This window comes from Rosa rugosa, chromosome 3 (assembly GCF_958449725.1).
Source record: "Rosa rugosa chromosome 3, drRosRugo1.1, whole genome shotgun sequence".
Taxonomy (NCBI): Eukaryota; Viridiplantae; Streptophyta; class Magnoliopsida; order Rosales; family Rosaceae; genus Rosa; species Rosa rugosa.
This window is the reverse complement of record NC_084822.1, coordinates 58,542,461-58,603,408: the sequence shown is the minus strand read 5'-3', so window position 1 is coordinate 58,603,408 and position 60,948 is coordinate 58,542,461. Positions and strand designations below refer to the sequence as shown.

Below are 60,948 nucleotides of genomic sequence, written 5' to 3'. Positions count from 1 at the left end.
TGGTGTACAACTAGAGAAACTAAAAATTAAGCCGACAAAGACCCAAATCCAATTGCAGGCAAAAAGAACTAAACTAGATTGGGATAAAACCCACTCGAACACCAGAAAAGGCCTAGAGAAACTAGAAAATAAAGATTGCTGGACTAGTAGCTCAATCATGGTCCAAAGGAGAACCTAGCCCAAGGTCGAAGCCCAACAAGGCCAACCAAGCCCAAACCCGTCTCCACCTCTTGCGGCATGTATGCTCGAGCAGCAGCCACGACCCCCGTCGCCGCCCTTCCAGGAAAGCCACCTATTGCCTCCGCCGCCACCCAAGTAAACGAATCTGGATGCCCACCAGGCCCGAGCCGATCGGATATGGGACACCCAATACACCCCGCTGTCTACTGGATACCAACAACACCTCCACAACCTCCAACCACCGTCCCTGGAACTCTGCCACGACCTGCAACGCCGCGAAAGAGGATCGAAAAGGGATGAAATGCCTGTGAGCCAAAGTTAGTTTCATCCCCATCTAGAAACCCAAGAACCACCACTGACGCTGTAGACCACTACCCGTCCGGCAACACCGCAACATCACCACGATCAAAGGCCGGCAGTGACGCTGGGCCACCGACGGACGAGTGCTCTTGAAAAGCTAGAGAAGCCGCTAGGGTAGAAACGGCGGCTAGAGAGGCTAAAGAGAAGTAGGGTTTTGTGAAAATAATTTCTGTAATTGAAAATTAGAGCTTTGGGATGACACCAATGAGGTAAAATGATATCATAGAACACAGAGTATTAATACATTAAGCACACTACAAAATTTTATGTGGCAAGTTTACTTGCACTGAAAAAAGAAAAAGAAAAAAAAAGAACAATAGTGAAATAATATGTTGTCATAAGAAACAAAGAAAAGAAAAAGAACGATAGTCAAAGAATACGTTGTCAATGTTTCTTATGTTGAAGCTTTCTTTCATTTGAGCAAATCGTGAAACTGAAAACAATAACCCTTGTGCTCAGGATCTCTGACTATTTGTCATTGAAAATGTACTCAATGAACCACCTAGTGTGTCAAAAATTGGTCCCTTGATATATATACCTTAACGATCACCGATTTGGCTGAAAATTTGCATAAATAATCTATACATTAGGACCTAAAAGCTGAACGATTAAGATGCCGAAATGTGATCGAAAAGTTGGTCTAATGCCCTATCCCTAGAAAAACAAAAAAAAAATGATCCCTTAGTGAAAGGGCCCTCTATATATATTTTTTATAAAAAAACAAATTTAACAAATATGAGGATCCTTGTGCTCGGGATTTATCCTTCAAACATTCTTTTAAGCATGCCAAACAGAAGAAAAATTCACCACCAAGGAAAAAGTTTTTCTTTTTCATTAAACTATATACAAGTCATTCTAATGTTATTCTCATCTATCTACAGCAGCAGATCGACTCGATCTAATTCCATTCAACTAAGCCTTCAATCCTAGTTTTCAGTTACAAAATCCTACCTATCTACTTCCACTACAAATGACGGCAATGTACCATACTTTTCCAAGCAGTGTCACTCTCTTTACTTCGTTAGCATGCGAGCAACTTATGGTGTGCTTGCATGAATCAATTTCACTTTCCAGTCAGCCTTATGATGTATAATTTCTTCTCTTTGCTTGTTTCCAAACTTGAGGCTAAACTTTGGAGCTTTTTCATGAAATGGAGTTAACTCCATTCTTCAAGCGCAGCTTTAGCATATCGCAGCAGGCTAGTGCTGACAATATGAAACAAAATGTGTGGCAGGACCTAGCACCCAATGAAGTTGAAAAAGCCTCGTGATCTAAGTCAAAGTTCATGCATCACCAGTTATCAGCACGACTTCAGTAACAGCACCAACTGAATCCGGTAGCGTGATCGGGGTCCATGGCTTTCAAACTTTCTCAGTACAGCAGTCTGCATAAATGTGAGCAAGCCAACACTAATTTGGATCAGCTTGATTTCCTCGAGCAACAAATCACATATACTGAGCCAACCATTGTTTACACATATCGAGTACAGGAAGCGCATTCGCATGCAATGCCTGCAAAAAGGATAGTATACAGCATATAAGCAATGATCTAACATTACCAGAATCACAAACATAAAAGTTAAGTTGACCAAATGAAATCATTAGATGAGTGTGAATAATCTCTTTCAATGGGATAGGAAATTGTTAAATCAAAGGTGAGGAAAGGAAGGCAACCTGATGAGCTACATATTGGACATCAGCTACACTTCCGCTACGAGAAGCAATTTGGAATGCACTTTTTAGACGTCCACAAACCACACAAGCCAGAACCTTCCTGCATATATGTAAAAAAGGTGCATGTGTTAATAATAGTAAAGACATAAAAGTGAAGTAAATATTCCAGCAGTCTGAAACTAAAGCAGCTAATTTTAGAAAACCATAATGAATTGTTTGCAAAACTGACGCAACATCGAATAGTATTCTGCTCCTCTCTCCCACTGTTGTACTGCCCAGTAATTATTTGAGTGTGGTAAAAGCAGACAAGTATTAAGTATGCAGAGCAATAGAAGCCAACAAAGGAGGCGTAGGCATATATGATCATCCACCAAGCAACATGGTAATAAGTGTTGGGGTGTGAATCCAATGACAAATCAATAATCATACAGGGTCTTGTTTCCATGAGACATCATCATAAACATGAAGAACTGCATGTGGCCTGAGATAAAAAGAGTTCTGCTCTTCCTCATTTCCAGGGGAAAAAATAGAGATGTTTCCTATATTACCAATAATATGTGGAAGTATGAAAGTAATTTCAAGAGTATTCGGTGTGAATGCTACATGAAGGACATAAGCCACAAGAAAGAGTGGGAAGACGCAGGAGATCCCACCCTCAAAATTCCATTTTGTGTCACACAGAAAAGGAGTGTATCTCCCTATGTTGATGTGTTTAGCATGTCCATGTGCACTTTCCAACATGCAACTTTCAGATATTAATGGGTAACTAAAGCAGGTTTTGAGCATAAATGGTTCAAGGACAGGTCACGCCTCAAAAATATGAGATTCCATACATGAGTGATAAGACATCAAAGTAAAAAATATCTGAACAATCAATGAAACATAAATGTAGTAATAGTATGCCCTCGGAAGCAATTAAAAAAGACAGAATTAGTTTTATTTATGAATTATGATGACAAACGTTAATGGGACCAGTGACAGAAATTATCACCTGTGGCTACTGGTCAACATGTCTATAAGACGGTCAGGGCGTTCTTTGTGTTTGTTGGCATATACATTAATTGCAGCTCCCAAGACCTACATTATTCCAAATATATACATAATCAATTAGGAACCAAACATAAGAAATATGACAAATTATGCACTCCAGACAGAGTGAAGTAGTTGGGATACAAAGATGGCCAGCTGTGCAATTATGTTGCAGTTACAAAGTTCGAAAAATAAAGAACCATAGGCTTAAAATGTTATCCGTTCAGAAAATCAGTGGAGCCAGCAGTATTATCATTTATTGGCCAGCTGAATAAAATTGGAGGTATTTCAGTTACTTAAATGTTCCTCTCTTGTTTGTAAAAATACTACCTATTATGATCAAATTCTCACTATTTGTTTGTCTAATTCATTGTGGTGTTTAGTATTACATGATTCACACATTTTACCTTTGAATTGAGATGGCTTACAAGGGAGTCCATGGACAGTTGCATCAAATCAACCAGATAAAGGCACAAACATAACCATTGCTTTCTTTGAGTAACATATCAAATAGAGAAGTGAAAGGAAAAAGTATATACCAACAATGACAGCTAATTTCTTTTCTACCTCAAACTAAGTAATCTGGAAAGCCTCGATATAATTTCGTCTCTTTCAATGTCAAGGCAATCATTTCGAGATTTGCATTTACCTTTCTGTGTTTAGAGCAAGGATTAAGCTGGTCCCAATATGTTTTATACTCATTTCAATTCATATGTCAACAAGAACCATAAATGTTCTTGCCAAATGACAGACAGCAGATACAATACTAGAACAACAAGTTACCTGGTCCCAATCATCGTCATCAATGGTCCCTTTAATGTTTCTAAAAAATTCTGTCAGCTGACTACCTTTTTTTCTCTCAGCAAGTGATGCAGCTACACCAGCATATATATCCACAGCTGAAAGTTACGAAAGGATGTAATGTTCATAAAAAAGTTCCTTAATTCCAGATGCTAATTGCTACATCACAGGAATAGATGACTGAAAATAGAAGTTATCCTATAATGGCTACCTGGAAGGGTGAATTCATAAATCACTTGGAATGCCAAATCGAAGTTCTTTTCCACAAGAGATTCAGCAATTTTACACCTTCTCCTGCAAAAAAAAGGGGAGAAAGAAATGAACTCCTTTGCCATCATATCAAAAATATTTACAATTAGTATATGCCATTGCAGACAACCTCACAGGAGCAACAAGCACAAAATAGCTATTAACAGCAATAATCACTGCCGGTGACCTCACCGCCCTCCAACCAGTACAGATCAGGAAGGAAGAATTAGCAAGAGAGGGAGAAAAAGAAAATGAAGAGGGGGATGGTGGGTGCGGCAGACGAGGAGAAAACCCAAAGCTTTTGCAAATCAGGGTACTAATAGACTCTTTCATGCTGGAAAAGAAAAAGTATTCTTTCATGCTAAAATAGAAATATAAGAAAGTACCAGGCGAAATAAATTGCTTTGGATACCGAAGTAATAAGCTGTTGCCAATATTTTGAGGAAAAAAAAAAAAGAAGAAGAAGAAGAACTAAAGATGCCCCATATATCACCGAGCAGTGATCAGGATTCAGAAGGACGTAAACCTGAATGTTTCGGAGTCATTTGGGTTTCCGAAAAGTGAATGTTTCCAATGGGGTCCATCTGAATCATTATAGGATCTAACAACTTCAACCTGTCATACAACAAATCCACATGAATTATTTCAGACTATAACCAATGAAGCTGTTCACTGGACTAAGCTTGGATTTTGGATTTTGGATTTCAGTTTCAAAACTATAACATATTTATAGAACTCTGCTATTCTTTTGGTCCGTCCACCGTACAGAATTCCAAGTCGTAGATATCACTAGTCAGAAACTCCATGATGCAATTACCTGAATTGATACCCGAGCAGAAAACTTGACAAGTCCTTCTTCAGTGAGCTTTTCAGAGGCACTTTTTCCTCTAACACCCTTCGTCACAAGCTTAGTAGAATCCCCACCTTTGTACCGTGCTGATAGCGCTTCATCAAAGTGCATCTACAACCAAGATGACGGCATATGAAAACCATGAAGGACATATAAGCAACTACTACATATTCAGTAAATTTTGAAACAGTACATAACTAGGTAACTGAAGAAATCTAGGGCGGCCCAAAACCAATAGGCGATGATGGAGCGCAATGCCCAAAACCTTATGAGCTCTAGTGCAGGGTCCTACTTTTCCACGGAGGAACTATAACAGGCCCCCTCACATGTTGCGAAACCTGAGCCAAACATGTGTAAAAACCAAACTGGGTGACGTAAAGCTGTTGGTTTTCACCTTCACATGTGGTTAACCCCGCTGTGATACTAGGAAATCTAGGCATCCAACCAATGAAAATTGGCAATGGGGGAGAAACCATAGCTTTATAAGCTCTTTTGTAACGTCTTATATTTCACACCTCAGACAATAACCAATGTGCGCACATGCAAAGGCATTGTGTTCACTAGGCCATTCAGAAATAAGACAAGCTAGACATACTAGAGGTATAATTATCAGCAATCCTTCAGTTGTAAATCAAAGGTAAGTTTTCAGGTTAAAGGTTCGAATCAAAAGTTCCATAAAAAGCAAGTACATGTCAACTTCTGTATGCAACAGCAACAGCACTAAACATGGAAATCAAGATGCCTTAAAATTAAAATACTAGGAGTAAAAGCCAATTCAATTGTATCCTAGTTTTATTACACTTATTTTTGGATCATGAACCAAACCGACTTTTATTTTCCTTCTTTATATTCTCAAATTTATTTACATATCCAAACAGCAGGGCTAATTACTGAACTACCTGGCTGAAAATCATTAAGGAAAACATTAAGAGCCATATCACAAGTAGTTCAAGACAGATTAAGCCAGTCCAAAAGCAAAACTTAAAAGCATACCTTGGAATTTTCCAAATGTTTTATAGCTTCCTCTTGCAAAGAAGAGTTCATAAAAAGTTGGATGCAGCACAGTCCAGCAGCGACATGGTCCTTTTTAATAACCTGAAAGATGGAGTAAATATATAAACTCAACTACAAGAAAATAAAATAGTACAGTTGGATAAACCTTTCAACAATAAAATGATGCAGCATTTTAACAGGGGTACTTGTAAGATTTAAACTGCCCTACGTCGAATGCATTTATGAGTTTGGAAAAAAATAAAAGAGTTAACTATATACTAGATTTTTGTGAGGAATCACTTCATGCTAGCTGAGGACTATTCATAGTAATGTCTTGGTCAAGTTTCTCAAACTCCAATAAAATTGTCTCAAACAGAAGAGAGGCTATCAAGAAATCATTGCGATTAAAAAAATGTATTTTGTTCTTGTCAAAATAGAAATTAAATAAAGAATAAGAAACTAAAAATCTGTGTTATTACTTTTGACTCATTTAAGTTGGATAATAGTCTGCTATGAATCTATGACAGCTTTCAGAATTATACTATAACGAGTGCTATGTCATTTCTTACTTTCCTAGAATTTCCTTTGGAAACAAAGGCTCGGACTGTGTTTTGGACTACCAACAGTCCTCCACTTGCTGTGTAAAATGGGGTGTACTATTTTCAATTTACAGTTTATGCAACCAATGTAATTAAAGAGTTGAAGACCAAAAAAAAAAAAAAACATTTTTGTTAGATTTCAAGTGTAAATGATTGAGTCAATACTAGATACCTGAAACTTGTATAAATAATTGAAATGCCTATGTGTTTCACAGTAGACACAAATACGAGCAAGGGCTGCAGCTGTATGCTGGATCACTGCCACATCTTGTGGGGTTGTAGATGACATTCTTACTGAGATCACTTCTTCTAAAACATGCATTGCGCCATAACCAACACATAAATCACACAAATCATCAATGGTCCCATAATCAGTTCCTAGAGGATCTGGTCTTTGAGGGGATGAAGATGAGGATGCCACCCCTGCTACTGATGGCTGAGGAGGAGGGGGAACAGCATTTTGAGGAAAGAACAACATGCAAGCGTCATTATAGTGGCCATGCCTGAACATGAAATTGAGCAAATGTTGCCTGGCATACTGCAAGGGATTGAAAGATAATTACACATCAAGGATCTCATAATATAACCAAAAGTATAACATTAATAGTACACAATAGCACAAGAGAGAGGATAGTGGGAATACTACTGTTAATAACATAAAGATATAACATAATTAGTACTTAGTAGTAAGATTGCTACTATCAAACAAAAACAGACAATTATTTTGGGGAAATTGTTATTCACAGAAAATTTGATCTATAAACACTCCTTATTGAATGTATTCTTTTAATTTTACTGTGTAATGTAAATTGTCCATAATATCCATCATCTTATGCGTACAATGCTCCCTTCCAAAAGGATATTTGTCAATTTACATAATAAAGTAATTTTAAAAGAATAGAACAATAAAGAGGGTGTCTAGATTGACCTTTAAGGTCTACGAATAACAACCCCATTTTTGGGTTCAAGCAGATGCTTCATCTATTCTTTTTAGAAAGGTATGCTAGGCATCAATGTATGAAACATAAAAGCCTAGCTTGAGAGTAGGAGGAATTTGCAACTTACTTCTTGTAAATAGTTGACACACTCAACATACCGAACACTGTCTAAGTTGCTGCGTGGTCCATCTTCAAAGTCTGACATATATGCGGAGCTGTTATTTGCAGATTCCTGAGAACGCCTGGATCTCTCTGAACGAGGAAATGTGGATGGCATGTATAACACATTGAGATATGAATCAGCAGAAAGAGAATCATCCAAGATTGTTGGTGCACTTTTAGCCAAATGTTCATACCTGCAGTATAAGTTTCATTTCCAGATTATACGTCATAAACCCTAAATTAACAGTTCAGTGTAGAGTACACCAAAATTCTATCAGAGTGGCCTGTCAGACAGTGTCATGTTCAGAATCTCAGCTAGCATAACTAGGACCTGGTACATCGCCAACACTACAGTGCCTCTCATTCAACCAAGGCCAGACTGATTGATATAGACACACACACACACACTCAACACACACACACACAACAATATAATGTCTTTTCCCATTCCAATAAACAGGTTCTGTACATCAGAGATGTACCATATAGGCCAACAGATTTGATAGTATTGTAGCCATTACTAAAAAAGACACACTGAACTCCTATTAAAAGATTGGTTTATCATCTAAAAATGAAAGACAGGGATACTTCATTTGAGTCTAAAAATATAGCTCAGAGAGCAACCCCAAAGGTTTTGACACATGACAAATATAAAAATTTCTGACTTCAAAGCTGGAATGGCATCTTACATGGAACGAACAGCTGAAACATCAACTGGCGGACCTCCTTCAATTGTATTGATTATCTCAAGAATAACAGGAGCAGGATCACCTTTGTACAGCTGAAGAGCTTGCCTGACCATCAGAAGGGGAAAAATAATATTACTAAGCACATGTACTATCACTCGGAAGGAAAAAAAGTAGAATAAAAAGCAGTGAGAGGGGGACGGGGAAATAGAGATTCTAGACAAAGGGAGATCATTATTTTATATTGACCACTAAAACAAGCATTTTTATGCCAAACATTTTTATAAATTTCACATACTTGAACTTCACGCGAGCTTGTGCATAGTGCTCCATCCGAATCAAAGCATGTCCCCATGCATTCCAAACAGGAACCACATCAATCTGACAGAAGCCCCAAGTACTCATAAGCTCTACATACTTTCAACAATACAGCAAAAATTGACCCCTAGTCTACTACAGAATCCAAAATACGGTACCTTGCACTTTTTACATGTATATACGGCCATGCTGTACCGTTCTTCCACAATCAGCCTATCACGAAGAGAGGCAGATGACTCTTTATCCGCAATATCATCTAGAGAAGCAGCAATTCCTGATCCCAGAAGGCTCTGAAGCAGCTCAGCACGTCCTAGCCAAGTGTCTGCCTGCAACAGAACTTCAGATAGCTCATCTGTGGACTGACTACCCACACTAGAGCTACCAGCATCAGAAGATGCATCATCAGCATCCCTACTTCTTTCAGAATTACTCGACAAATCACTGCCGCCCACAAGCTTTCTCAACAGTGATTTAGCATAAAGTAGCCCCTGCAAAAGTGTGTAACGAGAATTAGCTTTTCATTCACAAACTAAATGCACATAATGGTGATGTGGTAACTATGCCACAACCTATATTCGAAAGGGGAAAATCCATGTTATGACTTTTGTTGGTTAGGGAATTGGAACCATAACGTAATTTATCGATTTTACTCAGATCACGAGTTCTAAGTGCGTTGGTGAAGGGATACCTGTACAAACGTCTCTGTGGCATGATATGCTCGGCCAATGGTTTCCACAGAAGCATTCTCTGGCAATTGTTGGGAACTCAGTACATTCTTCATCTGAGTTACGCACAAATCCAATGCAGTTTTTGCAGACACAGAATCATCTGAGCATAGAGAAAGCAGTGCCTGCACAGAGAAGCCTGAACTCTCAGCAACAGACGCGTTATGCCTAGACAAGAACTTGGCATGCTGGATACACCAGTACATTAACTGGTTTTATATACAAAAAATTGTTACAGATCGGAAAAAAAACTTCATCCGAGGAAACTATAATTCTAAGAGTAAGCCCACGGCAAACTGATGAAATTGGCTTTCCTCGGAAGCTTGAATACCTTGGTAAGATTGGCAAATAGCAATATAAAATATATTTAGCTTTACTGTCTTTACTATGCATCCAGGGGAGCTTTGTATAATAAAATCCAAAAGTACTAGCCAAGTTCACTACCTTGAAAAGCGTTATGTCAGGAGCACTCTCGTATCGGTGAGATGCACGAACGGCTTCATCCTTCAATGGATCACCAGTTAGCATCCATTCTTCAGATATTGAAATTGAAGGAAGCCGTTCTTGCCCATCAACAGAATATGTTGAAGCACGATCCTCCTGGATTCCAGCCATGGCCTCCCAAGCTACTTTTTCAGAGGGTGTCAATCCAGAACTCTTTCTCTTACGGTAACCATCTTTCGGGGTGGACCTGTCTCCACTATTTCGTGGAGCCCAAGAGAAGGCTCTGCGAGCTTCTTTTTGCAAGTTACTGAGACTGCTAGTGAAAGAAGACTTCACAGGTGCACCTGTTCTTGTTTTCTGCTTTAATCTTGTCCCCGAAACAGATACTCGATGTTCTCTAGGGGGAGAGCTAATACTGATTGCAATAGCTTTAGTAGCATAGGCAATAAGTGCATTATTGTCTCTCAACAAAGGAAATTCTTTGAGAATCTGTCAAATAAAAGAAGTCATTAAGCAATAGCCTAGAAATACAAAAAATGCATTAGAGCATGGAAAATGCCAGACTCAATGAGGAAACAATCAAACATGATCCAACTTTTAAACCTTTCATGTTGTAAGTTGTAACAAATAGTCATATGGTGATGAGATCAGTCTCAAAACAAAATATAATAATCAATCTTACGTGTTTAAGGCATTTAAGAAGTTATATCATACCAAAGCAGCAGATTGTAGTTGTTTCCTCATCAGAAGAACCTCAAGTATCAAATGAGGGTGCTCATGCAAGGAAGAACATCTTTGCTGCCATGGCAATGGCAAGGCAGCCAGAACACGAAGCCCCAAGGCCCATGAATTAAGCCGAGAAACCTCAACATCTGAAAGATTCCCTTCTCTCCGCTTCAGGAAGAAATGAACCTTTACAAAAGGTCAAAACACAAAAGTTATACCACTAGATAAATGATATTCAAAACTCGAATAGCATACTCTGAATCAGATAAAATTTCCATGAAAATTACCCAAAAAGCTAATTACTCACAAGAAGCTGCTTTGACCGCAAATCAGGTAAAAGCTGCATCGCACCCATTGCAACAGGTAGAGCATCATCTGAGTCGCGCAATGAAGAAAGAAATCGTGAAGCTTCTGCTGGACCTCCCCCATTGAGAGGATCTGCAGTCAAAAGCTTCACAAGTTGCCGGCCCTGCAGTTCCCTACGCAAATCAATGGATAACCCCGCGCTTTCAGCCACTTCTAAGGCAGCAGAAACAGCTCCTTTTCCAGCTAATCTAAGTGCCAACCCCTCAGGATCTTCCTTACACTCTGCCTCAACCTGGCAATGAAAGGAGTTTAAAGAGGAGAAAATTAAACAATATAAAAAAGTTGGTGTGATAATTCAGGCTACCCTATAAAATCAATAGACTAGCCCAAATATGTAATATTTCTATCAATTTTACTTTTTATTTTGAGTCCACAGGCCAGAATTAAAACCTCTTGCCAGCTGCTATAATGGTCATCTGCACTTAGAATGTGGCTGTACCTCTGCAAAGCTTGTCTCCTATACATGACCTAAGCATCCAAAAGGAGGACATCATCAACAACAGCAGATTAAGTTCAGCCAGTAACATAGAGTACCATTATTGAGCTTCAGATGAAATATATAGACAGCACTTTAGCATTAAGAAATATAATGAAACAATTTATCAAACAAGCAGTACCTCCTCCCTAATGGGGTCACTTTGAGGCAGGTGGCAGCTGCACATGGTGAGTACGTCTAAAGCAGCATCCAGTTCCCATCTATGCATACACCTGGAACAAAATTTGTAAGAATTCAAAAAGTTAATGGAAAGATGCATATTGATTCCAGTAAATCACTGGTGCATGTTTAACACCTCTTTTAATGAGAAATGAATTTGTACTGACAAGGGGAGGAACTGAAACAAGAATCAAATGTGGTGGACAACAAGTTCAAAGCAGCAAGAAAGAAAATAAGGACAAAGAAGAGCATGCTTAACACCATTTACCTCACATTAAGAATATTATAGGGATGACTCACAACATGTAATGGCAGAGAACCAAGACTAAGTAGCGACAGAGAAATTAGGGGCAAACAGGAACAACACATTCTCATAAGACATCAGCATATATTAATGACCTTTCCAACAATTGAAAATTTATAAAAACGTGATAAATAGAGCATGAAATATCAATTAGGCAAATACTTAGAAAAACACAGCTCCGCAAATGGAAAAAGGTGATAGAAATATAACAAATGCCATGGAGAAATATCATGGTCTACTAGCATGCACCAGGGTAACTATACCCCAAGCACGTTACATACTTGAGAGCAAGTCTGGCAGCCACTTGTTTATCCTTCAACCGCAGGCAATACTGCCAACTAGTGCTCCAAATGCTATTGCCACCATAACCCTGAGAGTGTCCAGAGACTGACTGGTTCTCTTCCCCATGTTCAATGAGTAGCTGAAGTAGTTGATCTGAAGCTCCATTGCGTAGAAAGCGATCGGAAAGAGCAAGAGCATCCATAAGTTTTTCATCATCTATCAATCTGTAAAATGCAAGCGTCAGTGACAGGAAATAGTATGTGAAAATCACCTGAAACTATGATGACAATACTTCCCTAAAACCAATTAATATATGAACAGAATTTCCCAATAATACCTCACTCTCCAATGAAAACGGCAACTCCATATCAATATGCTCTCAAACTAGATTTTTGAAGCATACAAATTTCAAAGGAACCACAGAGGCTATTCCAACATATGTATACATGTAATTCTCATAATTTCCTTATATCTGAGAAGACTTCTTTCAGTTTACTTTTCCAGCATCAGAATCAGTCATACTATCATGGGTTTCTTTCTACTGGAATATCTGAGCAGATGTTGTAGTAGGTCATCCTTTTAAAGTCATTAGCAATGCCAGTCCTAAGAATTCAAAGTAAGCATGCCAAGGTGTAGAAAGCATAATGTTACAGAATACCAGAATAACAAGTTGTATACATGAATGCTGACAAAGAAAGATCTATAATACCTTTGTACAGCTTTCTCATAAGGTTCTTCATTTTCCCAATCAAAAGAAAGGAAAACTGAAGTGTCAAACTCAGCAACATCTGGTTTAGAAGAATCACGCCATGAATCAAGAGCAGTACCACCTTGGCTATCGAGGTCTGGTAAAGCTGTTGAAACACTATTACCAACAACGTCATCAACTTCTGACTCAGTATCACTGTCAAGCTCACGAAGCCTCTTGATAGCAGCTCTTGCTTCACCTCTAGTCTCACCACCATCGTCAGTTTGCTTAACCGTTACAGCAAACTCCGAAACTCGATGCAGGTTAGTTTGCATTTGTATCCATCGGTTTAAAGTTGGGAACCTGTACACCAAACAAGTAATATTACATATCATAAAGTAAGTCGGATAAGAGAAATCATTTCCAGGTAAGAAGGTAACCTCTCAGATTGATCAAGAGCAAACTCATAAAACAACCGGTCAACATCTGGTGCCTGTAGAAGTCCATCATCCAAGGAGCTCGATATAGAAGAATTACTGCCATTGTACAAAATGCTACTCCCAAATACACATGCCAGGACTGCCCTCACTGGGGATAGTTTGACCAAATGTTTTACTATATCTAACTGCAAAGGGTACAGAGGGATTCCAGGCAAAGATGAAGAGCGCGAGTAACAATTAGGCTTAGCTTCTTTGAAAGATGGGGACAATACTTTATTTTCCGAACCACTCTTAGGGAAGGTGGGAATGACCGGAATACAGGCCCATCCATGGCCAGATCGTGGGGGATAAACAGGAGGTACACATGCTGAAATTACTTCATGCACAAAATCTGCACACATAATCTCAGCTACCTTACCAGCTGCATCAGTGCTGCCCCGGTCAAAGACAAGACGGGTTAAAAGCTGCAAAATACAACCAAAACATATCTGTAATCAGCAACTGTAAAGTTATACCGAACCATAAGATAAAGAACCTGTCAGCTTTAATCAAGCGGATCATTAGGATATCTGTATTCAGCAACTGTAAAGTTATACCGAACCATAAGATAAAGAACCTGTCAGCTTTAATCAAGCGGATCATTAGGATATTATGAAGCAGACGTTCAACAATGGGATTCTTAATGGAAACAAACTACTTGAAATAAACAATGTTGGAATATTCTTCACCTAAAAGAGGTACTGTTGACCCTTTTATATCACTATTATAATCAAGGATCTATTAACCATGCACTCCTTGGGATCTATAATCAGATTATCAGTTTTTCATATAATAGATAGCATTCTATTATTACAGTATATTTAAGTAGGTTTAGGTCAAAAGTTCTATTTAAACTGAATTACTTTTAACTTGTAGAAATATGAGAAGCAGGGGAAACCATTCATTTAATAGTCAATCTCCACTCGATGATCAGGTATATATTAATTGCATGCCTGTGCAACATTCCTTGTAAAACACTATCATAATATGTTAAATTACATGCATAACCAAACCTCACCGAAAGAAGTGATAATGGGAACAGACGTCAATCAAAGAGCATATACTTCAGAGCAGCTGCTAAAAAAAAGTGAAAGAAAATGAATCTTACATCCTTGGGCCACTCATACACCAGGGAGAAAAAGTTGAAATCATGAGTTGTATCTGTGCCATCAACTATGTCACCAATTGCAGCAATGTGAAGAATAAATTGTGAAAGATATGTCATGGGTTTGGTACTTAATGGACCAAACAATCTCTTCCCACTGTCCTTTACATCATAAACAACAGGCTGCACACTAGTTTCTCCAATTGTGGAACTTGAAGGTATCTGTTTGGCAACTCTTAACCCCAGTCCAAGAACTCCATCCTTGTCATAATCGGATAGAACCTTTTGGTCAACAGAAGGGCCTTCTCCTTTAGAAAAATTGAGCTCTGATTCTTCATCAGCCACAGCTCTTGCAAGATTATGGAGCTTACCTATAAATTTATGGAATAAAGATATGTTACAGCCATAAGAAGCAGAGCAGACGTACAGCATATTTTCCCTTCCTTCCATGGCCAAAACAAAGAAGGAAAATAGAAAACGTACCACTGAGAAACTGCCGCTTGCCTTTGTGAGCATCTTCAATCATATGATGTAGCATATCAAGAACACGTTCCCGTTGTCCCAGTCGATGGGAGTCCTTTGGCGAGGAGATGAAAATCTCCCCAGACAGAGTGGCCTGAAGGGCTGGAGGATCATCCTGGATGAAAATGATCAATAACTAAGTAATCTCTTAATTTAGGTTTAGTACTTAAAACATAAAGCACTCGGAGCACTGAATATACTAGGGCAGGAAAGGAACCTAGAAGTAAAAGAACTAGTAAGACCAGTAACTAGTTATTTTGTTTAGATCTTGACCCAGCTGTCTTCAAAATAAGTTAGTGCCATCTTTTGATGCCAATAAGACCTCTTAATTAAACAAAGGAATACCAAGATCTCACCTGATCCAAGAACTCATGTAAACGCTTGAGGATTCTTTTTAGAACAGAAATAACTCCCACTTCAAGAATCTGATCCCAGTACGTGGAGCCCATCTTTGGAGAAACTCCTGGATATATCTCAGACAGCATAACTTGAGCCTGCATATATATAAAGAACACCAAAGGTTATTGTAAACTAAACAACTGGAGGTTGTACGTCTGGTCTAAAAAAGTTAATAAGATTGCAGCACAAGGCTAAAACAAAACAAACAATCATAATATGAAAAGAGACCATGTCATAGTCTACTTTTAGTAAGACCAAGTAACCATATAGTAAAGACAATGCTGGTTCCGCAACTATTTATAGACTACTTAGAGGGAGGAAAAAAGGACAAAACTAATCGGTAAAAGCTCCATAATTTTTATTTTTTTTAAATCAGGCTCTTTATTTTGAAATTAGAGAATTCAACAATTACAACTGGATCCTGGACACATATTTACAAAGACAAAAAAAAAAATCTGTATGGTTTTTCCATGATTAAAAACTTCAAGTTCAAGAAGTCTGAGCATGCCTGATCCAAAAGCTGCTGGGACATCTTTGCAGACCGTGCTGAAGTAGCAGCAACATCAATACAAAGAAGAATCTGACAGGAAATACATAAAAAAATCAGCCTAAACCATATAAGCAATTAAGATATTCAGCCTCGCGTTAAGACAGTGGGGAACATAGATTTAACATTCTAGGCACTTACTGCAGCCAAAGGACCTAATTGAGAGCGTAATGATGAAAAATCCAGATCATGTACTGTAGAAGTTCCATCATCAGCAGCACGAGAGACTACATCTTCTACCTGGAAAAGCAAGTAAAGTCAGAGACTACTTCCAAAGCGCCTAAGATGAAAAAAATAATAATAATCATAGAGAAAAGAAAGTAAAGCAAAACTGGAAACAAAGATGATATGGATGATTCAGCATGCATTTTGGTATAAAGCTGAAAAGCATAAAGTAGTTCCAAATTATTGGATCTGAATCATACCGACTGTCTTCTGACAGCACTATCTACCCATTCAGCTAATTCAAGTGTAGCTCTATCTTCTGCAGACAATGAGAATCGGTGCACTGCTTCTTCCCCAATGTCATACTTTGCCCTTTGCATGCAACTGCATAATAAAAGAACAATAATATTTATCTTAAAAAAAAAAAAAAGTATCAGCAATTTGCTACAAATTACTAGATCATTATTGACTTTATTGTTTTTGAGAGTAATGTCTCACAGGAAATGTAAGACACTGTATAAGATCATATAAGGTATTGGGCCCACCCATTGATAATTGTTGTCATGCTGGGTGCTCAAATTTTATCATGGCATTGGCCAAGTTGTGCGGCCCAACGGCTACACGGCACTCACATGCCACCCAATATAAGTTGTCGACATGTATGGCTCAAAATTCAGCACAGTAATTTCCCAAATCGGACGTGTAAGACCTCGGATAAGAGCTTATAACGTATTTGACTGACACATTGCCAATTAATTTTGGGTTATCAACTATCATGTTCTATATATCACCACTATTTTCTATCCTTTGGTACATGCGGTGATCATCATAGTTTATAAATGTCATAATTTTCACATGGAAACAACTGATTTCATTAATCAATACTCAGTTATCTAGCCTGTAGAACTCACAGGTTAAGTAGCTTAGATGGTGCAGCACGTAATACCGTCAATGCTTCCTTCCATTTCCACTGACGTTCAGATAATGGAAGGAGACGCTGCAAAATTGACAACCGCCATTCCCACTCTTCAATAAAGTGTTTAGCAATTGACACTCTCCACTCCACTGCTTGTCTTCCACCCCTATTTATACCATCACTAAGAGCATGATCACGGTCCGCTATCGTTGAAGGAAGACAGTGATGTAATATCTCAAGTAGTTTGCCTGTGAAAGATATAACCAATTCATTTCCCCCTTCACATGTAGTCAGATTGATCTGTTCTGAAGCACATGTGTAGTGTGCTTCAGAATAACTCCCTGGTGAGGCACAATGATTCAAATTGAGAGACTGATCATCCATATGCAAGAGCGAAATTATGACATTCACGATCATGATCTGCAACAGTGAACAGAACATTTGAATAGTGGAAATGAATAAAGTTGTACAGGCTAGTTGACCAATTTTAAAAGGAAATTAGAACTGATGACATTAAAAACAGATCAAGAGAATTGATTTCAAAGAAAAAACTGGAGTTCATGTAGATTTGGAGGGACTGCCAAATACAACAGGAAGTCGCTAATTCTATCACTACATGATTAAATAATGTTTCATACATTGCTTTATGATTCTAATATTATGCACAACTTCCAACAACAAACATGCCACACATTAGGGCAAGGAAACAAATGGCATGTGCTTGCAAATTGAACTTGTCATAAAGATAAGAACAGACTAGTTTTAACAACCACTTAAAGGAGGTAAAATTCAAAATGTTAGACTCGGAGAAACAACATTCACGAACAGATTACCTTGCGGGGGATAGTATTTACAGCCTCCAAATGGTTCTGCAGGTCTTTTAAATAGCAAAATGCAACTTGATGACTTTCAGCGGTCATACTCTTTTCCATCACTCCAAGTGCAAGAACGGCTGAATCTAGAGCATACCGCATGTGCATAAGTTCAATATCCTGCATCCTACCATATAATAAAATAGAATAGGGAAACGCCAAAACATCAACATATTAAGAAAAGTGGATCAAATCCCAACATAGAATAACAAAAATGAATACAAGAAATATAACTTATGTGCACAGATAATTTGCAGATCTTTTTAAGGGTTGCAGCACTCCAATCCATTTTTCTTTCCTAGACTCTTGTTTCTTCACAAATTTCAGTTTCTTGTATACCCCCACCCCCCGTCGTGATGGCTTCGTAAACACATGTCCTACTAATTTACAAAAAAAATTGACTAACTTGATATATCCGCATCCAAGTATATGAATAAATAAATCAAGCAGCATGTCATTGAGCAACCCCAAGAATACTTCATATTTGTAAGCATGGCAAGTGCAAGAAAAACTTCATTCTTATGTTACATATGAAAACAATCACACAATCAGCATGCTCGTCAGATTACCAACTTAGAAAATAGTAAGCACTGATAGCACGTTAAAATCACTGGATTCGCAATATGATTTTGTTTTTTCTTCTCTTTGTACATCCAGTCGTACATAAAGACAAAATAACTGTGCATAATAAACTAACATTTGTACCCACTAAGGTATGACACATGAATACACACCTCTTCCAGGCTTCTAAAGTTGAAGCAATTGGCTGCATGCTTATCAATTCAATAGCATCCTGAAATTTTATGCCTGGAACAACATCAAACAGTACCTACAGAAAATGCATCACGTCAAACTTCAACATTCAAGTATAGGTGTACAACAGAAGTGTTAAAAAAGAGTACCACCCCAATACTCCCTATACTAAGGAAGTAAGGATTAAGGAAGAGGTAATATGAGAAAAACGAAAAGCTCAATGATTGTTCAATGAAGCTCTCTAAACTACCAACCAATTGTCCAGGGATTCTTTACCACAACAAGAAACTATGATCCTGCTTTTCTTTTTCCAGCAGCAATAAGTATTTTAGATGACCAACCAAATTGTGCGACATGCAGTAATTCTGCACGCACAGACAATATGTTGCTTCATTTGTTGATATCTCTGTTGAGCATTTTAAAGATGCCCCTTTTAGTGTATTTCATCCTTTGACAGAATTTTGAGCAGAAGATCTGATTTGTATGACATGATAGGTGGTCTAAGTTTGCTGGACATCTTGTCCATTCTTCTTCTTTTTCTTTTTTTTTTTCTTTGGATTTAATATCCCTTACTTTTCATACCAAAAAATAAATAAACTAATCACTAGATGGTTATTGTTAGGACTTGAGGACTCACCCGAAGAGGACTTTGAGCGGAAAGCCTTTCCAGTACGAAGTTTTCAACAAAAGGGTCTAACTGGGCATCTTCACCATTGTATGCTATTTGGTCTTTTGCAGACAATGTCAGTGATAATTTTGAATTCCATGATTGACCAGAATTAACACAGGCCACAAATGAGGCAAGATCGAGTTGATAACATAAAGAATCACAAAGATATTCCACGCAAGATATCTGCCAATAAATAACACCTACAGTTACATATTCCATTTTGAGAGTAAGTATCACAATTTTAAAACTTGAAGGAGTGAAGGACAAGTACCTCATCTGACTGGTTACTATAAAGGGAAGATTCTTCCAGCCGTAAAACCTGCGACTTAGTTTTCCACAGCAGCTGCATTAATTTCCTTCGTGCTGCAGTTTTGCCAGACAGTAAATCCCAACCCATGGCGGCTACTAGGGGCTGAAGACGGGGGAACAATAAAAGAATCTGCGGATAGATGAAACAGGAAAGGGATCTAGTTATACTACAAATCCAACACCAAGTAATAATATACCTACAGAATAAGGAGAACATGATTTTCATACTCGCATATTTAATATAAATATAAAACTAGGCACATACATTGCTAGCTTCTTGAAGCTGCTCCCTCTTCACCACAGACAAAGCTGTCTCCATGACACATTCAAGCAGGTGTAAACCAGAAACACGAGCATAATGGTACATGTCTCTCATGCAAAATGCAACTACACTATTGAAGGGAGAAGTTTTATCATTTACATCTGTGCCAGGTTTTAATTCTTCAAGATATCTTTGAAGACGTTCAAGAGGTGGCGGAATTTGATTGTTATCAAGAGATCTATATATCTCAATCTCTTTTGAGAGTAACTCATCCTGAAGAACCTACAGAAAGCCACATATAAAATCAATATACCCCTTCAAGAACATATACATATTGCTCAAAATAACTTTTATAGAAGATGTGTGATTGGGAATGCTCAAAAACTGTATAAACATAATGGAATTTATTTGTGATAAGACAATACTAGTGGTCATCATATATAATAAAACAGACATTCACTGTATCATCTAGCTTCTTCATCAGAAAACCACCATAATAAGATTCAAAATAGACTATGGACCAAAACTGGGAGAACTGGTATACCTACTTCAAGCTTAAACAGTTCATAGATACATGCTTAAACAGTTCATAGATACATGCATACACTACCGCAAATTTCCAGATGCTATGGAACAACACTCAAAATAAGGAAAGCTTCCCAAAACCTTTCCAATTGGAAATTTTAGCTTTCCATACATCCTGGCCAAGCTAGTTTTAAGTAACAAAGTGTGCCATACATCATGTACGGACCAAACCTCAAGCATAATCATCTAATTATAAGAAATTAAATTGTAAGACTATGGGCATAAATTAAAAAATACATAAGATTGCTGACAAAGACTTGTAGCATTACTTGTATCATTTGAACAAGATGCCCAGAGTTTGAAGCAAGAGCTGCACTATAAATCTGCAGTAATATTTCTCGCATGTCTCGCCAGGAATCTCCATATCCCTCCTTTCCTGATGACACCATCTTGAGGAGATCTTGCAAAGCAATGCTATAAAAAAAAAATGCAACCATTTGAGAAGGAAATAACCAAGATATAAGGGGAAAGATAAAACCATGCAGGGAACCATAATATTAATGATACAAGCGATATTGCTTAATTTTGTCAGAAAAGAAGGATCATAAAGAACTTGACTAACTGAAGAACAATAACTTTCATAATCCGAATCCCCCATCTGAGCACCATAAACGCCCCTCCTAAGATGCCTACAATTCCTGAAGCATTTCCAGAAGTACATTTCGAGAAGTACATATATAAAGCTGAACAACCCTCCTATCTATCACCTTTCAGACAAACGCTAAAACCCAGAAACTTATGTCAAATTCTAAAATTCTTTAACCCCTCCGAAACCCTTTAATCTCAGTCTCTCAGTGTTGGTGGTTTTAGAATGTTAACTAGTAAATCAAACAAATGGGCTTCTAAGCACAGACAAGTGTAGCAGAAAACATACCGATACTCAGTCTCCTCCACTCCATAATCAAGGTGAAGAAAACGAATCCGCGAAACCAGCCCATCCACTTCACCATCCTTGATGCACTCTCTCATAGCATCCAAGTGAGCTAACTGAACACTCCTCTGTATGAAACGAAGAACCTTCACTTCCTCCTCTTTCGGCATATCATCCCTCCTCACTGTTATGGCCAAACCCGAAGCATCATCTCCCTCCCAACCACCCCTCACTTGCCTCTGTACATTCCAACACAAGGCATCGAAAACATCAGCATACTCCCACACCACACTCCTCAAGCACATGAACTCGCCTTCCTCAATTTCCACAGCCTGATCACCATTCCCTACTAGTAACAACGATTCCGGCTTCAACCGACTCACCCCCAACTCCAACACTCTATCCAAAACCCTAACACAGCTCTCCAATTCACCACCGCCGTCTCTCAACTCCTTGCTCATCGTATCATCCATCAACTCCGCCCGCTCTTCGAAACCATCACTCTTCTCCTTCTCCTTCTCTATGCTCTCCAAATCGAAACTCCTCCGCAGGCTCTCCGAAACCCTATCGATCAAGCTCTGAACCAGCAGCAGAAACTCGGCGCGCAACCGCAGCGTTTCGGGATCGAATCCCCAGGCGGAGGAGGCGTCGTCGAATTGCAAGAGCTCGACGGTGGAGAGGTAAGCGAGGATCGCCGGGGAAGGGCAGGACGGGGACCATAGAACATTGTCGAAGCGACCGGAGTGGGCGACTATGGTCTGGAGGACGGCGAGGGCGAGGGCGGGGTTTCGGGCGCGGAGAGCGATGAGGATGGCTCGGAGGGGCTCGAATTGGCCGAGGAAGAGGTGGTTTGCGGCCAGGCGGGAAAGGATTTCGGTTTCTTTGTCCTCCATTATTGTAGTTGTAGCATAATCGAGGCCTGGAAATTTCAGTTGATTGGGGATTTAGTACTGCAGACTCAGTACAAAATATATATAAGATTATAAGAAATGGTGGTGGGTTTGGATTGGACCAAGTGGACGTGAAAGAGAGGATGATTGATGTTTTGCGCTCAACCTCAAAGCCTCAGAGTGGAGTCGGCTTCCATAGTGACAGATCGGAGGTGGTGGTCATGTTATGAACTTATGACTGACGAGCTGTGAATAGAGGAGGAGGACAAACCGCCAACTTAACTAACAAACGAAAATCCGCGTCCTTGCCGTGAAAATAAAAATACGAAACGACGTCGTAGGTGTAACAATTATTTATGGTAAATTTTGAAAAGTAAGACGGTTAATTACGAAGTGACTCAATGAGAGAGCCATACAGGTTATTTTTTTTTTTTTGAGAGAAGAGAACCATACAGGTTAAGGATGAAAATCAGGAAAGTGTTACACTTTTTACTTTTTTAGAAAGGTTTGACATAAGTTTTTTTAAAAAATATTATGAATAAAACAAAAACACCAAGCAGAATGGAATGTACACATTTACATATCCATATTAATAACAATCAGTAGCTGCAGACTACTTACCAAACAACATTTTTATTAATGTTGGATAAAACAAATCCTTTTGCTGGCAAAAACAAAATACATTGGCGCTCCTGGAAGAGGCTTTGTGTACCTAAACAAGAGGGAGGTATGGATTTCAAAAATTTACATTGGTTCAATTTGGCTATGTTGGCTAAGCAGGGATCGATGGCGGCTTTTACAAAATACAGGTTCATTGATTGTCCAACTCTATAAAGCGTTATATTTCCTAGATACTGATTTCTTGCATGCTCAAATGGGTATAGCCCCATCTTTCTCTTGGCGGAGTATCATGGAGGCCAAAGATGTATTAGTACAGGGACTTCGTTGGAGGGTGGGTAGTGGTGAGCACAGTGAAATCTGGAAGGACAGATGGATCCCGGATAAGTATCCCAGATGTCCATCTTCTCCTCCAAATCGTGGGGCACCGAAATATGTTGCTGAGCTTATTGATCCTATCCTACGGTGTTGGGTAAAGATAAGTTGGATGCATGCTTTACACCTGAGGACGTGGAACTCATCCTTTCTCTACCTTTGAGTCGACGAGTGTCGCAGGACAGGTTGGTCTGGCATTTTAATAAACATGGTCTTTTCACTACTAATAGCGCTTATTTTGTTGCCAAAGATATTGCGCTTGGGATGGTTCTTGCTACCCCAGCGCCCCCTGACCCATTTCAGCCTTTATGGAAGATGCTTTGGGGTGTTAAAGTTCCTGGGAAAGTGGTTATTCATGCTTGGAAATGTTGTGCCAGGGCGTTACCTACATGAGTTGCCCTGAGTGGAAAGGGATATAATGGTGACATAGGTTGTTTGTTATTTCCATATCATCATGAAGATGTTGTTCACATTTTTGCCAACTGCCCCTGTTTGGACCCAAAATGAACATTTTGGCCTGACAAGGCATGTGTTGGAGAAATTGAGCCAATGTCAGTGGCTCAAGCTATATATTGTCGACAAGCTCGAAATATATATTTAGAGGCTAAATAAAGCCTACTATGGAAGCATGGAAGCATGAAAAGTTAACTTTAGCACATTTTCCTACTTCGGCTAGGAGAAACCGAGCTAAACAAGGAAGGAGGGGCGGCCGCCTGACCAAATGAACTTGAAATGAGCTGAAACTCTGTAGATCCATTCTAGACAGCCCAAGGATCATTTCTTATGAAGAGTGCCAGAGATATTTTTGAGTGGAAGGCCTTCAAACAATCAGTCCAATTTTCTACAGAAGCAAAACTGGAAAACTGGACCTGTAAGAGGTCCAGCAGCATTTCCAGCCCAACCGCATGGAATAAAGCTCTGAAAATTTGTCAGGATGATCTACACTCATAGTGGAACATTTTTTATGAAGAAGTCGAAGGCTCATTCTGAAGTCTTGTTGGAGAAATAATTGAAGGAATAAAGGGGCAGAAACTGACCTAAAACCAGCTCAATATTCACATGTTCATGTTTCCTACCCACATGAAGAAAGCTAGATGCTTTTCTTCTTTTCCTTGGATATATTTTTCAAGACAATCTCTTTAATAGATCATCATCACTTCCATGTTTCTACACCTTCATGCTTTGCTTTCATTTCATCATTTCTCTATCTTTTCCATATTTTACAAATCACTTTCATACTCCACTTTCATTATTTTTTTTCCACTCATCATTTCACTCTTCTTTTTCTTCCCTATATAAACACCTTCTCCTCTCATTCTAAAACACACATTCACATTCAACAACAACATCTCTAAGATGATCTAAGTTCTCTCTAGAGCAAACCTCTCTAAGAGCAACTCCTCTCCTTCTCTTTCTCTTACCGGTGATCACACTCCTAGTCCTAGTCTTCTCAGAAGCCGACTTTCAGTGCCACTAAACCCTCTGTCAACGTACTTCGGTCCTAGTCTCCTCGAGAGCCGATTGTAGTACTACGACCACAACGGTTACAGAACCAGCCAAGCAAGGGTAACACCCTAGCAACCCAGCCAAGCTATAGTCACGCTTTAGCAAGATCTCAATACTTCCCGGTGATTTCGCTCTGCTCAATCTGCAATATTGAGTATCGACTTGTGAACAAGAAGAAACTTCAGCAAAGTCCTCACCACGAGGCACAAAGAATCCCACGACGAGGTTGGTGCTCTCCTCGTCTACAATCGCTTGATAGAAGTCAGGTCAAGGGACACCCCCGACGACCGCACCCGAACGGTGCTGGCACGCCTACGCAAGAAAAGAAACTGTTGACCAGCTGCAACAAAATTGGAGCCAAACAGTCCCTATGCTCACAAAGTTTAGGCCGCTGCAAATGTGCTTGTTGTGAGGCACGGGTTTGGGGAGATTAGGGAGCTGTTACTTGCTTTGGCCACTTGTCAATCTAAGGACCAGTTTGCTAAAAGTCTGGTGCTACTGTGGTCTATTTGGAAGAACCGCAACACTCAACTTTGGGAGGGTAAACAGCAGCGCCCGAGTGAGGCTGCACTGCTGAGCTTGGGTTGGTTGCATGAATTAAGCCAACATGGTAGAGACGCAAAGGAATGCGGCCCAGGCTCGCTGGTGGTCTAAACCAGCGCCAGGTTGGTTGAAGTGTAATACTGACGGGGCCTTTGTGGCTGCAACGAGGGCAGCAGCGTTTGGAGTGGTGTTGAGGCAAGAAAATGGCAGTTTTGTGGCGGCATCAGCAGCTCCTCTCAGACAAATGACATCTCCCTTTCATACGGAGCTGATGGCTTTGTTTGAAGGTATGAAATTTGCTGAGACATTGAATTTTGAGAAAGTTGTCTTTAAGACGGATTGTTTATTGCTAGTCCAAACTCTTGCACGGGAGGAAGCAGATTTGTCCAGTGTGGGACTGCTCCTAGATGAAGTTAAATAGATTCTGAGGCGAAAATTAGAATTTAGAGTGCTCTATACTCCTCATGAGGCTAATAAAGTAGCACATTGTTTAGCACAATCTGCTTCGCACTAGTTAGAAAGTCAAGTATGGTTTGTTATTGCTTCCGGATGTATAAGGGATGCCCTTCTAAGTGATTGTTATCACTAATGTTTTAATGAATTCCTATTTCAAAAAAATATATATCCTTTTGCTGGCCCTTCTTAGTTCATCATAAAAGATCATAAGAATATATAGCTGAACGATCAACGACTTATTCAAATCTTAAACTACATGGTTTAGCCAAGTCCATTTTATTAATATGTGTTGTATTGTGATGGAATTGGAATTGAGCCAGAATGGCTTATAGAATTGATTAAGGTTGATTCTGATAGCTGTATCATTTTATAAGTTTAACGCATGTTTACGTTTCTTCTTGATATGTACAAAAAAAAAAAATTGATAAAGGCTCCAAGTTCTCCTCAACTGATAAAAAAAAGTTGTAATGGTAAGAAAAACTACAACATCTCAAATTTCTTAAACTTCATAGTCGATACTAAGACATATCCGAGAAAAGAGGGGGGTGTGAATTTGAGTAGTAGGGGTTGTAACGCCTCAATTTTGGGAGGGAGTGGTGATTTTCCCGCCCAAGGATATTGAAGCACACATTAGGGCTTAATATTTGGTTTGGATGGAATGAGGATCCTTGTGTTCCCCAACAACACACATGGAGGGAAGCACAATGCCAGTTTGACAAACATAGCAACAAATGGGTTTTTTATGGACTGTGTATTCTTAATCTTTTTGTTTCACTACTAAATCACATTGATGCTTTCCAGTAGAATACATAATCTCCGGATGGCAAAGATGCCACCTCAGTGCTGGGGAAGTAATTGGCATTACAATTGGTGTCTTGGGGTTGTCCTCCTTTTCACCACTGGCTTGGTGCACTATTACCAAAGCAAGCATAATATATGGCAACCACAGCCAATAGTTGGTAATCAATGCTGGCGGGCCTTCAAAAAAGGCAAGGGTCAGGGCAGCTTCACAGGTTCCCAATTGGCGTCCCCTCCTAAGAGCTTGCAAAAACAAGGGAAAAACAGTTTTAAGTTTAAGTTATATGAATTTTTTAGTTTAAGCTTCATGACAGTCATAGCAAACACTAAGAACCCATTGAACATAATTACCACCATTGAGTAAAACAATGCTCCCATATATATATATATATATATATATATATATATATCCCACCATCTTCAATAGTATCTCGGTGCATCTCAGTTCGTAGGAATAATGTTATTGTTACATAAGATAGTAGAATCATCTAAAACCAAAAGCAATGGAAATATATAATTTAATTATATTTGTAGGTTGATCAATGAACACAACTTTTACTTTCACATTTAGGGAATGATCATTATAATTTTGGGGAATACAATTCATCTACTTTCAGGGCACGTTTACTTACTTGGAATGAGAGGAAATGATTATGGGGTAAAAATATTATTGCGTTTTACTAACACATAAAGGAAAAGTATTCATGCATTTATTCACACATGAAGGAATCAGAATGGGTGTAGGTCCCACCTAGGAGTGTTAATGGGTCGTGTCGGGTTAGGTTCGTGTTTGGTCATGGTATCTGTCGTGTCACAAGATACAAACTCAAACCAACCCATTTAATAATCGTGTCGAAGATTTAAACTCAAACTCAACCTATTTATTAAATGGTTACCCGTTTTCAACCCGCTTAACACATTTAATAAATAGGTCGTGTCGTGTTGGACAAAATGATCAATTTAAGGGTTAACATTGCGACCCATTTAACTAAAAAAACACATAAATTGATTAAATTCACTAGAGAATAGTGGTGGATCCAAGAATTTTTCTCAAGTAAGGCAAGACTCAAAGCATCATCAAGCGACACATACAAAAAAAAAAAATTAATAATCTCTATTGGAAACGAATACAATATTACAAAATCAATAATTCATATTTTGTTGTCTCTTAATTTTATATTGTTGTGTTTTGAGTTATTTAATTTGGGTTATAGAACACACATGGCAAAGAAAAAAAAAACGAAGAAGAAAACTTACTGGATTGTGAATTGGTCAATTTCAAGGATCACAATAGTCACAAAAATCAACAGAACCTGCAATTTATATAAAAAGACTATTAAATGAATCTGAATTTTATGAGTTTTGAATAGGTTCTAGAATGAATTGTAACTTACCGTAAACTTGTGAAGGAAGACTCAATTGATCAATTGAAGAACAAAATAAGAGCTTTCAAATTTTCAATCTTTAGTTGCCAATCGAATTCAATGAATAGTAATAGAGAGAGAGATGTAAGTTCTTCTGTATAATTGGAATTTGGGAGAACAATTGTTTTTGATCTGATGGAAGAAGTCGAAGAACAATTACACAATTGTATAAGTCGCAGACGTCCATGACTCCATGTCCTATTTGAACTATGCGTCAGTTTTTTTTTCCTTCTTTCTCATATTTGGTTATGAAATGACGTCGTTTTGGCCTCTCATTATTATTAAATGAAAAGCTCAAAACAACATTGTTTTGAGTTGCTATCAAAGAAAAAAAAAAAAAAATGCCTGGAGCTCGTCTTCTTCCCGAGTTCAAACTGGTTTTGCCCTATTTTTGCCATTTTTACATACTTTGCCTACAACCAACCTATATAAATCCAAGGCAAACAAAAAAAACTCATTCTAGGCAAGTGCCTAATCTCGCCTTTATATGAATCCGCCCCTGCTAGAGAATTTATAGTATTAATGGCGAAATGGTAACTCTAGTTAAAGTGAGAAAAAGACTTATTCGACTTTTATATACATATAATATTACTTTTTTAAATGGGTCGTCTACGCGTGTTATATATAATATATAACCCGACTCATTTAATAAATGAGTTATACGGGTTCACTTCGTGTTGGTGGGTTGACCTGCGGCCGATAAATGGGTAATGACGGATTGACCCGCGACCGATCCGCTTTTTAATCATGCGGCTTTATTTTGTGCTGTTTTCGAGTCGTGTCGGAATTGACAGCCCTAGTCCCACCTCCTTATCAGGAAGAATCGACTCATGAATTTGATTACGAAGGGGGGAGATGGGTTTAGGAATTAAATCATTCGGAATCAATACCGATTAATTTCTTCTTCCATTCCACCTGTCACCTGTCTCTGATTTATGATTATTTTCCATTCCATGTAAACATGTCATCAGTTTAGTCTTAGCTTGAAGTTCAATTATGATATGATGCTGACCTGTGAAATTTCCTTTTGAAAATGTGGATAAATGAATTCCTCTTCATAAGCAAAATATGGCTAGATATACAAGTGTTGAATAATTCCTTGTTGCACGGTAGGAAGGTGCATATGCATTAGATCTGAAATTGCAAAAACGCTGCGTTTGGAGTGGGAGAGTCTGAGAATCCAAAAGACGGACCTCAAATTTAACCTAGAAATGTAACCTTAACCACGATCCGTGGGTAAAACATTTAGGCGGGAAAATCACCATTCCCTCCCAAAATTGAGGCTACTACTCAATTTCACACCCTTCTCTCTCTCTCTCTCTCTCACACTCTCTCAACATCTCTATATGGCTGGGGTTCGGCGGTCCAGCCGCGTGGCACAGCCAGCGACGGAGGTCGCCGGAAAACAAAAGCGGCCGGCTGAGGAAGATGTAGAGATGGTGGTTTTGGACGAAGAGGAAAATGATCCATTCAAGGCTGAGATTGCGAAACTTCGTAAGCGATGGGAGCTAGCCTCCGTCATCAACTTTTTGACGGTGAAGATCCTATTATTTTGGGTTTCCCAGTGAGATTGATTTTTTTGTGTTTTTGATTTTGATTTTTGATTTTGATTCTGTTAGGTGTTTGAGCCAGTGATTTGGAAGCTTACTAAAGTATCAGCGGAAGAGATCGAGATGGGTTTAATAACCCCAAACGATTCACTTGCTCAGCTTCACATTGCGATTTTAAAGGTTTTTGGTTCTTCGTTATTTCTGTATTTATGAGCTTGCTTATATTGTTTGCCATGAAATTGTGTACAAAACACAACATTGTCTCTGTTTTGCTCACAATGTGTGACCAACGGTTCATCTGGGTTGTGGGTGAATGTAAAAGTTAATGCTTTTTGTCCAAGTGATTTACAGTTTGCTGTGTTTGGCCTTCTCACTATATGATAATTTGTCTATATGTGGAATACTCATGTAATGAAGTAAAGAAGAAGAAATTATGCCTACTGGTTTCGTTTGCTTGTTAAGAGAGATTTGTGGATTGGTATAATTGTGCCTTTGATGGATTGGATTGAACCACGTTTGGTCCATTTAACTGGTAGCCTGATTATTTTACCACATACGTTCAGCCTGGTAACGATGTTTCCTGAAACTGAAATGAAGCAAGATTATAGTAGTTGAGCTCTTCCATATTGCTTGTTTCAACAAATTATTATGGGTTTTGCTTACACAGTTGGAGTCTAGCTTTTATTACTAAACTAGGAAGGGAATGTAGTGGTTTCAAAGATCACAAATGGGACAGTTGGATTGTTTTCAACTGGGTCTGATATCTCTATGTGTACTGAATTTTCCTCTACGTCTATTTTCACTCCTTTTACACATATGATCATCTTCATCTCATAAAATCTATGACCTGTGGTTTTTCCAGGGAATACCACCAGCAAGTAAAACATTGGATGGTTCTGATGCATGGGTGACTGTTCTTTGTAAGAAACTTGTTACTTGGTGGCCATGGGTGAGTCCTTTTTGTATGGAAAATGAAAGACTTGCCGAATTTATTTGCAAAATTTGCATAGTTTGTCCATAACATATGCAATTTCAAATAAAACTTATTCTGCTCAATTTGCCTTCTTTTTTTTTCCTGATAATTAGCCACTTGGTGAAGAAAATTTGGTACACAAATTTTGTAGACAGTAGGTATTTTTGTATTAGTATGCATATAACCTGCAGCTGTATGTGATTACATTACTGCAGGTTGCTGAGGGGGAGATTCCACTCGTGGTAGCTAAAGGGTACTGAAACAAGCTAGATTTACTATATATAATATGATTCAAAAAGTGATATCAACTAAAGGCAATCTCTTTTCCCTGCAGAGAGGAGATAGCACGTTATAAAGGACTTGATCCGACAGAGCGTTTATTAATGTTAAAAGCACTCTGTGAACTCCGAGCCGATGTATTTACTCCTTTGTCATTATTTTTTCTGTTTCTTAATGTCAAGTGGTGTACATACCGGATATCCTAGCTTTATGTTACCAATTGTTGTTGCCTGAACATGTCAATACATGTTCCAAGTATATTCAGGTGTCTGTTCTGTTTTTCCCTTTAGTTTCTGGTTGTGTGAAATAATTAACTCATTCTTTTTGTATCCAGCAAGATGATGCAGTGGCTTATATTAATGATGCTCTGAAACAAGGAACTGAAATTTCTTCATTCCGCAAAGATAAGATAGGAGGAGACGAAAAGAGAACTTCTTATTGGTAATGTTTTGATATGTTACGATGAATTTCATGTGTTTAATAGCAAATTTGGTTTTTATATCACTTTCTATATTTATGTCAGGTATGATGGAAATACAATAATAGGTCATAGATTATACAAGGAAGTAACTGTCATTGAGTCGAAGACAAAAGTTAGGGGAAAAGGGTGTTTGAACCTACCAAATATCAGTTTCCAGTGGGAAACACTAGCAACCAATCTCGAGGAATTTCAGAAAGTTATGGTAAGTCAAATTTTTTATTTATTCCAGTACTGAAGTCCATCATTAACTATTCCTTTGCTGTAATGACAGGATGAACTCTCATCAAGCAAAGTTGCAGGAGAACGTGATGCTGCTAAGACTATTGAAACTGATGCTATTCCTGCTCTTGAGAAACTTCAGAAGGTAAATTTGCTATCCTTTTGTGGCTATTAATTATAAGAATGCATGGTTAATCATTAGAAGTTTAGTAGCAATTTACCAGTGAACTTTATTAATAGTCTTATTCTTGCATACTTTGGTGTTCATACAAAAACTGATGTATTATGCAGAAAAAAGAAAGGGAACTGAAAAAGAAACAAAGGCAAGAGAGGCAGCAGAATCTTTTAACAAATTTCTATGGTGCTGGAATTACACGTTCCTGTCGCAACCGCAGGCCTGTCAACTACACATTTGGTAGGGTGCAAATTTTGTGAGTATGTGTCCTGAGTCATAGCTGAATTTTAATAGTCTCCTTGTAAACCCGAAGTCATTGTGGCAGTATGATAAATTGAACACTGCCCATGTCTGAGAAGTTTATGGTCTATAACTCTATAATGAATGCTCCATAATCCATACATGGTAAGTTACAATTTATGTGGATGATAGTAATTGGATCACATACTACCTTAACTAATATCCTTTCATATAATGCCCGGAAAATTAGAGATATTTCAGTAGAAACTTTGAAAGTTTGAATAAGCAATGACAATTGATTCCTCAATTTGTTGTCGACGCATACTGGTATCATGACAGTGACTTCGTTATTTTCTTGTTTTGTGTCCTTACATTCTAAAATACACTCTTTTGGATAATATGCAGATGATTATGACCGGGTCATTCATGAGGCTATAAAAGTAACAAAGTAAGATATCTGACTGTCTACCTTTTGCATTCGAAGAAATGATCTTCTTTGTTGCTTTATGGCTTCTGTAGGTAGTGTTGTTATACAATTTTTAATTGGTACACCATAATCACATACACAAAGTAGAGAAGAGAGAAGCACATACTCTTTCACTTGTGGGTGGTAGGGAAAGGTATTGTTGCCCTATTAGAAGGGAAACTGCAGACCTGCATCAATTGCTAAAGTTTCCTAATAAAATAATGTTCTCAGATCTTTTACCCTTTCTGCATATTGTACTCTTTCTGTTACACACCGCTAGATGTCCACTTCTGGATCTATGCAGCATTTTATTCTTCTTAAATTCTTTCTTGTCTGCTCATGACTCCAGAACTTGTTTTTAAATCTTGATGGGATCCTATCCATGACATCATCTGTTCTTTTCCTCTGTTCAATTTTTCCGACTGATTAGTTTTACTTTTGGTACAGTAAGAGGAAAACTACTGAAGAGAAAGTGCAAGAAAGGAAGAGTAGAAGAAATGACAAAGCTAACAATGATGCCCCAGAAAGAGACACAAATTCAGAAGATTCAGATAAAGAAAGTGATTCCACAAACAGTGATAATAACCATTCTGGTAAGAAGGATGATGAGGATTCTGGTAAGAAGGATGATCAGGATTCTGGTTACTATTCTAGTAACACTGAAAGCGACATGCTTGAAGATGCTGCTGATGACGAGGATGATAACAATTGGGATGGCACCAAGGATGAGGATAATGATGAAGAAGAAGATGGTGATCTCAGTGACAAACGCAATTCTAAGCAAGAGAAGAACAATGCTCAGACTGATAAAATTTCCCAAAAATGGCCAGCTTTTGGTGTCCGCTGGAGTACAAGACTAGCAGGAGGCACTAGTCATCAAGTCGTGGAAAACAGGAACTTGGGTGCTAAGAATAGGTCGAGACAAAGACCTGTCTGCAACTCTGCCCTTGACTCTCTTGTGATCCAAGACTCTGAGGATGAAAACTCAGAGGGACATGAAAACAGTGAGACCTCAGAGCATGAAAACCCATCCCCAGTTACCGATCCGGAAGAAGTCAGTGAAAGCTAGAAGTATCCTGAAGCAAAACCTGTCATGCAAGTAGGTATATAGCGGAAGATGCTCAACTTTTGTACTACGGAAAACACAATTTTGTAAATCCAATATGAGCTCTTGTTTTGTAACCCATGGTATCATCCCCTCAGTTTCAGACATTGATGTTTACTTAATGCAGTATGCAGCCTGGTTTTTGCAAAATCTGTTTCTCAATTCTTTTCTCCTTTTGATGAGCTGCAATTTCTTGGTTTTTTCATTATTTTTTCTATTTCTTTTTTATGTAAAAATTGATTCATATCCTATTTATACAAACTGAACTCATTTCAACACCTACAAATGTTTCATAAAATGATATCAAGGACTCAAATGAAAATTCGGTTTCCATCAGGATAAATGGAGATTGTTGCTTGCCACATTTATCGGTTATGCAGATTGTTGTCTCCAGATTCCAGAATCACAGCAAATTTTTTCTCATGGGTTTGCTCATTACCGGCGTATCAACTGTAACATCATTTGAATGGTTGCAGTCATTTTTTGGATTGCACTTCATATCTACAAGCTCAGTGTCTAAGTAATCATTACTGTATCTCGAAATAATCTCTGAAAAGTCCAAATTAGTATAAGGCTTCTCATTAGGTACTGAATCAAATTTCCCAACCTGAAGATAATTATCCAAATGATTATCATGCCAATGGTTGGAGCTGCCAACATAACTCCCAGCTTGAAATTCCTCTGTTACATTGTTCATAGCAAGTCTTTCAACTTCAGCATTACTTTGAAGAAGCTAGTCCTGAGTTTCCAAATCGCATTTTACATACTTAGGTTCCCAATGCCATACATTTTCGTACTCCCTTACATTGTTTGTAGTGACTGCTTCAACTTCAACATCATTTATAACAAGCTGGTCCTCATTTTCCAATTCACATTCCACATACTTGGGTTCCCAAGGCCGTACATCTTCAGACTCCCTTACATTGTTCATAGCGAGTGCTTCAACTTCTATATCATTTTAACAAACTCGTCCTCAGTTTCCAATTCACATTTCACATACTTAGGTTCTGAATGCCATTCATCTACAGACTCCCTTACATTGTTGATAGCCAGTTCTTCAACTTCTACATCATTATTAACAAGCTCGTCCTCCATTTGTAATTCACCTTTGACACTGTTAGCTTCCCAATGCCATTCATTTACAGGCTCTCTTACAGTTGCATCAAACACCTCATCTTCCTGCTTTGGCTCTTCATCCACACTATCCTCAAATTCAGACGCATTATCACGATTCTGTGGTCTCATCCGAGATTGATGTTTCCAAAGACTTGGGGAAGTTAAGCCTAGCCACAGGACCATACATGGCCTTTGCAGCTTTATCATAAGCAAGTGCAACTTCAACAGCAGTATCAAAAGTACCAAGCCATAAACGAGCAACCTTCTTCAACGTCAGACCATGTGTATTACTACTTGGCACTCGACTTTCAGAAACCCATTTGCCCCAAATCCCCTGGCTAACACCTCTATAACTGGAATTTAAATTCTCAGGCCCCCCTTTTTCCTCTCATACAACCCTTTCTAGCTCCTGTGGTTGGCATTTTACGTGGCATTCGATTCACAAATCCATCTTTTGCGAAATCAGAATTTTCATTGTACTTCTCCCAAAGTATCATCAACTCTGGGCCTCTTGCCCATTTGTCTATCCCCCCGTCTGAACTCTCAGGCATCATTTCAGAATCAGAAAGTGAGGTCTCTCTGGTTGTATATCTGGCTCTTCATTCTTGGAGAAGGGTTTATATCAGGGGTTTATCTCATTAACTATAAGGCTTTACCTAGCTGCAATTTCTCGGTTACTTGAAAAGAAGCACATTTTGCGTCTCCAAAGCCGACTGAATCCGGAAAATGAAATGTGAAGAATACAACTCGATTGATATCAGATGATCAAGTTGCCCCAATCAATGGAGTTTGCACAGTTACAGAAAAAACAAGCAAAATCAAAATTTCACCAAAACCAAAATCCTCATTAGACTCATAATCTCAAACTAGTCATTACAAGTCTTGATAACAGTTACAAAGAAAACTCAGGACTCAGGACTCAGGACTCAGGACTCAGGGTTTAGGGTTTTAGACTTTTAGCCAGTGATCATAGTCCCAGCTCCTTCATCAGTCAAAACCTCAAGCAACAAAGAATGGGGTTTCCGGCCATCAATAATGCTAGCAGTCCTCACTCCCTGAGCTAATGACCTGACGCAGCAACTCACCTTGGGAATCATCCCACCTCCGATTTTGCCATCCTCCATCATCTTCTTCACTCCCTTGATGTCAATCTCCTTCACCAAGCTACTCGGATCCTCTCGGTCCTCCAGAATTCCGGCCACATCAGTCAGCAGGATCAGCTTCTCCGCCCCCAGCGCCGCCGAGATCTCCCCCGCCACCGTGTCCGCATTGATGTTGTACGGCTGACCGGACCCGTCCGACGCAACCGACGCAATCACCGGAATGTGGCCGTCGTCCACGATCGACCGGAGAATCGCGGGGTCCACGCGCGCCACCTCGCCGACAAACCCTAACTTGGCGGCGTTGGGGGCGGGGCGGGCGGTGATGAGCTCGCCGTCGGAGCCGCAGAGGCCGATGGCCTTGACTCCTTCCCGATTGATCAAGGAGACCAAATGCTTGTTGACTTTGCCGGCCAAGACCATGGAGACGATCTCCATGGTGGGCGCGTCGGTGACACGGAGGCCGTCGTGGAAGTTGACCTCGATGTTGAGGCGCTTGAGCCAGAGGTTGATCTCGGGGCCGCCGCCGTGGACCAAGATGGGGCGGAGGCCGACGCAGGCGAGGAGGACGAGGTCTCTGACGACAGTGGCCTGGAGGGTCTCGTCCTTCATGGCGGCGCCGCCGTACTTGACGACGATGGTTTTGCCTCGGAATTTCTGGATGAAGGGTAGGGATTCGGAGAGAATGTCGACCCGGAGCTGACCCGGAGTGGTATGAGCCGGGTGTTGGGCTTTGATTGAGAGCGAGAGCGAGTGCGGTGGACATTTGGGGCGGAAGAAGGTGAGGGTGTTGGGGAGGTTGCGGCGGGGTTTTGGGGAAGGATGGAATGAGATCAGAGATGGACAAGGGTGGGTTTTAGAAGCCAACATTTTGAGTTTGATTCTTCTAGGGTCTTCTGATCTCTTAGATTTTCTTTCTCAATCCAGAAATTGAGAGGGAAAATCCCGATGGGATTTGGGTTGGTCTTGGAGAATCTGTGGATTTGGATGATGATGGAGGCTTCCCTCCCTCCTGGTGGGTTTTGTGAATTTTATTAAACCAGAGAAGAGAGTGAACTCGAGTGTAAAAAAAAAACTCTTTTATGATTTTAATTTTGACTGCAGAGGGCTGTAGCACGTGCCAAGCACGAGCCATTTTAATTTTATTCTATTTGCTTATAGACATTAAGACATACTAGCCTTCTTGCACGTGCATACGCGCGTGCAGAAGGGCCGCACTCATGCGTGCGAATTATGATTTTGACCGTGGTATGGTTCGCATGTGCATCACATCATTCATTTCTAATAAAAGCCAAGTACCTAAGATTGACAAATATTCTACCAACCTTAGAGCAACTCCAACAGATTCTCTATATTTTGATTTTTCTCTATTTTAGGGAAAAATAAGCCTCTTTTGCTCTAACAGATTCCCTATAACTATCCCTATTTTAGGGAATGTGAGGAAAGAGAAAACCAAATTCCCTATATTTACAGCAAACTCTAAAATTTTAAGGAAGAATATGGAGATTTTAAAAATTGTTGTAAAATAGGGAATCTGTTGGAGTTGGAGAAGAAAAATAGGTTAAATCTTTGACTTTTGCTTCCCTATAATACATAAATTATAAGGAAGCTGTTGGAGTTGCTCTAACAATTAATCAAGATTTGATAACTTGGCCTCTTTACATTCTCTTCGGGTTTCTTCCTTCTTTTTCATGCTTCTTCAACCGTTTCTTCTCGGCTTCATTTGTTTTCTCTTCTAATCTCTTTGGTTTTCTCCTCCTCCCTCTTCTTTTACTTTTTTTTTTTTTCTATTTTCTGCAATGACCCAAATGATCTCACTATGAGAGGGATTTTTCTAAAGGAGGATCAGAAAAAATGTGTGTTCAAATCAGCATTAATTACTTAGGTAGTGTATAATCATATTAAAAACAAAAACAAAAAGACATTACAGACCTGGTTCAGTCGAAGGATTATTTGTCCATAGAAAAAAAGTCCAGGCAGGCCATGATTATCATATATGCAGGTTATCCTTATACCAATGAAGGGGCTACCAAGGCAGCAACTCCAAACCTCATAAGGCAATAACATAATTAAGGCAAAAACATAATACCTCTAACCCCTTCCCACTACACTTAATTAAGGCTCACGAACTGAAATTTTGCCATAATGAAAGTCTGAAATCATCATTTGAAGAACACTAATCATATTGGAGTTTCCTATAATCAAATTGTTAACTTTCGTCAATAGAGTCACTCGTTGCTTTAACACTACCACAATATCTTAAGCACAAATCAAAGCCAAAGTTAAAAAATATCATTGTTTGAGATGAAATTCGAAACTGTTGGCACCATTCATTTGCCAGTCACTACTTAGTTTTCTCATTTTTAATATGCTAAACAAAAAAAAAAAAATCAGCAAAACCAACCTTATATGAACAATCTTCCTCGATCTCCCAGAACCCTTGTGAATTCCCCTATCAAGACAAAAAAAAAAATTGTGCAAGATCAGTTCAAGGATGATTAATCATCCCAACATTGTACCGTAGAGAGATCACACAACCAAAATTGATGACGCAAAAGGAAACCAAAAGGGAAAGAATTTCTTATCTTAAAGTACGTAGTTGCCATCAATCATTTCACGTGTAAGAGGTTAAAAGTATAAAGCTATACAATACAATTGTTACATGTAAATTAGACGAAAGAACCTAGAGCTTTGCATAATCTATAGTAACACATCCCCCGTGGCAATGTTTCCATCAAGAGGACGAAGTTCTATTTGATTAATTTTCTCGTTGGGGACTTATTCTATCGATTGAAGTCTACAATCTTGAGCGAAGATTGCTTGGGAAAGAAAAAGAAATTGTTTTCTGCTCGCCAATAACAAATCTTGAAAGGAAGAGAGAACGTAAGAGAAGAAAACTGCAAATCAGTTTTTATTCCTCCAACTGCTTGTGGGAGAGTTTGTGGGAGAGAAGAAAACTGCTTGAAAGTGGTTTCTGGTTGTTATCTTTTTACTCTTTTATCCTCTTTGAATAAATTTCTCTATATTAAGCAACTAATAAACCAAGGGCAATCACAGGGTTTTTTGAAAATTTAACCTTAACCCTTATTGGCTTAATTAATACTGTGAACTGAGATATGTTAAACTCCTCTCAACCTTCCCACCAACGTTGTGGCCTCAGTCTCCTTCATGGGAGGAAGAGGAAGAGGAAGAGGAAGAGAGCCAAGAAGAAGCAGACAAAGCACCCGAGCCCGCGGAAGACGACCTTGACTGTGGAAAGCCAAGAAGCCCAACCGAATCGAAGAAGCCGGAATCCGCGGCAAAGGCCTCACTCAGTTTCAGACTCGCCGGCGGCGACAGGGCGGATTCAGGCTGCGTCGGTTGGGCTTCTTCTCGGAGTGGATTTTCACAGTCGAGGTCTTCGTACAGATTTGCTGACCTGAATCTACCAACTCTGATTCAGAGGATGTCTTTTGTTGAAACAATGCCTTGTTCATTCATCTAAATGGTCTCTTTTGGACTTGCACAAGCGACAGAGCTTAACTACCTTGGCACTGCAATGCCCAAGTTTGCAACACATTGTGAAACTCTAACAAATTCTATATGCAATGTTTCAGTGCCCTATGCTTAAAACTTTGATTCTAATGTCATGCCCCTTTGTTGGTTCTGATGCGCTGGCTTCCAAATTTGATTGTGCTTGATTTCTCATACACTTTCTTAATGAGGCTTGAAGCCAGTATTTGAGGCTTGCATTAAGCTAAAGCTAATTCCTAAACCCTAAACCCATACTAGTAATAACTGGAGTATAGATTTTCCTTTTACTTCCTCAGTTTCATTTTTTGTAATTTCGGTTGTGCTTATTCTGTAATTTGTTAACACTTTCAATAAAACTAACTGAATCTAATGTTAACTTTTATTCTTGAGTTGAGTCAAGGACAGGGTGCTGGAATTGATTGAGTTGAATTTTGGCATTTTTTTTTTTAAATTTATAGTGTTAATGATTTGGACCAGAACTCTAAAGATAGGAAGCTACAGGGTGGACATTCCCCAAATTGAATTTGCAGGATACAAAATGAACATGACCCAAACTTTTGTAATTCAGTCAGTAATATGTCGATTGAGTCCCATGTGTCACCATGTATTTTATTTGAAACCAGATTATAGGTATATTGGGCAGATCCTCTTGCCTTTATTTTTTTCCCTTCATCTTCAGGTTTTAAAATTACAAGCATGCAAGTATCTACCTGATTCATACCTGGAGCCTCTTAACAGGGAAGGGGCTCTTCCAGCTCCACAGGAATTGGATTGTCTTATGGAACCCTATGTCAGTCTGTTATTGAACAGCTTCTATCTTTCTGTACACACTTACGTGAGCTTGAATGGCTGTTTGAACATGCATGACCTGAACTGGGGTGGCAGTGGCGGGCAGCCTCTTGTAACGTCTAGTATCTCTGTCCCATCACTTGAATATGTCCATGAGCCAGTTGAGTATGGAAACCGGCTACTGCAGAATCTCAACTGTGTGGGTGTTGTCCAAATATCAGGAAAACGTTCACATTCCAGTAGCAGAAGGTGGTTTCTATGGGACTTTTAACAAGCTTTCTGGTCGGCAAACGATTGGTCATCGATCAATGAACTTCTATGTAAATGGTTTTATCTGTTTCGGTTGCATTTGCTTTGAGAATATAGGTAGCAGACGTGGGCGTCTTATCTAGCCATACAATAAGTTTACCTGGGTTGTATGATTGTTTGTTTCTTTTAATTCGATTTTTCAGATTGGGCGAAATTCAAAACAAGCTGAATTCTATGTTTGTTTGTATAGGGGTACTACATTTGTGTCTTCATGTGATGATACAATAAATTATCTTTGTTTCTAGTACTTCTTATTTATGATTCAAATTTTCCATTTCTATTCATTTATTCACCTCTGTTCAAAATTATATGTCCGTGTATGATAGTAGTTGTAAAATTATTTCCTCTTCAATGAAAGACGAGAATTACACAGTTGTAGATGTATATTACATTTCCAGATATAACATGAACACCCCATTCCTCTACTTGTTGGGTTTGGATTGCAAGCCTTGTACGTGATACTTGATTGTATGTGTTCATGATCGAATAAAGAAAAATGGAAGTTTACAATGCATCCATGTTCTGTCTGGAGAATTTTATAGGTGATGAATTCATAATACGGATTGCAATTCCTTCAGTTCTGTGTCTGAGATGTCAAAACAAATACAAAGAAAGAAAGCAAGAAAACAAATGCAGATGGTATAATCCCCAATAGCATATCCATAATTTTCCAAGAATTCTTTTTTTCTTTGTTTTTTCCTTTCATTTTCCTAGGTGCGCGCGATTAGCCTATGGCACAACTATAAAGAAATTCAAGAAATTGTAATGATAAATCAGAGCATGCCCTCTTGTCCTAGCTCCTCAGATTTAATCATCCTCGTTGGAATTAATCTCCTAGCTACAGCTTTCCTAAAAAGCTAAAAATAGAACTTAAAACAATAAAATGAAATTTTGAAGAGAAAATGATTTCACTATATATCATCCATTTACAATGATAAGAGAAGAAATCATAGATGTACCATACCGGCGAATCCATCTCCTCCAATGCATCTTTTCAACGCACTTAGATCGAGTCCTTAATTACTTTAAACAGCCACTAAAAAGATATGGTATTCTCTATGGTTTCATAATTAAAGTTGATAGAATGAACTTATATTCAACTCACCACATGCGTTATCACAATGCTCTCTTTAAATCACAAAAAAGAGAAAGGATGATATTTGCTGATACAGCTAGCCATAATTGAGGAACAAATGAAACGACATGTATTCATATATACTACTGATCTGATCATCCAAAGTTAGCAGCAACCTATATGTTATATGTATCTCTCATTTAACCTTTGTTCGCCAATAAGGAATCACTCTCAATTTTTCTAAAAAAAAAAAGAATCATTAGCAATGCACCTTAAGGTAATATGGTGTACTGCTTGGCTGGTGTACTATACTGATTTCTTGAACCAAGTGAAATAAAAATAAATATTTGACCAGTGAGACTGAGATAGATCCACCTGATTCATAGAAAGCAGATGAAATCGCTAACTAATCAAAAGTCACAACTCATCGAACAATCCATAACACTAATTTTAACCACAAATCATGCTATCACCTATTTCGAAAGATACATGAGAAAGGATCAATAAACATGAAATCAAAATGAATAAGAGTTGCAATATGAACAATGATTCACTATTTAGTATTTACCAATAGTAGTATTTTGTGTGAACAAACCAAAGCCGCCTCTCAAAAGAAAGAAGATATACCTTATTAAAATGGCTCATATTTGAAAGCATTGCATGTATAGCCAAAATCGTTCAAAACTATTCTGATATTAGTGTTCTGTTTTGGGTTTGAAATCATATCGACTAACACATGCACGTACCCACACTTACGTTTTCTAGAATAGATTCGTAAAAATATAATCCCAAATTGTAAAGGTGTAGTAGCATGTACCTTGTGCTTCAACTCAGTCCCGAAGTAATTAATAAAGATCAAGCATTCTTCATTTTAGTACGACAGTGTGAGTTTTGATGGTGTACTATCATTGACCTACTTGGAATTGGTTTTGGCTCCCTTGCACCTTATTACGAACAACCTTCATTCCTGAAACTACTAAAATCGTTCATTATTCCACACCGATTATGATTTGACAAACACATGGGAAGAGATAAATTACCAAATTGAGGAGTCTTGATGCTTTTCATTTATTTCCTTTTCTCCTTCCATATATAGTTCTTCTTTGATCTCACACCTGAAACAAAAACTTAATTACTAACCACAAAGGAGGTGAGATAAAAATCAAATGTTTCAAAAAAAGAACTGTAAGGGATAGTTAACCTAGAATATTCTTCTCTGCGACCACGAACATTAATTTTTTGAGAAAATTAGAAAAAAACCCAAAAAATGAAGCTCATTTTAAGAGAAACCCAATCATATGTTTTCTTTTAATCTACACCCATTCATATAATTAAACCTACCGTATAGGTTTTAAGTCTATAATTAAGTTTTTTTCTCATTTTTTTAGTTTGACTATTTTACCCTTCTCGTCGAAAAAGGAAAATATTCCTCAAATATAGGTGTTTTTTTAAATTTAAATATGGCATCAGTTATAAACACAAATTAGAATTTAATACCTTCAATTTATTTTTCCTGATTTAAAAACGATTAATTGCCTTAATTATTGTATATCTCTTCCTTTCTGATTTGACCTATATATTTTCCATTTTTTAGTAGATATGTTTGTGTAGATAATCCTATTATTAAATATGTCAACGTGATTAATTGCCTTAATTATTGTATGTAACTAATGTCATATTTTAGGAGATATGTTTGTGTAGATATTCCTTATTTAAAAAGATTAATTGCCTTAATTATTGTATATCTCTTCCTTTCAGATTTGATCTTTATATTTGCCATTTTTAAGTAGATGTGGTTGTGTAGATATTCCTATTAGATTTCGTAGATAATTTCTCAATCTGATTAAACATCCTTTTGTGGAGGTATTCTTATCATGTAGTGATTAAACATCCTCTCATCAAGGTATGTCATTTTGCTTTTCTTTTTTTCCCTTTTTTTGAATGAAATTTGATTCCCCATTCCTAGGCGTAGGTATAGAATCAATATTCCATGTTCATTAATTTTCCATAATAGGGTCCATGTTATTCATCTAGAGGGTGCAATCATTGCAAGGACCAGCTTTGATTCAAAAACATTAGCATTTCCAATTTATAGTCACACTACATATAAGGATATATGTGAGGAAATATGGTTACATGCTTCTATAACACAGGAAAATAAATATGGTAACATGCTTCTATAACACAGGCAAATAAATCAATCGCAGCTTCAGTAGATAACTATGCACACAACAACCTGCACACCGACAACTTCCTCATTCAAGATGGCTAGTACATCCTTAACAAATACTCCTGACTTTCACTCCATGCCACAGGGGCGACCTACATGCATACATACCAACTTTCACCGGTTACAGCACAACATAATGCAAACATATACAGCAACCTTCTCATGAAGAGGTACGAACCCTATGTGATACGGAGACACCAACTTGAATAGGAACTCATAAAAAGGGTATCCCATTTTTATCCATAATTGTACCACTTACTTGTTCTCTCTTTTCGCCAAATAAACCTTAAGCCTCTTTGCATCAGGAATCGTCATGCACTTACCAACCCGTAGTCTCCAAACACCTATGTTTTGATCTACTGTTGGGTCTTCTTTTTCTTGGAAGGCGATTGTACGACAAAATCATCATCGTCCTTCTTAACAATTTCAGCTTTTGCTTTTCCTTTCTTGGTCCTCTCAGTGATGAAGTCGGCTAAAATAAGGGGTTTTTTGCATTTAGACCTCGACCTCAGGTTCATTGAAATTTGATTCTCATTCTCAACCACTTTGTTACTCGGAGCATATTAATCATACCTGCAATCAAGAACTTGTATAGTCTATCATACCTACTCAATATCAAAAACCTAGAACCATCACAAAACAAATACCTCTTCGTCAGGTGCACACACACCTTTTGAATAGGTAGCAACCACAATACTCATGAACCGTACCAATCGGATATGCTGTTGAACACAGGCAACCCACCAACATCTGATTGTGCAATCCATTTATATCACAAGCTTGTAGAGATATTGACACCAGCTTTGAATGTACAGATTAGACTTTTTAATGTGAAGATTACGTAACCTCCAACCCAGAGGAAAATTTTCAATTGCTGAAATCAAGGGTTAAGTAATTTTGGGGCGACGTCTATGGGCAGCCGTTTCATGATCGACTTCCATCGGCAACATTACTGGATTTTATTATCAATCCTATTTAATAGGTGAATGGGAAATTTGATAGTGGCAGCTTTAGTAATTCTTAACAACATTGTGTTTTATTATTTATTCTATTTAATAGGTTTTTTTATTTTGCATAAACCTAATTAATTGGTTTGGGTGTATATTAAAACACTCTTATGGATGGGTTTATTCTAAAAGAGGTGTGTCAATTTGGGTGTATAATCAAATCCCCCTAATTTTTTCAGTAGGACGTCTTGTAATTGAAGTATATGAGATTATAGAGATTATTGGGTAACCTAAGAATCTCTACCAAGGAGAAGAAGAGGATAATAGCCGCTTCTGTTTGAGTTTATCTATTGCTAAACTGAATGTGAGAAGAATTTAAACCGTATAAATATCTTTTCTAGTGTATATATACGTTTGCCCAACTTTTATTTAGCCATTTTGTGGTAGAATTTTAAGATTTTACTTAACTTTGGGCATTATGGGTACTTCAAGAATTTAACGATTCTGCCTGAGAATTGGCTTAATTAATAAAGATGTAAGATACTCAAATACATCTAATAGCGGAGGACAAATGCATGATTTTAAATTTTTATAATTTTAGCATTAAAATTTAGACTGTGCGATGTATTCATATTTATGCTGACTTTTATATAACTAGCAACGTGCCCGCGTTTCTCGCGCGTGATATTATGATGTTAATGGAAAATAGATCGACTAAAAAGAATAGTGGTTATTTATTTTTTAGACATATAATATATAGTGGTGGTTTGGGTATTATTTTTTTTCAATTTACTCTTTTATTTATTTATATTTTATTAACTTAATTTGATAATTATGTTATTGAAAAGTATTATAGGCACTTCAAAATTTTGTGAAGTCCTTTGATACCAAAAGATGGCCTCTAAGTATATAAAACCGCTTATATTCATGCACCATTTATGAATATAAAACCGCTTCCGCTTACTTCAGCAAAGCATATAGTTTGTGGTTGAAAAATCCAATAGAAAAGTGGTTTAGAGATAGCAATCGCTTGCCAGATCAATTGGTCGAGCCCGATAAGTTGATGGACGCCGTTCTCGGCTCGTTCGGATTTGAACCATGGATAAAGTGTGATGCTTCTGGAACACAGCTGCAAGAGGTAGCTCTGTGTTACAATAGACTTCCATTTTACCCTAAGGATTGTGATAAAATAGAGAAGAGGTTGTGCCAATAAGATAAAGTATCTTTTGTGAGGATTAATCACAAATGGCACCCCCCGGGCGGAAGTATGTATGGGGTCATTTTTAAATTCATAGTTGAGTATTAGATTTTTGCGTTTTGATAACTCAATCTTATTATGAGGACTGTTGAGGAAAAATTTGCACACAGTGAGTGAAAATGTCACCCAATATAATTTCACTCGTATCCATTAAAAGAATAGAGCTTTTATTATTTTGGGTTCGACCCATTCAAGACAGAATGTGTCTCTTAATTACGATCCCTTGTTACAGGGAAACACCTTTTGATTCCATTTATAAAGAAACCAATTGATGGGATGTATGTTTGTTTGTTTTTGCGCCTGCACCCGGATATTTGACTGGGTTGCCTATGTACCCTTGGAGAGGGATCAAGCCACTCGTAGTTCAAGAGTTCCAATGAGTGAATGACTTATTGGACGGCTTTGATTTTGGAATTAGAGTAGTGTTTGGGACGAATTTGGTTTAAGTGGACCAGGGATTCGATTTTGTGTTTAGGACGCGGTTGCATCTAGATGAATTTGGTTCTAGATTGCCTACATACCCTTTGCGGGATCAAACCACATGTAGTTCCGGCATTTGAGATTTAAATGGGTAGATGACCCATTTATTTTGAATTTGTGTTTGGGATAGGGTTTAAAGTCCTTGCATTTGGTTCGGACTTTATTTGTGTGATCCGGGAGTGAATTTGATCTTTCTGGTGTTGGGAGAATTTGACTGGAGTCAGTGATTCATTTGGGACTGGGCGAATTTGACTGGTGGAGTCAGGGATTCTGTTTGGAGTTGCGGTTGCATCTAGTGGGTCGCTAGACTGCCTACATACCCTGTGAAGGGATCAAACCACTGTAGTTCAATGGGCTTGACTTTATATTTTTTGAACCCGTCAAATAGACTTTTTGAGTGAGCACCCAATTTGGGAGTGTTCGCTAATTTTGATTTGGACACTCATCATGCCGAGCTGTGCAATAAGCTTTGTGTCACTTCGCCGGAACCATAGTGATCTGCTTCAAGTGATTAATTGCTTTGGACACCCATCAAGACGAGCTTTGAGATTGGAGTCGAAGATTTGATGTGGACGGGCTTGCTTCCATTTTTTTTTGTAGGAGGCCCAACTTTGTTTGAGATTTGTCTGGAAAGCTATTAAATTAATGGATATATTTAATCAATAATCCATTAGTTTATTAGTTTTGTTCTCTCTCTCATTTTCACATTTTGGTGTTAATTGCCCAGCAAACTTTCATAGCATGTATTTTTGGCCTTGGACTTGTTGTCTTGCTCAAAGACCAACTCTGTAGATATCAAGTGGCATATTTCATATGGGATTCATAATTCCCATTCATTTATACTTGAAGCGGTGGAGTTTGTCTTTAATTTGTATCCTTTCTCCTTTCTTGGATGAACTCGTGTCCCATTATTAAGATGGTGGAGCGGTGGAGCCTTGGCATTAAGAGAGATGTTGCCATATAGCCACCAGCCATGTAGCTTCTTCGATCTGTTTCTTTTGATGATAGCAGTGCAAAAATTGTCTTTCATTTGCAGACATAGTTTCGGAGAAGAACACCATTCTGACTTGCTTTTTGCAGACACTATGTGAGCCATTGCTTCACAGAGGCAGTCCCACAATTTTGAGGCTTTGACATGTATTTTGCTAGGATTGAATAGACATGTTCAATCCTCCGTACAAGCTGGGCATTTATGTGGTCGTCGTGCAATGGATGCTCATGTGCTTGAGGGAGAGGCACCATCCACCATGCTAGGTTTAATTCACTTTGCTTTCGCCGCCTATACGCAGGACGCACCGCCATATAGACATCGAAAAACAAAGTGAGCATGGAATGACACTGCAGCTGTGAATGAGAGCTTGATGTCGACTTTGTGTCTTGCCCGAAAGCCATCGATCACGTGGTATCTTCAATGGACTCATACTTTGCTTTCGCCGCCTATACGCAGGATGCACCGCCATTTAGACATCGAAAAACAAAGCGAGCATTGAAAATGACAGTGCAGCTGTGAATGAGGGCTTGATGTAGACTTCGTGTCTTGCCCAAAGTCGTTGATCATTGGCAAACGACCTCATTGCTAGAGAGAGCAGAGCATAGAGGGAACACGTCTTTTCTTTTGTCTGCACCATGAAAGAAAAGATCAGTAATTTCAGGTGATAGCCAAGATCATATACCTGTGATTTGTTTGAAGCTTTTGCTCCTGCAATGTTGGTTTTCCGTGAACAACTTATCTTAGAAAGCTTGTAAGGAAGGACTGCCACGCTTAGGCTTCAGTTGGATTGCTCGGTTTCTTTCTTCTTTTTTTCCGGCTCTTCACTCTCTATTTTTTTAGCCTTTAGTGCCTTCCTCCTCTCCCTTCTCCTTTTTTTTCGTCCGTCTCTGAAGGCACTCTATATATAGGCTCTCAAGGTCAGCTGGGATAAGCTATATCTTCAACTTTGAATTTGAATTGTTCAAATTTTAAATCTCTAATCTTGAGCAACCGCCTATCTCGAAGTTGAGCTGGATATATAGCTTCCTATCTCCTTATCATTTGCAACGTGTATGAGTTCTAAGCCACCATACTTCTCACCTTGCATATATTTGAATTTGAATATTAATTCCAAGAGGTGGGCTGATCATGATCTAGATAAATCAACACCTTTTGAAATTTTGAATGACTCTAGGTTTGAATTTGACGTTGACAACATGCATGCAAGAAGAGTTTTATCCATGCTTGGGTTATTAATTTTATAACCAACTCATCAATCTTTATTCTTTAGAAGTTTTGTACTTCTGTGGATAAACATCATGCTTTGAACATATTAGATCCTATGAGGACTTTTTCAAAACTGCGAATTTTTATGTTTGAATCCCTTTAATGCATTTATCGAGGACATTTTGATCCCCCTAATGCACTTGCTCTTACGGTCTTACCTCACCATTAAATAATTATGTTATCCGCTAAATAGTTATCTTTCAAGGGCATTTTGAATACATAGACTTAATTTAAGCATTAAATCAAGGGGCTGTGACCACTTACCCAATTTCAGCTTAAGAATTGCCCACTTACTCCACTAAGAGTTTTTTAACCCCATTTACCCAATCTAACATCTATTAACAGTATTGCCCTCATTTTAATTAATAAATTACACTCATCTATCTCTCTCTCTCAGACTCTTTCTCTCTGTTCGATCTATTCTCTCTCTCTCCTCCCCCCTCACCGATTTCTTCTCTCACTGGAGATTGAATCCGGCAACGCCGTCATTCCGCCATCCCCGCCGCGCCAAATAAAAGCGCCGCCTCCTCCAAGCAAATCGATCCCCAACTTGGATCTGTGAAACCCAGTCCAGATCGGATCAGTCCGATCCGATACGGTCCAGGCCGCCACAGATACGACGTCGCCCGACAACCCTCGAACCTGCACCTCCAAGCCATTCCTCCGATGAGTACAGCGAGGCAGCAATCCAAACCCAACTACCAACTCGATCTTCCCATTCCAGCCAGCCACCGTGATCTCCTCGACCCGAACAACCATGTCAATCGAGGAACCCGGCCTCGCACCAGACCCACACGGAGTCCACAAGGCCCGTCCGCAGATCCGACACAGATCCAAGCCCGATTCGACTCCGCTCCCCCTACACAACCACGCCCCGACCACTCCTGCACCGGCCTCACACTCCGGTGGGTGCCCATAGCAATTTCTGGGTGCCCATAGCACTTTTTTTTTTTTTTGGTATACTGTGAGCTCCGATAATGGGGAAGGAAAAAAAAAGTGAATCAATTGTGTCTGTAGTGTAATCATTTTGGTTTTGGGTGTTTATGCAATTCACTTGAGGGCAATAATATGATTATTGGAGGGTAATAATATGATTATTGGGGGGCAATAATATGGTTACTGGGTATTATTAGGGGGCAATAAATTCAGACGCCGGAATCTGGTCACCAGTCCGGTAGCCGGATTCCGGATTCCGGTAACCGGTCGCCGGAGTCGGGTCACCAGTCGCCGGAGTCTGCCACAGGAGTCCCCGGCCGGCCACTGGTCACCGGAGTCCGGCAAGGTCTCCGATGACTTTTCTCACTAAGTGACAAAGAAGGAGAGGGCAAAATTGTCCCAAAAATAAATAAAAAATAATAAAAAAATACTTAATTGGGTATTAGGGAAATAATCTCTTAGAGTGTTTGGGTAAGTGGGCAATCTCTTAGAGTGTTTGAGTAAGTGGGCAATTTTTAAGCTAAAATTGGGTAAATGATCATTTCCCCTTAAATGAACCCACCCCAACCCTAGATTTCTCTCCTAAACTAATTAATCAAGATTATGAGCCTAAATAAAACTTTGTCGATTAATAATAAAGTATATCATCTCTAATCAATCAGAAAAGGTTATGTAATTAATATTGTTTCTTGGTTTGGCAAAAAAGGGCCCTCAGTAATCACTAGAAGGGAGTGAATACATTCGCATGGTATCAGAGCTTTGAGATGATTCATGCCCTTACAATTTGAGTAATGAGCCTGCAAGGAAAGTATATAGCCAAAACTCCTCAAAAACCTGTTCCTTTTGTTTTTTGTTTTTTTTTGAATAGAAACCTGTTCCTTTTGTAATAACTCGTGGAGTTTTGTTTCCAGCTGCGTCCGTACCTCATCTAAAGGTGCTGATAACGTCTTGTCAAAGAACACACTGAGTTAGTCTCTAGTTTCTTTTATTTCCTCTTGTAAACTCCAACCCAACAACAATTCCCTAGTATTGTGGAGTTTGTTACACACTTTCGAGAAAGGGCAATCACCAGTAGCACTCTCCCACCCTAACTCCACAACTTCTTTACAATCCTCCTCCCTACGCCAAAACTCCTCAAAACGGAATTTCTTTTTTCTTCTTCTTCTGCATTTCTTTCTTTTCTTCACCTCTAGAGTGATCCGACGTACTAGGGTTTAAATGAGAAACCCTAGAAGCCGGGTAGTGTTGAAGCCATGCCGAGGTAGCAACATAACGATCTAGCCTCTCTTTTATTTCCTCTCCATACCTTTTTCCCCTCCAAGTCAATTGGGGACCAGCAAACTTCAAGTCCACCAAACCACAAACTGTCAAAGCCTCCCTAAAGCCCTCCATTTGTTTCTCCCCTCTCATAAGACCACCATCTTTTTCTAGAAAAGACGTGATTTCGTTGAAATCACCTCCGACCACCCAAAGTTGATTATCAGTTTGACCTAGTTTTTTTAGTAATGACCAAGTCGAGTGCCGATTCTCAACTTTGGGTTGCCCATAAATCCCCGAGAACCTCCATGGTTACCCCGACTCCTCGTCTTTGATAGTAACATCTATGTGACATTCACTATACGACTTCAAAGTCACAGTCACACCCTCCTGCCACAGAAGACTCACTCCACCTGACCGACTTACGCCTTTACCGTTTCTTCTTGTAACAAATTTACAACTGACCGAAAAAGCATTGCGCTACCCTAATTGTCTCCGGACACCATCCATCTCCTTTACCGTACATCTTGTTTCTGAAAGAAAAATCAGTTTGGGAAAGTTTAGGGCTACCAGCCCTTTTAGCCCCTTAACTGTCCAAGGGTTCCCAATCCCTTAGCAGTTCCAACAAAGAATAATCATTTCTCGTGATGGGTCATATCTGGACCCATCACGGAGGAACGATTCCGAGCATCATTCGAGCTGATCTTCTGTGACCTGAGCACCACGCAACCACTGTGCTTCCCAACCTTAAACGCAAAAGTCTTCTGGTCCAATAACCCAACTACCGGCCCAGATCCACGTCTGCCCTGAATGCCCTCCTGAATCTTAGCTTTCGAGTTTGAAACCATTCTCCCACCTGATCTGTTCTTTCTTTCCTTCTTCATCACGACACAACCCTCATTACTAGCCTTCCCAGTTTCCTCATCACTCTTCATAACTTGCTCCCCAGATTGCACATTGGACATTTCTATCACACCGGCCTCAACTCGATCCCCCAAAGACTCACTTTTAGCACACCTAGCCTTCCCAAGGTCGCCAGTACGTGAGAAATTTCTAGAAACTTCTCCATGCAAAACTTCAACAACGGGCCCGTTACTTTTATCAATTTTATGAGACATTCCTTTAACCACGCCACTAGTTTTGGAAGTAATCAACTCACCAGGATTTCCCCCACTAAATTAAATCAGTGGAATTCCCTCCACTAACAGTGGGGACACTTAAATCTCCAGAGGTCAACCCCACTAATTTTGGGTCGCTCGAACTCCCTCCGAACTTCCGCCCATTTCCACCTAAATCATCGTACCTGTCAATCACCATCAATGCTTGAGTCAATTCCGGGCTTTCCAGAACCGGAATATCCATCAATCTCCCCGCCTCACCGGAGACCACCGCCGAGTGTGAGAGACACCGGCGTTTCTGTACCGGCCTCATCGCCATTCAACCTGCCATCTATTTCCATTGCAGACTCACCAATCGGAGGACAAGCATCCCCAAATTATTCTTGCTCCCTTTCTGCTCCAGTTCGAACCAATCCCGACGTCGGAAAGTCCGGACAACCATCGACCAACCACTCTTCTTCTTTGGGAACAGGCCAAATCGCCTCCCCTCCCCACATTGTGCAGAGGGCTCCCGGACCTTTCCCCTTGCTGACGTTGTAACTCCAGCTACTTCTCTTTCTTCTCTGCGTTAAGGAGCACAATATACACTGGCTCCGACACCACCCCCGCCTCCCTATCCGGACATCGGAAACCAGTGTGAGATAGTAACCCACAGAAAAGACAAAAGCGTGGTAGTCTCTCATACGTACTCCACTCCATACCGTTTACTCTCCAGCCTCCCCGCCGGCTTGAAGTCCACCTCACTCACCAGGGGCACCTCCACATTAACTCCCACCAGGATACGGAGATAGCTACCCAAGCAGCAACCCTGTCTGTCTACGCCGGTTCAAACATAATGTCCCATCGCCGTCCCAATGCCTTTCCCCGTGTTTTCATTCATGAATTTTGGCGGTAGTCCACGAATCCTAACCCAGAAATATTGAGTGGCCAATGATACCTTCATAGGATCCATCAAACCATCAGTCACCGCTACCGCGAACAACGACTTCTCAAAGGTCCACGGACATACTCTGACAACCCATTTTAGATCTGATTCAAACTTGAATGAAATCAGAAGTCGATCGCTCCCATCCAGTGTACAGATCGTCAATCTGCCGGCTCCGATTTTGGAGTCCACAGCCTCCTCAGAGTACTAATGAGTGCCTCCTTGCAGTATGTTTTACAGGTGAGCAACTCCCCCACCATGTAAAACCGTCGCTGCATCTCTGATTGATAGTTCTCCGGTAGACATTAGCCTCCAACGCCATCTTACTTGCGAAGCTTCCAATCACCTCCTCCATAGAGATTAAGAACTATGTAAAGACTTTCCACCCCACCAACAGACACGGTGGGCACCAGGACATATAGATCCGTCCTTGGAAGTCACGCCGGACACCTCCTAAACGCCGACGAGGACGCTTTGGAAACCCTAACTCTCAAAAGCGGTGCGAGAGAGAGAAGGGACTAACAGCAAATTGTCAATTTGTTGTTCCATAACTCAATCTTATTATGAGGACATTTTGATCCCTTTTGTAATACCCCGAAAAATCCAAATTAAATTCCGTGGATTTTTTAGAAATGATTTCACGATAGTGGGAGCGAGTACGAGGCTCGGAGAAGTTGTGGAATTAGTTCGAACGATTAATTTTCGAAAACGAACGTTATTTAGGGGCTCGCGAAAGTTGTAGAGCTCGTCGACACGATCGCGTGCATATGCGGAACGCAAAAATCGAAGTTCGTATGAATTAGTTATGATTTTTTGAAAATGTTTCCAAATTAGTATAAAGCTTCCATTTTCGGAAATTTCCGAAAATATTTTCAGAATTTCCAAAAATGGAAGCTCGGAGCTGCAGCCCCTCCCCCGACCGGAAATCGCCTTCGATTTTCTTCCGGCTATTTCTTCCTCCTCCGGCCACCGATCCTCACCAAACTTCTTCCATTGGCTTCGTATGGTCCTTGCGCACCTGTCTGTGGCAGCCTTGCACGGCGGCACGGCCCCTAGCGGTGGCGGCGGCCCGGTTTCGATTTAAGCTCGATTTTGGTCAACGCCGGCTTTCTCCTAGCTCCGGCCACCAAAACTTCCGATCCTTGGCTCCATGAACTCCCCTCAACCTGCTGATCATCATACTAGGAGGATTGCACCTAGAGTGACCGGTTTCACGTTCGTCGGAGCTCGGTAAGTTTTCAATCCGAAACGAAAATCTTTCGATCGGTATATCTCGAGCTGTAGTGCATCGTTTTGATTGATTCTTGAACCAGTGAGTTCTCCTTGATGTTCTTAACAACTCTCTAGAAGGGATCGAAGCCTGAAATTGAAGTTTTGACGTCGAAATCAAGCCTTGCCGGATTCTGCAAATTTCGCCGGATTCTGGAAATTTTCCGGCCACCTCGACTGTTTTAGGTAATTTCAACCACTTCCGGTCATTTTCAGCTTACATGATAGTTATGAAAGTTGTTAAGCATGATGAGAGGAAGAGGAGCAGCCCGGCCCCGACACCATTGGCGGTGGTCGGCGGCGGCTCTGCCCTAACTCCGGCGTCCCTTTTCCGGCCACCTCCGGGGGTCAAAAATATAGTTTCTGTGCATTTTTAGATTCTATATTTCAATACGATCATTTCGATATATTATACGCAATTTTTGGATATCGTATGATTAAGTTATGAATTTTTAAGTTTCGATCGATTTCGATCGTTAGATTTGTGATCTGTGAAGTTAGGACCGTCAGATGGACTTGTAGTTTTGATATGATGATCTTATGACTGTTCCAGTGGCTTTGTGTGGTCATGGGCGAAGATCCGACCGTTGGATCTTCGTATAAATGCAAAACAGTGATTAGGGAGGCGATTCGTGAGAATCCGTCCGTCGGATTTTCGTATAAATTTGTGAAGATGTTAGTAAGGACGATTCAGGAAGATCCGACCATTGGATCTTCGTGATGATTTTTGGAGGGTGATCCTAAAGGCGATCCGTGAGGATCCGACCGTTGGATCATCATTTAATTTCGATCCGACCGTTGGATTGTTGTTTGAGTATGTTTTTGAGTTGTTGGCTAAGTTAAGGTCATGTTTGATTAGGTGATTGACGGTCTTCCTTGGGTGAACGATTTCGGTGTGTATTGTGTTGAATTGAAGACGCAGCGGGAATATCGAGGTGAGTAAATCGCACATGGTTCATTCACGAACCGAAATTCGGTGATTTATTTAATTGAGAAATTGTGGAAATTGTTTTATGAAAATAAATATTTGTTTTAAATTATATGGACTTGATCGACTACGGTCCATAGGTAAGTAAAATGTATTTAAACTATAAAAATGAATTTCTAGATTTTATTGCATGTGAACTATAGTTGGTATTAGTGGTCACTCTTGTGTGGGTGACTACGTATATATATATTTACGTGGAATATATATTGGATGGTGTAATTTACTGAGTTATATTTTGAGCATTACCCTTTGGAATATGTGATTTATCTTAGATGTTGTGTTGTCTATGATAATGGGTAATTGAGTAAAGTGCGATAGTTGAGTCGTTGAGATGAATTAAATGAGGAGTCGAGTGAATTGAGAAAAAGCAGTCATTCGTAAGGTGAACCTTGGCCCAGGTGACACTTTACGATACAGTTAGAGCTCTAGTCTGTCTGCCATCATACTGCTTGGGGGATAAACGAGTTATCATATGCCCTTGGGTATGACATGACATACTGAATGGGGTGATTAATATAATTAATCATAAGCCTGTAAGTATGATATACTGAATGGGGTGATTAATCTAATTAATCATAAGCCTGTAAGTATAATATACTGCATGGGATGATTTATATAAATAAATCATAAGCCTGTGAGTATATATTGAGTAAACAGTTGTTTGTTTTTGAGTAGTCATGTTGAGATGTGAGTTGATTGATGCTTGAAGTGACGTTGTACACTTCAATTATTATGCAAAGAAAATACTTGAGTTAAATTTATGCTTGAGTTGATTTGGTTACTTTAAATCGTGCAATCCTTTCATTTACTCATACGAGCTGTCAAAAGCTTACCGGGTTTGTGTTGTTGCAATCCCGGTACACTATTCAAATTGTGTAGCGGGTAATCCTACAGGTCAGGAGAATCAGGACGGTGATCGTGCGGGTTAGAGAATTTGTTTTAGTTTTACAGCAATTGTAATTGTGAGGTGAGTTATGCTCATTTGAGCCTTACAATATAATTTGGTGAGAGTGTGCTGTAATAAACAAATTTGAGATTTGGTTTATGTAATATCGAGCGATGAGAGGTGTGGTTGTTTTGAAAAAAAAAATTTCAGGTTGTATTTATGTGAGTTGTATTAATTCATGTTTCGGATTTGGATTTGTTATTCAAAATCCGGGGCGTGACACCTTTAATGCATTTTTCGAGGACATTTTGATCCCTCTAATGCATTTGCTCTTACGGTCTTACCTCACCGTTAAATAATTATGTTATCCGCTAAATATTCATCTTTCAAGGGCATCTTGAATACATAGACTTAATTTAAGCATTAAATCAACCCACATTCTCTCGTAAACTAATCAAGATTATGAGCCTAAATAAAACTTTGTCAATTATTAATAAAGTATATTATCTCTAATCAATCATAAAAGGTTATGTAATTAATATTTATTATCTCTAATCAATCAGAAAAGGTTATGTAATTAATATTTTTTCTTGGTTTGGCAAAAAAGGGATCGCTCACTAATTATTCTATATATAAAGGGTGAGTTTACTGTTACACTGTTCATTAGAGTTGGAAAAGGCGTGTTTGTCCTCACTGTTCGAGGAGAATATCAAGGTGGTGGAAAAGTCGACTTCGTCCTTGCTTTTGTTAGTGTTGGATAGGTATCACGATCGGGTCTGGAATTGAGTGGTTTACATCAACATCAGAAAAAGCGAAAGAAGAGAGAGGAAAGAAGAGAGGAAAGGAGAAGATCTCGGTGACAATATATCGGTTGCAAGGTATTGGATTTGTGGCTTGAATCGTTCTGTGTTTTTTGTGATTTCGAAATAGATCTCATGTAAGAGGCTTTTGATTGTGAATTGATCTGTTTTTTTTATTTTTATCATCTGTTGAATATTTGGGCTTTCTATTCTGATGTTGTTTACATGCTTGGTTGATTGAATATATATGCAAGAATTTTACAATCAGCTTGGTCAATTGTTTTCCTTCTAGAATAGTTGAAATCAGTGAGGTTCCAAAGCTTGAAGCTTTGATTTAGTTAGATTTTGGGGGTTGAGTTTTTTCGTTGGATTTTGGTTTTTGGGTTGATTTGTTGTCTGGTTGTTTTCCGCAGTTGTCAATATTGTTGGCTGGAATATCTACAGAAGAATAATAGAGATTCAAATCGGTAAGGTTCCAGAATTTGAAGCTTTGATTAACCAAATTTTCAATGTTTGTGATTCACATGACTGAAAAGTCTTCCTATTTGTCTGTTTTCTTAACCAAAACAAATTCAATTCAATTGTTTCTGTCCAGAGTGTTATTCTGTATCATAATCTTGGTTTATTTTTTTTTTTACTTTTGAACAGCTGTGAAACTCGGATTGTATTGCTAATCTCAGAATTCAAAGTTGTACTTTTTGTGTGCTGCAATTTGTATTGAATTATTTGTTGTTCTTAGTTTTCAACTAATATCAATTTTTATCTTCTGCAGATTCTGTGGGTTCTACAGTTTCAGATCCGGGTAACTCACTGCAAGAACTTCAAGGTATGGTTTTTATCTTTCATAATTTGAAATCATTCATTAATTTGTATATGAATCTAATTGTGAATGATACGAATACAAATTTAATTTATTTCGTATACTATGATATGACAAATTATGCTTGAAACTATATGTAACAAAAGTATTAACATTGTTTCTGAGCATTTCTTTTTGTGGAAACAAATATTCATCAGGGAATTGCAACTTTAATCACTCTGTTGGAAGAAAAAAACAACCAGGTAATCACTCTCTACATACATCTATTTCATTATATACACTGATACACAAACACCCCTCTATCTGCTATGTGTACGTTTATGTTAATGTAATGATGTTTGCTTGCTTTTATACTTTAAGTTGATTTGTCATTTATTTCACCTTCATTGTTAAAACAAAGCTATGTGATTTCGTCTATGTTTCTAATCGTGTATCCACTTTTGTGGATAAGAATCTTAGTGTATATATTTATCTGTGTGTTTACATATATAAAAACTATGGAGTAATTGATAACTTATGTACAAATGATCAATGTTGTGTGATTGAGTGATCAAAATTGGGAATTCATTTGGTCAAATTGGTTTTTGGTTTTCTGTCAGAGTTTCAGCTGAAGTTACAATTTTTGGGAATGTCATATAATAGTTTAGGTTTCATAATGGAGTTACGAAGAATGGAATTCGGATTGAGCTCTCAGATATTTCTATCCTTTGTGTAAATAATTGTTTGTTTTTCCTTTCTATTATACATGTTTTCAAAAAATGGTGGCATGATGTTTTTGAATAGGTAGATTCTTCGGTTTAGATTGATCAAGTGTACCTTCTTTAGGAGTAGAAGCATATACAGCTTAGGACTTAGTAATCTGAAGAGAATTTTGTTTTGGACTTGGGGAAAGGTTCAGAAAAGTCGAGATCAAGAGTTATGCAATTAATATTATCAATGCAGTTGACAATGATAGTTGGGATATAAGTCTAGAAAGCCCCATCTTGCATCTGAATATTGTGTTATTATGGGTTTTTGGTTTGATCTGTTCTTTGGTTGTATTCCGATTCAGTATGAATTTTGCTATGTGGGTTTTTTCTTTTCTATTGAATTTCTTAATAAATTTGCTTAACTACTACTGATATGCTAAATTCATAATGCTTCACCTTCTTGGTTTTCTCTCTCGCTTTTTTTTTTTCGGTTATATATGCTGTGTTTTTTTTTTTTGACCAACTGCTTTTGTGCAGGTTTAAAACAGAATAGCAACTAAAGTGTCAAAGCTGCAGAGTTTCAAATAAAAGGTGGAGCATTTTTTTAATATTTCTTTCTTGGATTGTGACAAGCTTTAACTTTATGATTATTCGGTTTTTACTTCTGCTTTATTTCATATTCCAATCCAGTCGCAACCCACAGTTTCTTTGTGAACGGTGAGGCATTCCACTGCAGAAAAAGACCCGTCTTTCTTTGTGAAAATTCATTTGGTTTGCATATTTATTTCGCGTTCCAGTGCAATTGCATTCCAGTCCAGTTGGAAACCAGAGTTTCTTTATTCCCTGACCAACTGCTTTTGTGCAGATTTAAAACAAAACAGCAGTTAAAGTGTCAAAGCTTTAGAGTTTAAAATCAAGGGTAAGCCATTTTGTTTTATATTTTTTTCTTGCGTCTTTTGGGCAAATCTCTAGAGTCTAAAATCAAGAGTGAAACATTTTGTTTTATATTTCTTTCTTGCTTTTTTTCTTTTGTTCGTGTTAGTACTTTAGAAAGAGAAACTAGACATTGGGATAACTTTTAGCGATATGATTTTGGGGTTAGCAGTATATGGTAGTTGATTTTCGTATTGTCTTTTCAGGTGACGTAATTGTTTGACAATATCTCTATTTCGTACAGGAAACCTGCCCTCTCCCCTTTGAGGTTTTTTTTTTCTTTTCACGCAATTTCAATTATGTCAACTATCTGTGTTAGAACTGATTGGGGTACAATGGGTTTGGTTTTGATTTTGTTTTCTGCTTTCATTGGTTATGAACTGATTGGGGTTTTAATTTTTTAGCAGTTTTGTTTGTGTCGGAGTTTCACATTTTAGTGGCCTGGCTAATTTGAGTTTGATTTTTGGTTAGTTTTTGTGGTAAAGTTATAGTGTTTGGCCATTTGAAAAGCTTTGTTGATTCTGTAGGTCAGAGTATTCTGATATTCGGTACCTCACTCTATAAGTCTCAATTATCTGTATGGTTACACTGGTGGTTGATTTTCTTTTGAGATCAGTTTACTTTTCTTATTTAAAACAATTTATAGAAATGTCAGCTTAATCAAGTGCATAGCGTTTCAAGGTTTAGGTTTAGGATGTATAGAGTATATATTTGAATTATTCTTTGAAGTTTAGTGTTTTTAGTTTTGGATATAATATGTTAGTGATTTGATTATAATATTTTAGTGCTACGTTTTGAGTGCGCGACTGATATTAGAAACATGAAATCATATCACAAATCCTACAAAGTAGAACCATGCCAGCAGCTGCTAACACTTCAGTGGCATAGCCCTTTTCTAAGATCCTCAACTAGGCACAGCGTTGGATGTAATGCACAACTAAGGATAACCTTGGAAATACCAAACTGCATTTATGTTTAATCTTCTTCCTTTTTGCTTATCTTTTTTTGTTTGTGGGCAAAGGGAGAAACTGCAATACAGAGAATTGTTGGAAGCCCTCCTATAGGTTGTTTTTCCTCAAATGATAATATATTAGTGGAGCAAGGAGGAGATATTTGTATATAAAGTATTTTTTATTCCTAGCATTCCATTATTTTTTATTCCTATAGGTTGTTCATTCAAATATATTGCATTGGTCAATTCATCTACTGTTTCATTTGTATTTCTTTGCACAATTGTGGATTTACCTTTCATTTTGTTAAAATTTGTATGTTTTGGGTTTTCTTCTATTATGAAAGATTGTTCTGATTTGTGTATTTGTGGACTTAATTGCAATTGTTATTCTTTTAATATTAATTACTGTTGACGTTTTATTGTTGTTTTGTTCAGGTTTTCTGGATTCTATGCAAAACAGTATATGTGTGATTTTCATCCCGCTGTTCCTCTGCATATTGCTTACAGCTATTTTAACGTCGAGTCCTTCTATAGGTGTGTGCTCTTAATTCATATTGTGAACATTGTTTGAATCAATTGTGATGAATGAATTGTCATGTGTCTGTACTTACTGTTTTGTGTAGATGTTGCAAACTTATTTCAACTGAATTTTGGGTCAGATTGTTGGTATACATATTTAATAATGTTTGAAGTCTGTTGACGTATAGACTTTTCTCAAAA

At 38.6% G+C, this 60,948-nt stretch overlaps 3 protein-coding genes, 1 long non-coding RNA gene and 1 pseudogene across 5 annotated transcripts in view; 2 read left to right on the top strand and 3 right to left on the bottom strand.

The window, feature by feature from the left end:
* Positions 1 to 1,342: 1,342 nt before the first annotated feature.
* LOC133738693 (uncharacterized) lies at positions 1,343 to 22,610 on the bottom strand. 2 transcript variants are annotated; one of them, XM_062166273.1, is made up of 36 exons: positions 21,487 to 22,610; positions 20,882 to 21,026; positions 20,031 to 20,309; positions 19,728 to 19,895; positions 19,424 to 19,639; positions 18,768 to 18,862; positions 17,995 to 18,160; positions 17,157 to 17,581; positions 16,506 to 16,629; positions 16,222 to 16,320; positions 16,042 to 16,113; positions 15,491 to 15,628; positions 15,096 to 15,249; positions 14,616 to 14,983; positions 13,469 to 13,932; positions 13,050 to 13,391; positions 12,340 to 12,564; positions 11,717 to 11,807; positions 11,490 to 11,567; positions 11,041 to 11,331; positions 10,722 to 10,919; positions 10,008 to 10,496; positions 9,527 to 9,688; positions 8,997 to 9,326; positions 8,819 to 8,901; positions 8,524 to 8,628; positions 7,800 to 8,028; positions 6,907 to 7,272; positions 6,136 to 6,237; positions 5,110 to 5,253; positions 4,819 to 4,907; positions 4,255 to 4,337; positions 4,026 to 4,141; positions 3,205 to 3,290; positions 2,214 to 2,313; positions 1,343 to 2,051 (listed from the first exon to the last, which is right to left on the bottom strand). In XM_062166273.1, the coding sequence occupies exons 1-36, from the start codon at positions 22,374 to 22,376 to the stop codon at positions 1,986 to 1,988; spliced, it is 7,578 nt and encodes a 2,525-aa protein (XP_062022257.1). In that variant the 5' UTR covers positions 22,377 to 22,610; the 3' UTR covers positions 1,343 to 1,985. The 2 variants fall into 2 exon arrangements, with proteins under 2 accessions (XP_062022257.1, XP_062022258.1); XM_062166274.1 differs by lacking the exons at positions 1,343 to 2,051; positions 2,214 to 2,313; positions 3,205 to 3,290; ... (3 more) ...; positions 5,110 to 5,253; positions 6,136 to 6,237 and having other exon boundaries at positions 7,017 to 7,272; positions 7,831 to 8,028.
* Positions 22,611 to 29,211: 6,601 nt separating this feature from the next.
* Positions 29,212 to 33,776, top strand: LOC133739041 (DDT domain-containing protein DDR4). The gene is made up of 11 exons (XM_062166753.1): positions 29,212 to 29,628; positions 29,713 to 29,823; positions 30,506 to 30,592; positions 30,832 to 30,869; positions 30,951 to 31,032; positions 31,230 to 31,336; positions 31,419 to 31,578; positions 31,648 to 31,740; positions 31,887 to 32,010; positions 32,416 to 32,458; positions 32,924 to 33,776. Exons 1-11 carry the CDS (start codon positions 29,440 to 29,442, stop codon positions 33,543 to 33,545), a joined length of 1,656 nt encoding a protein of 551 aa, XP_062022737.1. The 5' UTR covers positions 29,212 to 29,439; the 3' UTR covers positions 33,546 to 33,776.
* Positions 33,777 to 33,946: 170 nt separating this feature from the next.
* LOC133738027 (dehydration-responsive element-binding protein 2B-like) lies at positions 33,947 to 35,281 on the bottom strand (annotated as a pseudogene).
* Positions 35,282 to 35,499: 218 nt separating this feature from the next.
* LOC133740900 (uncharacterized) lies at positions 35,500 to 36,860 on the bottom strand. The gene has a single exon (XM_062168841.1). The coding sequence runs from the start codon at positions 36,665 to 36,667 to the stop codon at positions 35,654 to 35,656; it is 1,014 nt and encodes a 337-aa protein (XP_062024825.1). The 5' UTR covers positions 36,668 to 36,860; the 3' UTR covers positions 35,500 to 35,653.
* Positions 36,861 to 56,730: 19,870 nt separating this feature from the next.
* The window catches only part of LOC133738919 (uncharacterized), a 4,508-nt gene continuing 290 nt past the window's right edge, over positions 56,731 to 60,948 (top strand). The window contains exons 1-8 of the long non-coding RNA XR_009860374.1: positions 56,731 to 56,912; positions 57,248 to 57,301; positions 57,607 to 57,660; positions 57,852 to 57,896; positions 58,881 to 58,934; positions 59,209 to 59,262; positions 59,483 to 59,544; positions 60,664 to 60,948. The exon at positions 60,664 to 60,948 is cut by the window's right edge and continues 290 nt beyond it. This is a non-coding gene — a long non-coding RNA (uncharacterized LOC133738919). The remainder of the gene's footprint in view (positions 56,913 to 57,247; positions 57,302 to 57,606; positions 57,661 to 57,851; positions 57,897 to 58,880; positions 58,935 to 59,208; positions 59,263 to 59,482; positions 59,545 to 60,663) is intronic.

What these genes read in the sequence shown, in the direction of transcription:
- LOC133738693 (XM_062166273.1), bottom strand. Translation starts at nt 22,376, where the DNA reads ATGGAGGACAAAGAAACCGAAATCCTTTCCCGCCTGGCCGCAAACCAC. An exon ending in TGCGGTCAAAGCAGCTTCTT is followed by an intron (nt 10,920 to 11,040) that starts GTGAGTAATTAG and finishes CCTTTTGTAAAG; the next exon opens with GTTCATTTCTTCCTGAAGCG. An exon ending in CAAGCTCGCGTGAAGTTCAA is followed by an intron (nt 8,629 to 8,818) that starts GTATGTGAAATT and finishes TCTGATGGTCAG; the next exon opens with GCAAGCTCTTCAGCTGTACA.
- LOC133739041 (XM_062166753.1), top strand. Translation starts at nt 29,440, where the DNA reads ATGGCTGGGGTTCGGCGGTCCAGCCGCGTGGCACAGCCAGCGACGGAG. An exon ending in TTCACATTGCGATTTTAAAG is followed by an intron (nt 29,824 to 30,505) that starts GTTTTTGGTTCT and finishes TGGTTTTTCCAG; the next exon opens with GGAATACCACCAGCAAGTAA. An exon ending in TCTGTGAACTCCGAGCCGAT is followed by an intron (nt 31,033 to 31,229) that starts GTATTTACTCCT and finishes TTTTGTATCCAG; the next exon opens with CAAGATGATGCAGTGGCTTA.
- LOC133740900 (XM_062168841.1), bottom strand. Translation starts at nt 36,667, where the DNA reads ATGTTGGCTTCTAAAACCCACCCTTGTCCATCTCTGATCTCATTCCAT.